Genomic DNA, 71096 nt, shown 5'->3' on the forward strand with positions numbered 1-71096 from the left:
TGATTGCATGGTCTTGAGATCGAGCCCCACTTTAGGATTTTCTCTCTCTCTCTCTCTTTCTTTCTTTATCCCTCCCCTACTTACACAAACTCTCTCTCATTCTCTCTCAAAATAAACTTAAAAAACAAAACAGTGCTTAGCTCTGGTAAATGAGGGAGTGGATGGGCTGGGAAGGAGTCCAGAGGAGAACTCCATTGTATCTCTAATATTTGCTGTTTTTGAAGTAGAAAAACCTGAAGCGAATAAGGCAATATGGTAATATTTGTGAAAGCTGATGTGGCCATCATTAGCTCTGCCCACCAAATATTTCTGGCTCTCTGCCTTCCAGGCCTGTGGTAGGGTTGCAATTCCCATCCACTCTGAGGTTACTTTGGCCAATCAGCTGGAGTGGAAGTGACTTATGTTTTTGACCTCAGGAGCCAGTGCACAAAAGTTTTGGCCAGCATGACAGCGCCAGCACGTTGTCAAAGCTTCTCTCTTCCCCAGTCCCTGAGTAGACAAGATATCCTCAGGCAACCCATGGAGGACAGGTGGATGAGTATGAAATGAACCTTTCTTGCTCTCAGCCACTGAGACCTGGGGATGTTTGTTAGGACAGCATAACCAAGTCTGTCCTGATATAGCCAGGAAGTTTGTCCCCAGGGGTTCACTGTATTGGTCTCTGATTTTATCTACATGTTGAAAAATTACAAATAAAAAGTTTAAAGTTCTCAAATTGGACTGGATTAATCATAGTTCTCAGCCCATAGGACACTATGTTTACTGGTCTGTGCAAGGCCCCTCTCTTACTTTCCAGACTCCTTCTGGAAGAAATGTGGACCTACAGGAGACATTGATAAGGGGGACGGGTAATGGGCTCACCCTCCCAGCCTGAGTCCAGGTTCCCTCCAGGTGGGTGCTAGCCTACAGCATCTCCCAGCAGCTAGTAGGAACCAGAAACCCAGTGAGACAATCTTTGCTCTTCTCCAGAGAAGTGTAAACAAGAATGGTGATGAATGCAGTGACCCCCAACTGGTGCTGGCTCTTTCTTTTTTTTAATCTTTTAATGTTTATTTATTTTTGAGAGAGAGAGAGAGAGAGAGCAGGGGAGGGGCAGACAGAGAGGGAGATGCAGAATCTGCTGCAGGCTCCAGGCCCTGAGCTGCCAGCACAGAGCCCGATGCAGGGCTCGAACTCACAAACCGCAAGATCATGACCTGAGCCGAAGTCGGACTCTTAACCGACTGAGCCACCCAGGAGCCCCTGGTACTGACTCTTTGCATGGCTTTTGGTAAAATTGTTTTGCTCTTGATTCCCAGTTCTCTGATGTTTCTGAAGGGAGTAGGCTTGCCCCCAGGTAGATACCTCTCCTGCCCCTTCAAGCAAGCACCTGTCCTGTATCCCCACAAACCAGCCTCAGATACAGGTCCTCAGATACAGGTCACCTCAGCAAGAAATGCTAGAAAAACTTTCTCACCCACATCTTGGCTTTCAGGTTCCTTTTGAGGGCTGCCTGCGAAGCCCACAGGGAGTAAAAACCCCAGAAAGAGGTGGGGAGGAGGGGGCAGAGTGCTGTGGAGAAGGAAGAGAAACTCATGCTCCCGGCCAGTTCTGTTCCGTACTATGCAGCGAAACACAAGCGGCCTGGAAGTCACCATGAAATGCAATGCCTTTGAGAAGTTCCGTGGAAAGAATGATATCATGGCCAACCACTCCCTGTACCCACCCCCCCAACCTTTTTTCCAGTGGGAGTGAGAAATAAATAGACTGACACATTTTCCAGTCAGGGAGCCGTTCTGGAGAGCAAGTTTACCTTGGCACAGGCGCTCAGGTGGGGCTGTGAGAAACCTTATCTGCGCTTTGCCCAGAATACGAGGAGCCCTCATCTCCCCAGAGCCTTGGCCACCGTGCAGGTGACCGCAGGAGGGAGGTGAGCACAGTGAGCAGCAGGCTGGCCAGAGCCCCTGCAGAGTCAGACTGGCCGGGGAGGGAGAGGGCTGCGTTAGGTAAATATTGCCCGCCTTTGATTGACGGGCTCATTACTGACTCTCTGCTGGTCGCCAAGAGAAATGCCATCAAATCCGCCGGATTCAACAGTAAAATTGACATCTCTTAACTCGATGCTTCTCAAACTGTAATGTGCATATGGTCACCTGGGGACCTTGTTAAATGGCAGCTTCTGATTCAGCAGGTTGGGGCAGGGCTGAGGAATCACGTTTCCAACAAGCGGCTGGGCGGGTCTACAAGGCCGCACTGAGAGCTCACAGAGTCTTAGGGTTCAGATGACTGTGTGCATGTTACACAGGTGAAATAGTTACCATTTAAGGAGCTCTGTCTTGACTCTGTGACAGGTGCTGGGCCAGGTGGTTCCTGGCATCTAGCTCTTTCCCCTTTATGCCAGCTCTGCGAGGGAGATGTTATTCCCCCTGCCCCTCCTTGACAGGCGAGGAAATAGAGGCTAAGAAGGTTAATTTGTGTTATATACGTGTCATTTCCAAGCGATTTCATTACTACCTTCCCTCCCCTTCCCAGTGATCTGAAATAACCCAAAGACAAAGGATAATAAACACCCTGTAGTCAGGCTGGGTGATTCTGCCTGTGGTGATTTGCCCTCTTGATACCCGAGAATGAGTAATTCCTTTTGTACAGAATTGTGAAGGCCAAGAACAGGAGCTCAGGAACCCTGGAATTAATATCTGGCCTGGTAAGTCCTGGCCTCAACGGAGACAGCAAGTCAGAAAGGTGGACAAGCCTTATTTTAAATCCCTCTGGTGCTCATGTGTTTACCCCTACGACATGCCGTTTGAGATTCTTAATACCTGGAGGAGCTGCTTTGAGGTGTCAGCTTGGAAAGAATGCCTCTTTGCCTCCTAGGACCATTCAGGATCGTGAGAGGAAAAAATGCCCCAGCCTGTGGGACCACCAAAGTGGAGGCAACTATAGATGGACTGACTGACTGACTGACTGACTGACTGACCTGGAGATATTTAAATATCTCGAAGAACTGTGATGCGTGCTTGCAAAACCCAGACGGCCTCCAGGTATGAGCTTGCATCATGTCCAGATCTTAAGGAGCAATGCGGCCCCACTGGCCGGTCCTGGCCAGGCACTTCACATAGCAAAGCGGGGACAATGAGAGACTCCCCTGCAGACCATTGGAAGACTTTAGTTTTGGTGGCCACTCAACAGGTCGGACTCCCCCAGGACACCACTAGCAGTTGAACCTGATTCACAGCAGTTTGGAGACATGACCATGATTTGCACTGCAGGGTGGGAAGGCTAAGTTCAGGCTGTCTTGGAGATCGATCACAACTCCATCCTGGGAAGTTGTTACATAGAAGAAAATACTCAGAAGATGCATTGGAAGCCTCCAAAGAAGTCAGCTATACTATTGTTGTTTACATATTACATCATTCAAGAGAGCATTTGAGGGCGTTTTCAGACACCACGGAAAATAGAGCAAAGTTAAAAAAAAAAATAAGAGAGACTATGGGGATAAATAGAGGTAAAAGGGGATAAAACCTAATGTAGCTAATACATCCTCAAATACCGTGAGGTCCCATAAACTTGGACTAATGCTTCTTCACATCAAGCTCTGACTCCGTAACCAAAAGAGTGAAAATGCAAAGAAAAGCACACACAGAACCCACTGCATCCACCACATACAAAAAAGAAGCAGGATCTTCAGAGAGGTACATCCGTTCCTGGTCCTGGGGGTCCCTGGGGGGAGAATTGGAAGACACAGCGGAATGCCATGAAGTGTGACCTCAGCACAAGCTCTGTGGGAAACTCCACCGGTTGTTTTGTGGGGGTGTTTCCTAGAACACCCCAGTGCAGGCTAATGACACGACAGTGCCTGGTCCACAAGGAGCAACTATGGAAGAGTCCAGAACTGCTCCTGCTCAGCTGGCTTAATTCTACCATAAAAACCTGAAGGGCTGACTTCTAAGGCCCCCTGGGCCCTTCCCCTCTGGGAATCTAAAAGTCAGTCTTTTCTCCAGGTCCGGTGTTGCCTTCACTCAGTGCTTCGGGGATTGAGCCCCTCAGGCTCCCAGCAAGCCTGCAGACATTGATGGGAGAGTTGAGGGTCACCACAGCCCCATCCCCAGGCTGGAAGCAGCAGTCTCCTCACCACGAGCTGCTGGACACAGAGGAGCCTCCTTTCTGAGGACAAGCACAGGCCAAGGAGCCAGAGGCCCAGACCAAGTGCTGGTTCTGAGTTCACCACTCACTGACTGTCGCGGCTGAGGCAAGACACCTCCTCTCTCTGGGCCTTAGTTCTGTCGCCTGCAAAATGCAGATGGACTAGCATTTCATCTGTGCCTCCCTGAGGATTCGAGAGCTGCAGGCCTCTGCAGTGCGTGGTAAACCCAAGTGAGGCTGTAAAGTGGAGTTGCAAGCTTTGGGCTCTGTGGTAGAAATAGAAATGTGCCACCCGGGTCCCCGGTCAGAGGAGGGCCCAGGGCCCAACTGTGATGAGAGGGGCCAGCAGACGGCCTCCAGCTGTCAGCTCCTTTGAGGTTGGTACCAGCCAAAGACATCCACTTCTCTCAGGATCCTTCCCCAGAGCAGCCCACACTGCGGACGGAGCCAGGCAGGGGAAAGAAGGCACTGGAGCTATGTCCCAATGCAGGACATTCTGACAGGTGATATTTGCTCCAAAGCTCCCCGTAGGATTGGCCAAGATCTGTGGAGTCCACATCTCTGTTAAACTTCCTTCTGGGTCCAGGCCTGTTTCTTCCCCTGCCTTTCCTGGGTGTTGGTCCTAAACCCTGTCTCCACATCTGCCTCTGAAGAACCCATCTGCAACAGCGTCCAAGCACCCACAGCCCCCAAACTGGCCAGGCACCCGACCTAGGCTGCCATGGACCCAAGAGTGACAGAAACAACCAGTGTGGATGGTGTGGGAGCATGTGTAGCTGTAGCTACAGCTCAGGGCTGGTCATCATGTGGGACCGCCCCCACACACGTAAAAGGCCAGACTCCCTTCTCCCCAGACCAGCCCCTTCTGCACTTGGCTTTTTCAGCAGGTGCTGCCAGTTTTGCAATGGCTCAAGTTCAAGAAACCCCAGTCTTCTCCAACTCCCTTTCTCTTTTGCTCCCACATCCAAACAAGCACTGAAGCCTCCCCCTTTGCCTTGCCTCTGCCATCACTGCCCCTTCCGTGAGCGCCACCTCCCCTGGGGCCATTGCAGCAGCCCCCTATAGCCCCCCTCTCCGGCTTACCCCCATGCGGGCTCCTATCACTGTGAGGCCTCCTCTGCTCTCTGGCGGGCGGCGTTGCTCTGTAGGAGGAAGAGAGTGTTAGGTCTGTTGGAATCCTACCAGTCCCTCACACCTGTTTCCCCCGAAGTCACTGGGAAGCGTTCGTTGCTGTTTGTAACAAATACCCACACACAAACAAAGCTGGCAAAACAAGGTGGATGAGACGTCTCTGTTTCTGTTTGGATTCAGGTCAGCATGATTTCCCTACCTCGGACGCAGAAGACAGAGCTCTCGTCAGCTGCTGAGGTGTCGCTGGCACACAAGTGCATGTGCTTGTGTGGACGTGTGAAGTCCCGTCAACAAAAGGGGAGCCGGGTGATTCGCTGGCACTTGACATCAGGGTATTGAGAAACAGTCTGTAATACAAATGGCTTTAAAATGCCCACATCCTCACGTGTAGACGGGCAGGCTGTGCGTGTGGGAGACCGTATACCTGCTGGCGAGGGCTAGTATAGCCTCCCTGTACTGCCATAGGGGCTCACACACCTGTGTGCTTCTAATCAGGGTGTCAGCAAGTACGAGAGCCAGGGCAAAGACTCCAAGAAAATGCTGGAAAGAGGGAGAGATGGGATATCAACCATTAGACTTGGCATCCCTCTCTTCTAAGAGAACTGGTTTGGCCTCACTTTCTCAGAAACCCAGAGAGGCTCGCTGCTCTTGTTCTCCTGTGAATGAGCAACAAAATCAAGTAACCAATGTGAGTTTCATTTTCCCTTCTTTGTACTCTTCATTTACAACCAGATCCAATGGAGGATCATTTACGATCACACCTTTCCACCAAGGAAGCTGAGCACTTCTCACTAGTACCTCCTTCCTGTGCAGCGAGCTGAGGGCAGGGAATGTCAGGCCTACTTTACAAAGACTAGACTGAGGCCAAGTGACAAGACTCGTTCATTCTCTTGTTGAGAATGTCAGACACATCATGATCTGGAGTCATTCATGAGTCTTTACAGGTTCTTCTTTTTAATTTGAGGAATCACTAAGCATTGTGGAAGGTGAGGGTCCTGCAGATGAAGGCGATAAAAGGAGAATGACCCTCATAGGTGTGTAGGGGATGCTCTAGGGTGGAACTGGACTAGTGAGGCAAAGCTCCCACTGGCGCACTCTCCAAGCACTCTGCAATTCAAGAGGGCAGGTGGCGAGGAGCAAGGATCGCCACTCCCCCCAACCTCCAGAGAGGCTGCAGCACACATTGTGCTCCAGCCGTTTTCAATAGTAACATTAGGGGCATTCCAGCAGACATCTAGATAGAAAACAGTCTTGGGAGAATCTCCTCCCATCCTTCTCATTTTTGTTTCCCAAGAGAAGGCCTGGATGAAAAGGAACGAGATAGACAGAGAGCAGGTGGGGAGTGCAAGGCTAGTTTGCTGCAGTGGTGCAAGCTTCGGGGTGGGGGCTGACGATGCTCCTGCCTGAACCCATATTGTACCAGCCCATCTGCTCAGGAGGCTTAGAAGCCCTATGTGCGAGCCTCTGCTGCCCTGAGGGCCTCATTAAGCATGTGAAAAGGCATATGGCCTTTCTCACTGTCACGGCATGTCATCGGCTTTGCTCAGGCCAGTGCAGGACTTCTCTCCTAGCGTACACCTGGGCTGCATGGTCTGGGCTGGCCCTGGACAGGTGTACTGGGTGCCTGGGGCCTACTCAGAGGAGTCCCCATCTGTCTGAAGCTTCTAAGTAAAAAGGGAAGAGGAAAAGAATCTGCGGAGACCCTTTTCCCCCTCACATTGACCACTGGGTTTAAGCCACTAGAGTGCTGTTGCCAGACTACAGCTGGGGGCAAGGATTCCAGTCAGATGCCTCTGGAAGGAAAGCTCACTGGCTGCACCCACCCCAGCCCTCTGAGTGGTTCACTTCTTGCTTTGTCTTATCATGGCATGGTTTCCCCTTCAGACTTCTGCCATCAACCATCACCAGTCTCTGTGACCACAGAGCTCTTTCCTCTCACCCATTTACCCTGCCCAAAATGCCATTGTTCAACGGAGGCCCTGGAGGCATTGCAACCATGTCTCTCTCACCAGAATGTGAATTTATGGGTCAGGTCAAGTGTGCTTGCTTTGCAGCTGCCTGGGATTAGGGAGTTGAAAGACAGATACTTGCGTGGGAAAGAAAAGCACAGGTTTTGGAGCTTGCAAGGCTGTTATAAAGGGAGCATGGGTTTCTGGAGATCAGTGGGCGCCCGGAGCAGGTCAGAGAGAGGTGCGAAACGAGAGGGAGTGGAAAGGGGAAGTCTCAGAAGACATGGTTCACATAAACTCAGTTTGACCTACTTAACACTTCTGCCACCTAACTGGAAAAGAAATGCTGATATTAACTCAATGTAGAGCTGAGGGAAACTGGATGGGCTTAGCCAATAGCAGTGACAAACATTTTCCTGCTAGGAATTCTGTGCACAGTCCATTCTGCAGAGTGCAAGGACCTTAGCTAGCCAGCAGGTTTTCCATTCAGCCTGCACACTTGGAGTGGTGGGGGGGGGGGCGCTCCAGTGCCCCCTCCCAAGATTAAGATTCTTCTGCTCACTCCTAGCTCCTGGCACACATCTGGCACGTTTTCACCCGTGGGCGTTTGCTTTTGCTATTCTTGTAGATAGGATTGCCCGTCTCTGGCTTCTCCCCATCCTTTGAGGCCAGTTCAATGGCATCCTTTCTCTTTACCTTTTCCTGATACCATTCATTCAACAGACATGTCTTAAGTACCTACTATGTGCAAAGCACTCTTCCAGGTGATGAAGTCCAGCAGTTAAAGTAACAGACTCAGTCCTTACCCTTATAGAGCTCATATTCTGGTGGTCAGCACCCCTCTTCCCAAGACGAGAGGAGTCACACCCCCCAGCATGGTCACTTGAACTGCAGTGGTTATCTTATGGTCTTAGAGGGGGTCCTCCCAGTCTCCCCAGTGAAGGAGCCCATGCCAAGCACCAGAGGTGGCCCTTGATTTCTTTATATTACATAAGGAACTCAAGGGGAATAAATCTGATAAGATAGGCAAAGGCGAGGGGGCTTATATGCAAACTCATATGCAAAACTTACATGCATGTGTGCCGTTTTTTCTCAGCCTTGCGATTGTGTAAGGGATTACTAAAGCAATTTAGGGAATTTGTCCTAAAGCTGTGTTGGCCTGGCCAGGCACACTGGTATCACTTAGAGTGTGTTTATTTGGATGGCTTTGAGAGCTGATGGATTTAGGAGAGCCAGCCACCAGCTGGCACATAGTAGGTACCTCAGACCTGGTTGAATTGCTGCTGAAAGGGCAGGGAAGTGTAATATGGACCCAGCTATCTGATCCTGAGGCTGGGCACCATGTGGGTGTGAAGCACACCTGGAGCTCCAGCGAGCTGGGGTGAGCTCGGGTTACCCTCCGCAAAGGCGGTCTGAAGGAGCTGCTCCCTGGTGCATAATTCACTGCTGGCTCCTCCACAGAGGAGTGGCGGGTGTGAAGCCTGGAGGGACGTCGCTGGCCCCTGGAGGAAGCAGGGCGACATCCTGTAGACTTGAAAAGAAAACTGAAAGTCCTTTTCTTCACGAGAAACTATTGTGTTTTCCTAACCCACAGGTATGCCAGAGTCTCTCTGGTCCGGAGCTGTGGGTGACAGAGGGGGAGCTGGGGGGAGGGGCAGACGGAGGGGTATGATGGGAGTTTGGATTGTTCTGTGGTCTGTGCTCTTTGTCTAATTCAGGGAAGGTAGCAGCCTGCTGGAGCCCACCCCAAGGAGCCCTGTGCTATATGATACATGTCCTGGTGAGAGGAACCTCTTTTCTGGCTGTTAAAGTGCATTCCAGTGTAGATGTGGAAAGAGAGAAAGCATGCTAGAGCCAGAGCTAGGATAGGAATGTGAGCATTTCCTTAATTGGACACGAGTGCCTTGAACTGGTTCCAGTTTTAGTGTTTTCTTTCAAGAGTCTGGACCCTAAAGATTCCATAGAGTTTTCTTTCTCTAAAAATCCCCTTGGTTCAAAGGCCCCTTGATAAAAATAAAGAAAAAGCCAGGGCCAAATCTCTTTGATATGTGGGAAGGCAAGAGCTTGTGGGCTGGCAGATCCCAGGCTTCTTTGGGGAGCGGGGGGGGGGGGGGGGGGGGGGGGGGGGGGGGGGGGGGGGGGGGGGGGCGGTGAGAGGGTTCTGGGTGGAAAGGAGGCCACTCCTAAGAAGGCTCAGTGCAAGAGTACCCACACGCTTTACGTCGGGCCCCAGAGCCCTGATAATAGGATGCAAAGCCCTTTCCCCTTGAGCATTTATAGGAACAATTTCTCTTAGTCTTATTAGTGTCCTGAGAGCTAAAAAGATTCCTGTTGCCCACTTTATTACTTTAGGAGTCTGGGAATCCTAACAGAGCAATCAGGCAACGTGCCTGAGAACGTATGGCAAACTGAGTCAAAGGCTAGAGGATTTTGTCTGATGGGCTTGGGTTGTTTGTGCATGGACTGGTCCCCTGGTGCATCCAGAACCCAGCTGGACATTTGCTGCGAAGCACTGAGGACTGGAGGAACTCACAGAGGGTGAGGGGGCACGTGGGGCCACTAGAGCCACCACAGTACCCATTGGCCAGAGCTTAACTACTTGCCTCTACTGTCTGTCCCACCCGGAGCTGGAAACTTCACTCAAGGGACTCCAGGGGAAAAGGGGGCGGTCCATGATTGAACTGAGTGAAAAACCAAAGCAGATGCAATCAACTCTGCTGAACCCCATCTTTCCCCCCAAACACCTTAAAAACAAGCCCTGTGTCTGCTCAGTGCTTTCCAGCTTACCGAGTGTTTTCATAACACTATCTCATTTCATCCTCACATCAACCCACACACATTCTTGCCTTTCAGATTTCTTACATACTCAAATGAGTTTCACTGAAAAAAATTGGCTAGAAACTCCCCTTCTCCTACTCAGTTTTTTTTTTTTTTTAACCCTAAGCCTTTGACTGATATCTTTAAGAAGCTCCCAGATTCTCAGCGTGGGAAATGTATTTATTCCGCCAGCCTTACCCCCACTGGATGGACTCCAGTTGTTCTGGTCTTTGCTATTGGAACCAACATTTTTATATTCAGTTTGTAGTTTTTCTGTTAAAACAAATAAATGAAGCCACAAGGGCCAGGATAAGTATAGTATTCTGGGGAAAACATAGGCTCTAGAATCAATAAGGCCCAGAGTCAAATTTTGGTTCAGCCATTTGAGAGCTGTGTGGCCATGGCCTGCTTAATCTCTCAGAGCCTCTCTTCCTTCATCTGACAAATGGGACAATAGTGCCTATGTCTTAAAGTCATTGCAAGGCACAAATTGTGCTAGCAGATATGAGTGTACCTTAGCAAACAGCTGCTTCATGAAGTCCCTTACGGCTAAACAGAGGCACCACTGCTAGGCAAATTACATACAATACGGTCTTTTTGCAAGGCAGAGGGGAGATAAAGCATGAAAATAGATTGCTAAATGAATTCAGATGGAGACTTTTTAATTTAATGAATAATTAGCTACGTGGCCTGCATACCTGGCTCGGTGGTGCCAGAGGGAACTCTAATAAGATATAAAGTGATTCCTATTTTAGGTGTGAGAGAGGAGGAGCTGGGAAACTGGATGTATGTGACGTTGGAAAGCAAGGCAGTTGTGATTACACTTGGATTTTTATTGAAGAAGAATTGCAAGGGGACCCTTAAGTTCCTGCAGACAAAGGTGGAAGAAGGAGGGAGAGCAAAGGGCTGTGTAATTCACTGGGCTGCACATAACAGAAGCTCAGTAAATGTCAGTGGTAGGCTGATGTGGTTTGGAGAGTTTAGGTCCTGCGTTTCACTTCTGCTGCTGACTTCTTGGCAGAGGCAGTGCAACTCACAGGGTGGTAGTGGAAAAAACAACGGCCCAGTGGTCTGCAGGCCTGCGTTCAGGTTCCGTCTACACCATTTAATAGCCTGGTGACCTTGAACATGCCATTTAATCTCTTAGATGTCTTCTCATCTGTAAAATGAGGAGACTGAGCTCGGTGATTTGGAAGGTCTCTTAACTCTAAGGTTCTGTGGCTCTATGTTAGCTTCATTCACTGGTGTTTCTGTTTATTTATTCGAAGGCAGTAAGGACAGTAGGAAGACATTCAATCTCATAGGATATTGGGAAGCGTGTTCAAATATCTTGTGTTTTTACAGAGATGATCCAGAGCAACGTAGAAGAATAGCTGTGTGATCTTTGGCAAGTGCCCTAATTTATTCCAGTCTCCGTTTGTACACTGTAAGCTAGCGACTATATGTTGTGCTGTGGTAATCTTATTCTTCTGAAAGCTGAGATCATGAAAATGCTTTGAAAAACTGCAAGGCACTACATAAAGTATTATGATCGAGAAACGGCATAGTTGTTAGACCGAAGTTGAGCCCCTGCCTCCCATATTTTCATGTGAGTTAATGCATCACCGTGGTTCCAGTGGGGAAACAGAAAGTGTAGATTTGGGGTTCTAACCCAAGGCTTGCTTTCCACTCCAACTTACTGACAAGAGGTAAATTTTAGTAAAAATGGCATTAATACAAAATTTCCTCAAGAGCAGGGATCAGGTAGTCAGTTACCTCAAGGTTCTCCAATGTAGGAAATTTGCAGGAGGCCAGACACCTGCTGTCACAGGCCTTACTCCCCAATCTCTTCAAAATGAGGCCATTTTGACACTCTAAGGGAATGTGCATGTTGCAGGGGGTCGGGGGTAGCTTTCTGAGTAAAGAAAAGTTCACAAGCAATAATCACAAACAGGTAACTCGGGACTGTTGGTATGTGAAAGTGGTGAGTCAATCTTTCATCCCAGGTCTTGCCAGGGATTGCTTCTGAGGAGAAATGGCAGAGGGGATCAGTTCTGCTCTCCCAGGGCTTCCCTCAGGCCTTATCAAGTCCAGCCTGGAAAACAGCTCTCCAAGCATTGGCTTCTCCAATGTCATGCTGCGTAGATGACAATATGTCACACCCAGCCTTTGAGAAGCTTCTCCACCTTATGCAAAAGGTACAAACACCCCCCTCTGTAAGCAGTAACCCCATACTGGAGCACCGCCCCTTAGCACCTGTCCATAGAAGCATCAACCTCCATCAGGACACTACCTGGAGAGGAGCATCTGGAAGGTGGTACTTGGCAGCATAAATCAATTTCTGAGTTATCTTAAGGGGTGGAGTGGGGCTGGGGAGAAGCTCCTGAATTTCTCTGGTTGACAGGAACTGCTTGGGGGGAGGGGCTTGAAGCTGTGTTTTCATGGGAAGTACACTGTATGTATGCCTTAGGTTGTATATATGAATGATGAAAAATAGCAAAGTTATTTTTATTTAATTCTCAGGTTATTTTTATTTGGGTTAGCTGGGGAGGGCTGATGAAAATTATGAGGGCTTGCTCATGGCCCTGCCACTGTTAAACTCTCACCACTAATCCTATCATCCTTTACCTTAGATGAGCTTATGTATTTCCACTTTTAAGCGCATATCTATGGATTTCATACATTCACTACTTTTTTTATATAATGGTATTTTTTAAAATGTTTTATTTATTTCTAGGAGAGAGAGAGACAGCGAGAGCAGGGGAGGGTCAGAGAGAGAGGGAGTCACAGACTGAAACAGGCTCCAGGCTCTGAGCTGGCAGTCAGCACAGAGCCCGACGCGGGGCTCGAACCCACGAACCATGAGATCATGACCTAAGCGAAAGTCGGACGCTTAACCGACTAAGCCACCCAGGCGCCCCTAACATTCACTACTTTTCAAAGAGCTGACTAACTTCAAAAGCACGTTCAATTTTGCCAAATGTTTGATAGCTCCCTCTTCCTCTCTTGCATACACACACTTCCCCAATCCCCTGTACACATATAGATCAGGGTTACAAAGCCAATTTACAGGAGTGTTTGAAGCAGAGGTGTGAAGCGACGCGCTCCAGCCACAGAGGGGCAGACTCCTATCCTGCCTGTGGGGGCAGCGAAGCCTCACCACCTGGACTGACCCCTGGAGTTATAATTCCTGCGCAGTGTGGGAGGGGTTTGGCTGAAGCCCTTTGTTTCTTCTCCTTGCAGGAGATCCGGGAGCCAAGGATGGTGCGGTGGGCTTGAGCGGTGCCCACCTGCACCCTATGCCCCGCGCCACGGTGTGTGTAGGTGTCCAGTGGAAAAACCCTACAACGACACCACATCCTTTCTCACACAAATAAAACCCTCCACGGATCTGCAGGCTGCAAATCAGCCCCTCGCAAGCTAACTAGTCTCCTCAGCCTCGCGTCCCCTCCCACCTTCCCACCGCCTCTTTTTCAGCGGTGCTCTCATTTCCACGCAGCTTGCCAGAGATGGAAGGGACGCACAGGGAACGAGGTGTCACGGGAGAGGCCTAGTTTGGGGGCTGAACGCTGAAGAGGAATCCCGAGTTATGGGGACTAAGAGAGGGTGCAAAGGAGGGCGCTGGAGCCAGGCATCCAGGGTCGAAGGATGGCGCCCTCCTACCGCGCAGCGCGGCCGTGTCCGGTCCAGCGCTCTCTTCTAGCCCATAGTCTTCCGCCCGGAGCGCCCAGGGGATCGTGCAGGGAGTGGGGCGCGCAGGGAGGCGCGGACGCCGGGGGGTTTGTCGGCGCGAAGCGGCATTGACATTGAACTCCTACCCTGGTGCGTGCGTGTGTGTGCGCGCGCGCGTTCCCACGCGCGGGTCTGCGTGTGTGAGTCGTGGGGAGGGAGGCCGGCTGGAAGCAAACCACCGCCTTCGGGGAGCGGAGCCCGAGCGCGCCCCCGAGCCGCCGCCCGCGGGAGCTGCGAGCACTGAAGCCATTCATGATTTTGGTGACGTTATTCCAGGAGTGGGTGCGAGGGGGCGGGGCCTCCCGGGGCCGAGCCCCGCCCCCCGCCCCTATAAATACGGCTTCCCGGGCTCTTTGTGGGGCCGCGAGCTCGGTGGAGAACCGGGAGCTCCGTGTGCTCTGCGGACACCGCTGGCAGCGGGGCTGTCTCCGGAAGGCGGACCCGCGAACGCCTAGTGCTTGCACTCGGCCGCCGTCCGCGCCTGTCTGCGCCCCTGACATCCTTACTCGGGACGCGGTGGCCGTTTTTAAGTCACAAGGGCGTGGGTCAGCCTCCCCTAGGACTTCATGTCTGTATATTTCCCCATTCACTGGTGAGTATCCTGCGCCCTCGGCGGGCATCCGTCTCGCGGCCATGGCTGCGGGGCCCGGGCGCCTGCTCCTGCGGGCTCAGTTGCGAGGGCAGCAGGCGGTGCGGGCGCCCGCACTCGCCCGCCGCCCAACCCGTGCAGGAGTCAACGTCAAGGTTGCAAAGGTGGGGGTGGGGGGAGGTGGTGACAAGAGCATCCAGACAAAGGGAGTGAACTCGAAGCCGTCACTTAAGTGACGGCTGCGAGGGTGTGTATGTGCTGGTGGTGGGGTGGGGGTAGGGAAACCAGGACTCAAGCTTGAACCCCGCTAATAAAACCCCAATGCGGAGGGCTGCAGGAGGCACGCGCCGGGGCTGGCGCAGGGGGCTCCAGCTCTCTCCGGGCCCCTCCCCTTTTTCTTTTTGTTTGCATGCTTGTCTCGGCGTCGAGGCCGGCGGCCGCGGGGCCGAGCTGGTGCAGCGCGGCGGCTTTTGCAGAGCTTCGAGGGCTGGGGAAAAATGCTCTCCCCACCCGGAACCCGATTAAAGCCACAAGCAGCAGTATAAGTACACGCTGCACCCTCTCGATCTCATTCCTCCCCATGACCCGTACGCAAAACCCGATGCGCCTTTGTGGGGATCCGGACTGGAGCTTGGGGAGCCGCCCTCGCCCTACCGGCTGGAAGAATCCCGGGCCGGGTGGAGGGCGGAGGAGGTTCGCACGGACCGGGGATCTGGGCCGGGAGGGCTGCGCCGCGGGCGCCGCGCTGGTTGCTGAGCGAGGCCCCCGGCCGCGCCGGCCACCGCTTCCTTTCTGCCTTGGGGAAGAGGAGGAGCGGCCAGGGGTCGAGCACTGGCGGCGCCGGAGCGCGCCTTCAGGTGCGGGCGCCCCAGGCCGGCTCCACCGGCTCCCTCTCCGCGCGGTCCTGCTCAGCCCAGAAACCGGAAAGTTCATGCTTCTTGCTTCAACTTTTCGGGTCCGCGCCACAGCCCGGAGCGAGGAGCGAGCGCCCCTACACCAGGCGAGGAGCCTGGTGGGCGCTCTTGTGGCCCGTTTCTTTGGGGGTCAGCGCCAGCCTTTCCACCACCCCGGATGAATCTGCCTTTGGAGTCCCCGCTCCTGACCCTAACCCTTGCCCGGAAGCCCAGCATCTTCTGTCTCCTCCCCTACCCTGGCTCTGTTTAGAGAAATGAACTCTCCAAACAAAATAAAAATTCCCCCACCCGTAAGGCTTGCGTACCCCTCTCTGTTTGGGCACCCCTTCCCTCCCACCACCGTGGTGTGTGAGCAGCCAGGTGCTTTGGGGCTGAGACTTCGAAGGCAGTTGGAGGCTTTGTGTCCCTGACCACTCAAAACTTGCCAAGGTGGGTGTTAGGGCCCATCAGGGTTATTATCCCCTGAGAAATGAAGGGAAATAAAAGAATTGGGAATTATTTTATAGTGGGTTAGCACTTCATAGTTTGCAATGGTTTTCTGCCCCCAGAGATTAGCCATTTAGCATAACTGTGGGATATGCGTTATTAGCATCATGGTAAGAAACAGAGCACCTGTGGCTCAGAGAGGTTATGTTACTAGTTCAAGATCACACAGGTCTTGAGTGACAGAGCTTGGACCAGACCTCCGGCTTCTGTTCACAAATCCAGTGCTTTTTCTACTCTATGTAGTAATCATAAAATGAAGAATCTAAGGAAACCCCGGTTTCCTTAGATGCAGTCGGTCTAAAGCCTTGCCTGTTTTCTTTCTTTCTTTCTTTCTTTCTTTCTTTCTTTCTTTCTTTCTTTCTTTCTTTCTTTCTTTCTTTCTTTCTTTCTTTCTTTCTTTCTTTCTTTCTTTCTTTCTTTCTTTCTTTCTTTCTTTCTTTCTTTCTTTCTTTCTTTCTTTCTTTCTTTCTTTCTTTTTTTCCTAACTATGTGTAAAGACATGATGGTGAAAATATTGGGTGTTGTGTAGGGAGTACACTGACTTTGGTATGTACTATTTGGCACTGTGCATTGGGGACCCTGTGTGTGCCCGGAGCTTGTGTGAGGATAATGGAACATTTGTATCCTGCTTACAGAGTACAAAGCACTTTCACATGTCAGCCATTGGTGGGCCAGCTTGGCCCCTCTGGAAATTTCCTTTGCAATCAGAGTCCGGGCATCCTTAAGGCTTTTAATCCAGGGGATGTTTTTCAAGCTGTGAGCTTGCAGCTGCTGTGGCTGGGCTAGAGAAGGGGGTTGGATGGCAGATGTGATGCTTGTAGAAAGCTGACCCCTTGGGGCTTTAAGTGGGACATTTTGCAAAAAGGAACAACAGAGAGAGAGCGCACGCAAAATTTAGGAAGGCAGCATTATTGGACTTGGTTTCCTTGAGGTTGACCTGTTATCATTATGTAATAATAGTATGCAGTTCCCCTAGACACGGGGTTGAATTGGTTTTAATAGAGACAGATGGACTCAGATACCTACTGGTATGTTTTTTTCTGTTCTGTCACTTAAAAGAAAATACAGAGTTGCTCTGTGCCAGTGGGGACCCGTACAGGGGAGGAGGGAAGAGAGGTTTGCCAGATAGGTTTCCAGGCAGTTTTGGGGCTTTGTTGATTGAGACTGAGAGCTGTGCTGCCCCGGGCTTATATGGCACTTCCTCAGGGTGTGAGCTTGTTTTTCTGTGAGGTCTGTTTTGAACACCTCTCATCCTGCCTCCAGACAGTCCCCTGATCTAACAGCAGAATGCACCAAGGATGGGAACATGAACACACGTGCCTTTGTTTACTTTTGGTCTGGGTTTCTTGGCAGCCCTGACTATCTGAGATCTGCCAAGATGACTGAGGTGATGATGAACACCCCATCGATGGAGGAGATTGGCCTCAACCCCCGAAAGGATGGCCTTTCCTATCAGGTGAGTGCAGTACTGGGTTCATGCTGGCTCTCCAGAGCCTGATGACTTTTGCTGGGGCTGGAGAAGACTTGGTTCGGTATCCCAGTGCCACTTGAAACCACTGTGTGACCTTGGGAAAGTCCCCTAATGCCAGTAAGCCTCAGTTTCTCCATCCGTAAAATGGGGCAATAGTCCATACTGCGGAGAATCGTGGTAAAGATTCAACTTCATGATTTGGTGTGGAGAAGGCATTCATAGTGCCTGGGACACAGTAAGGTTCAGGGAGCATGAACTGATGTCATTGGTTAGTCATGTTGGCTGCTGTGGACCCTCCCATTCACAGCAGCAAAGGAGAGACATGATTTGTGCAGTCGGTTCAGACCAGAACTTCCCTTCCCAGTCATGCCTTGGACAGTAGAAACATCACCATGAAGGGGATCTTATGGAGGAATAAGTGTCAAATGCTGCTTTCTTCCTCAGGTTGATGGGTGACCCACTGATGCTAACAGAGTTAATGTTCAAAGTACTTAGCATTGAGGAGCATTTTCCCCAAAGGCAAGCCATCTCAGGGATGTGATTGCTGGCATCTAGATGAGAGATCATCCCGTGTGATGGATCCAAAATACATAAGGACTCAGAACATGGCCTAAGTAACACCTTCAGATTCTTAACACAGTGCTTTTCCTCGCCTGCACTTGGCCCGCTGTCCCTGGCTGGCTACACAGCATCTTCACATACTTCTGGGACAGTGGACTGTTTCCATATGTCCAAGGAGAGTTCCTAGGTTTTTACATGTGGGGAGAGGAAGGAGTCTGGTTTTAAGGGAAGGCCTTGGAGCTGGGAACATTGGTACGGGGCAGATGAATGAGGTGTGTGTGATGGGCCGTTCAGCAAATGTTAACAATGTCTGCTATGAGCAGTGCGCCACAAATGTTACTCGTTTACTCTTGGCCATAGCTCTGAGGTGGGAATTCTTGCTCTGTTTAGCAGATGAAGAAACAGGCTCAGACTCAGTAGACCCAAACTCCAAAGCCTTGCTCTTCTGACATATCATATATGGAGATGTGTCTCCTGGAGCTGGTCTTGGTTAGAATCTGGACTTGCTCTGGCTAGTCATTCTGTAGAACCATTCCGGGTCATTTGTTTTGTAAAGGAAGAAACAGATAGAAAGCTGGGGACATGTGATGGGGGGTGGGGGCGGGGTTGTTGATCGAAGAACTCAGATGAAAGCTAAGTTTGGGTAAGGAAACTTGGTAGGTGACAGTAGAGTCCCTTCCCTTCAGACACACTGGGAAGTTCAAGAAGGCCCTTTTGTTTTGTGTCCGTCTGGTCAAGCCCCTTTTGTTGGTTGGAAATAAGTATTCATGTGGCCTGAGGAGATGAGGGAAGTGAGGGGGAATATCCTTTCCCGGTTGGTTTTATATACCCTCCACCCCCAGAGTGGGTCTGAAAGAGACAATCAAAGGCCCCACAGCCTGTGGGAGGGTAGAAGTTTCCTGGCCCATGAGCCAGGGTGTTTTTGGATACCAGTTTCCAAGCCACTGAATCAGACTGAATCTCTCTGTGGTTACAGGTGAGATTTTCTTTCAGTTTGAGGTTTTAGATTTCCATCACAGAATGTTTCCAAACACAGTCAGGATGTCTTGTGTGTGCCTTTTATATTCTCCTTCTAAACATGTCCCAGGGTAAAGGGCCACATCCTAGAGGGCTGTCATCTCTGCCTTCAGGCCATTCTGCTGGATCAGGGGGACAGGTAAAGATGGCAGAACGGGCTGAGTGCCGGGTGAGGAAGGCTGAGCTGGGATTGCAGTGGGGGGGGGGGGCGGGGAGAAACAACAAAATTGCCTCTAGGCTCCCGAGATGTCAGGATGCTGCCTGAGGGCCCAGTTCTCATGGGCTCTCAGGAAATCTGTTCCTGCTACCTGGGTAGGGGCTACTGTCGCGTTCCAAAATATCTCACCTAGAGCTTCAAAGCACTTTTCTCACATGATTTCAGAAAGGTCCTCTGGTTGCCTGATGAAGAGAAAGGGGAGAGCGTGTAATCTTTAACCAAGCAACATTTGCTGGGCATTTGCTGTGTGTGATATGCTATGGGTGGGCGCTGTACAGAGGGCCGCCAGCTATATGGGAAACCAGCGATAACTGGAACATAGGCAGTCTGGTGAAGCAACGCAAAGCCATGGTCGGTCCAGGTATGGATGGCAACGAGGAGGCTTGGAAGGTCAGACTGGGGCTGGGCCTTGACAGAAAATTAGGACTGGAAGAGAGCACCCCCACCTCTAACCTAATTTTGTTGCTTATCTGGATACCCCCTTGCCTTGTCCCTGTTTATGCCAGGTGTAGGGCTCTGCAGCCAGCTGATCTGACGGTTGTCATATGACCAAATGTCCTCTGGGCCCACTCAAAGCCAGTGTCATCCAATGAAACACTTTCCCACCAGAGCTCTGGGGATTGGCTGGGACTGCACTGGCCGGAGAGCTCATCCTCTGCATGCTCAAGCTGGGCTCAGATCTGGGGCGGGACATCTCAGAACTCTGTTCTTGGCATTCTTCCTGAGGGTAATAATAGTACATGGCTTTTACCAAGACCTGCTTTTCCAAGGAACTGAAAGTGGGAAGGAGACATCAATCCCGACTTGGCAGATGAAATAGAATCTCAGGCTTGTGATTCGACCTTGAAACAAGGTCGGAAAATAAATAGGCACACTGGACTTTGTCAGTCATTCCCCCACCTTCCAGACCTACCCAGAATGAAGCTTTCCTAATCTCTCTGCCCCAGATGGGACCTCTTTCTTCTTTCAACACCTCTGGCCTGTGTGCTCTGAAACGATGCTTCCCTGGGCTTTGAGGATACAGGTCCTGCCTGACCTTCTCCCTGCCAAGGTCTCTGAGGACAGGGAATGATGCCTTATTTCCCTCTCTGTGCCGATCAGCCATCACTTCCCCACCCCAAGGTGCCTGTTGGCTCCAGGCTTTCACAGAGCAGGTGTGAAGTGGCTGGTGGTTGTTCTGGTTAAGTCCCCTGATCCTAAAGCTGGCCATCTTCACCTCTACTTTAGGGTTTATAAAGGGCCGCCTCTTGTCATGCCTATCAAGGCTTCAGATAAATGCCTTTTTACCCCCTGAAAAGTCCAGGTAAAGCCCTACCTCTTGTGTATAGGATGTTCGTGTCATTTCGTGAGCCTATATACAAATGAACAGAGCCAGCGCCTTGGTACATCCTAACATTTATTTAGAGAGTCAGGTCCACACGTGAAATCCATGTCTGCGTACCCACTTGGCATGAATCAGGACACCTGGCTGGGTGGGGGAGTAAATGGCTACTCGAAGGTGTGAGTCCATGTTGGGCAGGCTGTGGGTAGCAGCTGGTTCACCAGGGCTGAGGAGGAGGGTCCCCGTAAGGACCTCAATTGCTGCAGCTCCCTCCCCACACTGTGGGCCCCCTGTTCTCTGGCCCACCCGTGGGACAGGAATGTCTGCCGCCTACACCTTTTTACTTTCCCCAGTTCAAGGTGCCAGGTCAGCGGCTGCCCAGCAGGCCCTCCTTGGGACCTAGGGGCCCTAAGTACGCAGCATGTTGGAATGCCTCTCTGACTGGGCCTCCTTTCATGCTGCACCTGAATCGGCCTGGGTCCTGTGTGGGGAAGGGTCCTGGGAGTTTGCCTGTAGACACTGCCACTGGCACGACCCAAGGGCGGTGGGCATTCTGGTTTTTCTGCCTCACTTGCCCCCAGCACAGTGCTGGGGTCTTGCCCTCACTAAGTTCTAGACAGAGGTAGGCTCCTTGGTTTTCTCTTGAAACTGCCCCTTCTAAAGCATCTGGACCAAGATCTGATAACTGTGTCCTTCCCTAAGCTCTTTAAATTCCTCTGTGATCAGCATGCGTGTCTCTCACTGGCTGTCCTTTGTATCCCTGTTGCTGTTCCTGGTCACGTACTGCTAGCATTTGACATCCATCCACCAGTCCGACAGGCAGCGGGCTCTCCTCAGGGAGGCCGGGGAGGATGCGCCGTAAATCAGAAGGAGCCAGCTCTTCACACAGCACAGTGTTCTGTGTCCTGTGCTTTCCCTTTGATCCCCAGAGCTCAGGGCTTCCCTGTGTCTTCCCCTTTGCTTCCTAAGACAGGAGGGAGGGATATCCTGGGTTTTGTACCATAGCAAGGAGGGAGAGTGGGGGGCTGACCTCTTGCCACACTTCTGGCATTTGCTCCTTGCAGCCTGAGAGTCTGAGAGCCTGAGTTTTAGCTCTGCATTAAGGACGGGGTGGAGCACTCCGCTGGCTGAAAGCTTGCCTCTCTCTGGACCAGATCTCTCCGTGTCTTCTATCTGCAAGGCCCAACAACAGCTGTCTCCCGCTGCCCACTCCCCCTACCGCCTGCCCCCCACTTCCCTTGATCAGAAGCAGCAGCTCCTGTCTCAGCCAACAGGCTTGGGTTAATCTCTAAAGTCAGGCAGTTCAGAAACGCCTTCTGTGCAGAGCCTTTCTCTACGAAGACCCCCTGAGCCTGGCTCTCCCTGTGTGTCCCCACCTGTGCAAACACACCGGTTGAAATAAGTGACCGGTTTTGCTTCCTGCCCAGGTTCAGCCCTCAGAGAGACTGGAGCTCTGAGTCCCTGGCTCCGTTTCCCACAAGCCCCTGCTCAGGGACTCTGTCACCAGCTCTATCCCTTTCTCCTCACGCTCCTGTATCACTTCCCAGTTGTGGTACCGTACCTCCCCTCCCCGCCCCCCACGTTCTCAAGGGTTTTGGAAGCCCTGCTGAGTGGCCTCACGGAAGTCCCATGGTCACTAGGAAATCATCATCTTAAAAAGCCCTCAATTGTCCCTGGAGAGAAATAAAGCTAAAATTGCAAAGCATTTGGCAGGAGATATCCAGCCACGGACACGACATGTTACTGGAATCACAGCAAGTTTTCCTTCTCCTATCCCTACCCCCTCCACTTCGCTCCCTCCTTGGTACAAATCTTAATAATGTGATGCAAAACAGCCAGTTAGGGCCACGGGGTGTAGCAGGAAGAATTTGTTTCTGAGTGGGTTTGTGTCTGCACACACCGCCTCTTTTCGAGTCAGCGCCCGGACCCTGTTCAGATCAACTCTGGGTTGTATGAGGGATCCAGCACCTTCCTTTTTATAAAGCCTTGACACACACGTTGTGTTCATGGTTTGGAATGTCCCCCTGGTTGGGGCCTGCAGAAGCCAGGAATTGGCCTCCTGGGGGATTCCCCCGCCCTCCACCCCCCAACACACACGATGTGGTCACAGCAGTGAGTCTGTAGCACTGCCAGGGAGAGAACAGGCTTGCTTCGCTTTCCTGGCCAACGTGTTACATGCTAGAACCAAGCAACCGAGGCTTCTCTCAAAGGGCCTGTGTCAGGCCTGACGCCTCTCAGGTGGTGGTGTGTTCTTTGCTGTGCGGGGCGGGGGGCTGTGTCTGAGACCGCTTCGTTCCTGCTGTGCCGGCCACAGGGTCCTGCAAATAGCTGCATAGTGAGTGCTGAACGATCAGTTGGACCCTTCCTCTCTCTCTTTCCCTCTACCTTGGCTGTCACACAGCAAAGATGTTTATAGGATCAGCACCTTCCTGACATCGGCCCAGTCTTCTAAGTTGAATAGAAAGGAGGATTGTACCCTTAGGGAAACGGGTGAGTTTGGGTGGCAAATCTTGTCCCTGGAGCCAAGAGTTATTCCTGGGTGTCTAGTGAATGTCCTGAAATGATCTTTCAGGCCCAAGTCCTGAAATAATCCTCAGAGGATATGAAAACAGGCCCTCATTCACATGGGGCTTGGCGTTGTCAGGGTCTTACTTCCTTCCAGTCTCCTAGACGCTGGACCCCCTCTGCTACCTCTCACCTCCCCGCTTGCCCTTCCTTTGTCCCTGCACCCATCCGCCCATCCCGGGAGGAGTCTTTATCAGCAAATCAATTCCTGCCTCTGCTGCTTCCCTCCTCAGCTAGGGGAGGGCTCCTTCCTGCGCAGACCTGGGGTAGAAAAAAATAAAAGTTGCCGGAAGTTTCTCCAGACTGTTGTTCAGCTAGCATTTTGAATGTAAGGGAAGTTTGGGGCTCCTTTGCACCCACCCCACCGCCCACTAGACTGAATTTTCTTGCGGGCACTGTCGGAAGCTCCTTTCTTAGGTGAACCGTAGAGAAGAAGCACCCAAGCGTTTACCCGGAGCAGCGCTGACTGCTTGCTTCTCAGCCACGAATTTTATTGGAGCCAATGGGAAGGAAGGTTCTGGATCTCTCACCCAGGGTAGAAATGGCCTGAGCAAGGAGGGCATTCACAAATCTCAGTTCAGAAGTGGTGGATTTCTAGGTCTGACTTTTTTTTTTTTCTTCTTTTTTACAAATAGTTTATTGTCAAATTAGTTTCCACATAACACCCAGTGCTCATCCCCACAAGTGCCCTCCTCCATGCCCATCCCTCCTCCCCCCCATTTCTAGGTCTGACTTTATCCTAACTTGAGTCTGAAGGTGGTTCCCAGGCAGAACTAATAGCGTACCTTGAATTCACCTTCTGCCCTTGCTTTGTAGAACACTGGATTCACCCTGGATTTGGGAGGCGTCCTTGCTTTCCCAAATTCCTAAATATTTTCTCTGGACACAGCCCTGTGTAGAAGCTCTAATTTAATAGGTCACCATTAGCCCAAGGTGTGTGGGCAGCACTGAGCTCAGCCACTGATCTCTGTGGACAGACCCCGAGGTGTCTGCTGAGACTCATAGACTCGTACATGTGCGCGCACACACACACACACACACACACACACACTCACTCACTCACTCACACGCACTCCCTCATGACCAAAAGGCAGACGGTGGAATGTTAACAGTGGTTGTTTTTAGGTTGGAGTGTTGAGATTATAGGAAAATTTTCTCTTCCTTTTCCCCCTTCCCAGTTATTTTATACTTTCACTGATAAAGTATGTATTTTATTATTCTTACGCTTACTCCTCAGATTTTAAAAGTAACCTCTGCCCATGATGGAACTTTAATTTTCATTAACCTTTTTGTTTTCTAAATCCCCATAATCTCACGGTGCCTAAGTCACAATTTTTCACATTGTAGCATCTTTTCCCTTTTTTTCCAGCCCACTTATATTTTCATGTAGCCAAAATCACAGTTGTGTTGTGCCTTTTTTACCAGTGTATAAAAAAGCATCATATCATTACAACTTTAAAAAGGCTTTAAAGCCAGCAGTTTTAATAACTGATCAATGTCATGTCCCACAGTTACGACCGGATTCTTTTCACCATTCTGCAGTTGTTGAAAACTTTTAGATTGTAAACATTTTTTCTCTTATAAATAATGTGATAATTTATATATAACTTTATGTATAAACCTTTGTCCATAGTAGATACTATTTTCCTCAGAGTCTTAGGACAGAGTTTCAAAGTCAAAAGGTGTTGAGTGTGTGTGTGAGAATGCTGCTCTGCCATTATTTTACATAAATCTATGCACAGGCCTGATTTCTTTCCTTGGAATAATTCTTGGAAGTATAACTACGGATTCAAAGAGAGTCAACATCATTAAGCCTCTTGATAATATACGACCTTAAAAACAAAACAAATAGAAGTGTTTATCAAAATATAATCTTCTGGTCCGGAAAGCTCTAGCACACAGAATTTCAGGGGTGTAAAATCTGTAGAGATAGGATCATGGAAGGCTTTGTGGATAGAGTCAGAAAGGCGTTTGGTTATTTCAGAGCGTTTAGGAGATGTATATCTTCCTCTAGTTTGTTCATTGCTTATTTTGAGCAGAGATGATAACAATTAACGATGCTTCAGCTGTATTTAGCCAGCATTGCAAAATAGCTGGTGATCATATTTTTGTTCCATTGTGGGTAGGTAGATTGACACACTCTGGGTTATAGATGTAAATGGGTCAGCGATTTCTCTCCTTGTCTCCTTTATTCTATTAATGACATTGGAGTACCACATGACCTTGAGGAAGACCAGTGAAGTCACCTCTGCCTGGGGACCCATGAAATTTGGATGGACATTCAGGTGGTCCCCTAGGCCATTTTGGTTTCCTGGGGCTCCAGGTCTGGCTCATAGAATGGTCATGGTTTAGAAATATTGCTTCCCTGGAATGCAGGATAAACTGTGTTCTTAGAGTAGATCTGAACATAAAGGAAGTTTTGGGCGCAGTGCTCAGGGGTTTTTTACCCAACAACTGTGCAAGCCTCAGCTTCTTGGCAACAAGTAAAGAGCCCAAGCCGATGTTCCAGTAGGATTCACAAACTCTTGATGGTTTACAAAGTCATTTTAGGTGTTACCCAGACAAACTTCACAAATGTTAGTGTTTTTATGGTTGCTACCTGTGACAGGCAATGCTAGTTTTCCATCTGTGTGGTGATACAGAGTTTCATTTAAAAAAAAAAAAAGTGTTTTAAACACATGAGTAAAGAAAAAATGTAATTGAGCCGTAATGTGTATGTGGACAAGGAGGGATAATTAGAGTGGTGTCCAACTTCCCGAGGCTGGCATCACTATTGTTATCATGAAGGAATTTCTTTTCTTCAACTCTTGTATCCTCTTAGATGAAAGCATTCTTAAAGATCACTAACACTCCATTATGATTTCCGTATTTCTTTGGTCATTTGCCCCCTTAGATGTGACAGTTGGAGCATTAGGATCCTTCTTGGCTGTTTTCCTTGGCACCCTAATATTAGAGGTTTTCATGCCAAATTACTTCTTAATAATGTTCTATGTATATACTACTTGATGTTTTAACAAAGTGTTAAAACCAGAGGACAGCTGCTCCTGGGGTTCACAGGAACTTTCCAAGGGATATGACAGCAGAGAGCATTTTTGGGAAACCTATTTCCACATCTTCAGCTTCCTTCTGTTGCTTTTCTAAAATTGCATTTCCTGAAGACGGGCTTCACCAGTTTTCTTTCCCTACCTTTCCTGTCAGGATTGCCTTCCTTGTCCCCCCCCCCCCCGCTTTTTTTTATTATTTTTAAAATGTTTATTTATTTTTGAGAGAGAGGGAACATAAGCAGGGGAGGGGCAGCGAGAGAGGGAGACACAGAATCTGAAGCAGGCTCCAGGCTCTGAGCTGTCAGCACAGAGCCCCGTGTGGGGCTTGAACTCTCAAATGGCGAGATCGTGACACGAGCTGAAGTCTGACTAACTGACTGAGGCACCTAGGTGCCCTTTTTCTCCCCACTTATAAGAGAAGGACCTGCATCTTGCCCACCTGAGTCTTTTAAGGTGACTTTCCCCAGGGTGTCAAGCTCATCAAACAAATGGGCCATTCAAAATGTTACTGATTAGGAAGCTCTATAAATCCCACCTATCTATCACATTAAGAAACCAATAAAAAAGATTACTTTTTGTGTGTAACAATTATTTGTGCTATTTTATTGATAAGTTATATACTAATACTACAATGAGCCAAGCCAGATTTTTTTTTGTTTTGTTTTGCTAACAGGCCTTAGGGTCATTTGATATAAAAACATTAACTATCAATTTATATCCATAAATACATCTCTTCACTGCAGAGAAGTATGAGAAAACCTCATGACTAAAAACTTCTATTAAGTTAAAATTCTATGGAACAGTAGATTGGAGAAACAGTTTCAAGCAGAGAAAAGCATAAGATTTAATAGCTTGTTTATGAGGTTTTTGATGGGTGATGATTGTCACCAAGTTGCTTTGTTGTTTCTAAGGCACTGGGTACATTTAAGAGTGGTATAAACGCTTTATTTTATTTATTTATTTTTAATTTTTTAATTTTTGAGACAGAGAGAGAGACAGACAGACAGAATGAGCAGGGGAGGGTCAGAGAGAGAGGGAGATACAGAATCTGAAGACAGGCTCCACGTTCTGAGCTGTCAACACAGAGCCCAACACGGGGCTCGAACCCACAAACTGTGAGATTATGACCTGAGCCGAAGTCGGACATTTAACCGACTGAGCCACCCAGGCGCCCCAACGCTTTATTTTAAAACGTTGATGTTTGTGATATATCAGAAGTTTTAGGTGTCGATTTAAAAATGCGTGGAAGGACAGAGAATTTTTCACAATTCTTTTAGAGAGTATACAAACAAAAAGTGGAATCAGCCATAGGAGCGCATGCAACAGCAGCACAACGACGGGTCGCATGGGTGCTCTTTGGACACAGCCAGTGACTCGGATTTCAGAACCTCTCAGCACAGTGGGATTATGGACTACAGATCTGGATGACTGGTTTCTAATCTTGGCTCTGCTTCTGTCTGTGGTCACCTGAGGAAACTCACATCACCTCTTTTGGCCTTGATTTCCCCATCTCTGAGGGAGAGGGCCGATTCTACCACTTTGCGTTAGACTGTTGTTTAATGAGGTGAGATCTCCATCCTGATCCTAGACAGATCCATCTGCCCTTTGGAATGAAAAAATCTGCTCTCTTTTCTTCATGTCTGCCTTCCAGCTCTTTGAAGGCAACTTTATGTTCCTTTCAATCTTTTCCATCTTAAAACATACTGTCCTTCAACCTTGACCTATGTGGTCATCTTCCAGAGGGTGCTTTTTCTCTAGGTCAGCAGTTCTCAAATGTTTTGATTTCAACCCCTTTTCCATTCTTAACAGTTATTTAGGACCCCTGGAGGTATTTGTTTATGTGGACTCTATCTTTTGATATTAAAACAGCATTTAAAATTTCTGTGTATTAACTCTTTTATAATAACAGTAAAACTGAGGTGCCTGGGGTGCTCAGTTGGTTGGGTGTCAGACTCTTGGTTTTGGTTTAGGTCGTGATCTCATAGTTCATGAGTTCAAGCCCCGTGTCAGACTCTGTGCTAGCAGTGCAGATCTTGCTTGTGATTCTCTCTCTCTGTCTGCCCCTCCCCTGCTTGCTTTTGCACACACATGCCTTGTCTCTAAGTAAATAAATAAATGAAGTTCCTTTAAATAACAGTAAAACCAGAGTGCCTGTGTGGCTCAGTCGGCTCAGTTCATCGTCTCAGTGTTTGTGAGTTTGAGCCCAGCATCTGGCTCCAACTCAGAGCCTGAAGCCTGCTTCAGATTCTGTGTCTCTCTCGCCTCTCCCCAGCTCAAGCCTTGTCTGTCTGTCAATCTAGCTCTCTCTCTCTCACCCAGGCATGCCCCAAAAAAGTTATTAAAATAACAGTAAATCATTACATATTAATATAAATAACAGTTCTGAATAAAGACAAATATGTTTTCAAAACCAAACCAACATAAAAAAAGTTTAGTGAATTTCGGAGTCTGTGTCTCCCTCTCTCTCTCTGACCCTCCCCTGTTCACGTTCTCTCTCTCTCTCTCTCCTAGAAATAAATTAAAAAAAAAAAAAGTTTAGTGAGAAGAAAGGCACTGTTTTACATTTCTGCAAACCTGTTTAATGTTTGGCTTAATGGAAAATGGCTAGCTTCTCCTATCTGCTTCTGCATTTAATTTGTTACAATAAACGTTGGTTGAAGTAAATGAAGAAAATCAGGCCTATACAGATAGGTTAGAAAAGTTAAGAAAAGGAAGAATTATCTTAATAGCCTTATTCAGATATTTTTCTTTGCTGTTTCACCAAAACTCAGCAAATAGTAGTTTCTTAAAGGTTAGTAGCAACGTGGAATCTGAAGTCTCATCAATGAAGGTGTTGTACTCTTACATTAGAATCCAGTAGTCTGTCTTACATTTTGAATGAGTCTTTTACCCATATTTGGCTTGTGCTATGGTGTGTTGATCATTTGGAAAACACACGTTCGCCGAACAAGACAGGTCTTCCAAATGTGGACACATTTCATTATAAAATATCAGAGAGTCACATTCATCCATGTCTTCACTGGTCTCATCAAAAAGTCTTCAAGTATTAGGAAGCTGACAAGGTTAGGGTGGCTGATACGATTTATGCTTGAAAGTTTGATTTTTATCATTGGTAACAAATATTAGTCATTTTCCGTGAAGTGACATGCTTGTTTTGTTCACTTTTGAGGACATGTCCCCCAAATACCCAAGTCAAAATATCCGTGGTTTGTTGGGCAGTCATTTTTTTCAAGTACCAATGGTGTTCCATGGAAATAGTGGCTAGTTCAGCTGGCAACTCCTTCACACATGTGCTCTTCCTCGACATGTGCTCTGAGATGCAGCAGCAGTGTGCTGTCTGCTGGCTTTCCATTTCATCACATAGAATACTAAAGCAACATGTACTTAAGAGTCAATATTTAGGGGCACCTGGGTGGCTCTGTCAGCTGACCGATGGACTTCAGCTCAGGTCATGATCTCGAGATTCAGGAGTTTGAGCCTCACATCAGGCTTTGTGCAGTCAGTGCGGAGCCTGCTTTGGATCCTCTGTCTCCCCCTCTCTCTCTGTCCCTCCCCCACTCTCTCTCTCTCTCTCAAAAATAAGTAAACATTAAAAAAATTTAAGAGTCAATATTTAATAAAAGTTACATTTTACTGCTTTGTCAAGGATATTAAGTCTTTTTTTATTGTATGAGGTGGTAAAGAATATAATACCTATAAGTACAGTTTGCTGCTACATCATTAATTCTTGCCAAGGTGCCAACAATTTCACCCACCAGTGCTCCTTATGCCATTAGTACAAGTGGCAACACAGAAAGAAAGGCAAATAACATCTTAGCATTCTTAAGAAAATATTTAAACTCCATGGACACTCCTTCCGTGAAAGGACCTTGGGATCTGAGCTTTGAGAATGGCTGCTCTAGACTGAACAGAAAGAATATGTCTGATCAGGGGTAGCAGATCCATCACCTTCCTGTTAGTGTGGACAGCCTCTAGGAATGCAGCCCTGTTTGTGTCCATGTTGTGGCCTGCTACCAAGCAAGGCTTCCTGTTTGGGAAGAAAAAAAAATGTTTTTAATTCAAAGAAAGCTGGGTATATTAGCTGATGAGCCCACTTTGGGACAAGGTGAGTTGGAGATGATGGGTGTCATCCAAGTGGAGGTGTTTCGCAGAAGCCAAGAAAATGGAAATGCAGCTGTAGATTGGGGAAACCTCCACCTCTGATGCACAGGAGAAGCTAGGAAGCTGAGTCCGAAGAAAAGCCTAGAATGACAATGGCATAAGAATCAGGAGACACGTGACGCCCAAAGCCAAATGGCCTGGTAATCTGCCACAGAGGTGGTGGTTTTGCATGAATGAAGGCTGAGCTAAGGCCACGGGGCAGGGTTCTACGGGAGACCTCAGAGACTTGAAAGACTTGTTTCCATACAGGGGTGTGTTTAGATGCCATGTGGTAGGGATTAGGAAGGGGACTCCACACAAGGGTGGGAAGGCTATGGGACTAGGCCAAATATTCAAGATTTTTGTCTCCAAAATGGAGAATGAGGGAATGGTTGGAGGCATCAGTCTGGGCTTTTTGAAAGAGAGGAGGTGTTATTCTGGGACATTTGGCTAGTACCAATGGAGGGGGATGAAGAAAGGGATCTGTCATCCCTAGAGACCCAGAGGTGACCTGGAGGCAAGGCTTCTTTCTAAAAGGCAATGCTAATATAATCAATAGGATTGTAGGATATGGGGATTTGAAATCATCTATGCCAAATAACTGCAGTCTCTCACTGCCCTGAAGAACTCTGAGAAATCTTCTTTAACATTTCAAAAGCCCTGTCAGCTCACTGGGCCCAGAGTTATCAGCAGCAATTAGTGCTAATTAATTGGAATTTAGAACTCTTGACCTGCAGGATGGGTGTGTGTTTGAGAGATGTTTATGAAGGACGGTGTTTATCTAGAGGATTTCCTTTTCTTTTAAGTTTCAGGGCTGGAGGCTTAAGCATCTTTAATCCAAAGGAAGGAGATCCAACAGTTGTTACAAAGCCTTAAATCTCTCCTCAAGTCTCCCATAGGATTAGAGACACCTGAGAAGGGTAGGAGAGGGTGAGGTGGATGTTCCGTAGCCCCAGGTCAGGAGATTTGAGCATAGTGAGAGTGTCAAAGATGGAGAAGGAGGTGACTAGCATCCCAGTGGAGATGAGACTGTTCTTCCCCCCTGAATCCAATTAGGCACTCTGCCCCTTTGCTAGAATTCTTTCTGTTCTTACCAGCCACATTTCACTTTTAAAATGCAAATAACGATGATGATGGTTATGGTGGTGGTGGTGGTGGTGGTGGTGGTACAATAGCAGGAGGCAAGTGTTTCAAAGAACATATATATATTTCTCACCTTTGCATCTTGTTAGGGGTCAAAAAGCAGGGTGACTTTTCATTTGGATTAGCTGCTGCTCCTTCGTTCAGCCCTTGGCAGAGCAGGCTGCTGGTAGAGATCTGCCCATTGTTACAAACCAGCCCCTCCTAGGAAGGAATAAACACACAAGGCCAATCCATTGTTGTTCTCCAGGAAAAAGAAGAAACCCAGACTTAGGGAAGCTGAGAGGCAGCAGGCCCCTAAAATGGGCTGTGGGGGTGGGGTGGTGCCTGATGGAAGATCACTAACTACAGGGGAATCCACTGAAGACCAGGTCCTGGACAAAGCAGTGGCTTTCGTTCTGGCTGGCCCAACCCAAGCCCTGGGAAAACAGAGGCACCGGGAGGGAAGTGATAAAGTCAAAATCCTTTCTCCAAAGAACCGGGCTTAGAATTGTGAGTACACGCCCAGAAGTACTTCTCACTTGTGCCTGTCCCAAGCAATTGGGACTATTGACTTTTCAATCCCTCACTCTAAGTGCTCCTTGGGGACCACAGTTTTACCTGATAAGAACCATCATTAGGAATTCAATTATAGAACATGTTCATACATACTAGTGTTTGATTCTCTCCAAAGCCCCACAAGATGGGAATGAACATTAGTCCCAATCTATATATGAAGAGAAGAGTTCGAAAATAGGCCACCACAGCTTTGAGCCCCTTGGGTACCATGCTGGTATTCAACATGGAGCAGCATGTATCATTCCAATGATGATATAAAGCAGAAATTCCTTCCTCAGTTTACTCCAGCAACTGAAGCTCAGAGAAGTTAAAATGACTTGAGCAAGGTCACAGAGGTAATGAGACATGGGGGACAAGGTAAAAACCAGGTCTTTCAAACTTCTGGTCTACCACCTGTGGGAATGGTGATCTTCCATTACAGGTTTGAGGTTGATTATCTCCCCTCTGGAACCAGAGAGGGGAGAGGCTCACTGTTTGGTTTTGTGTGTGGAGACAGATCCCTTCCAGCACCTTGGGGACTACCTGGTTATTCACCTCAGGGCCTCTGCCCTACCTGCCCTCTCTACCCCACCCCAGCATACCTCATCCCTCTGTTACAGCCCAGCAAAGAGGAGCAGGATGCCTAGGCCCCTGAGGTGTCAGCTTGCAGAGCTGGTAATTAGCCCTTTGTGTCCAGTTAACCACCTTTCATCTCCTGCATTGGCTGGTGTCCACTTTCCCTATTAGCATCTCTCAGCTCTTTGCCGAGCCCTCCGCCCTCTTTGTGGCCAGCTCGAGTGAGTCGTGAGTCGTTTGTCAGGAATGATGGCTGAGGGATGCATGCACTCAGGGGAGAGGCCTTTCCCACCAGAATTGCTCACATTTTCCATCCCAGGTGCCAGACATCTCTCTTCTCTCCCCACTGCAGAGGCGGCCAGGTTTAGGTCACCTGGCTTAGAGGCAGACAGTTGATAGCTAGGCCCCCAAATTTCAGGCCTTTGGAGATCTGATACTACCTTTCAGTTCCCTTCCATGGGTGAAATGGGAGCTGACTGGCCAGCAACTCTTACACTCAAGCAAAAAGCCTTCTGACTAATTCCTCACCCCGAACCCCAGAGTTCTCTGCTGTGAGGCTGCCCATGTTGGTCCATCAACCCAGACATCCTGACAGTTTTCCTGGACAAGTCTGTTTTTCATGGTCCTCGTATTTAACTATTTATGTTTGCGCTCTCCAGTGCAGTGGCCACTAGCCACATGCAGCTATTTAAATTTATGTTATATTCACGTAGATCAGATAAGTTTGTATTGATAAAAGTTAAAGAAATTTAAAAACTTAGTCTCATTTCAAGTGCTCAATAGCCAGTGTGGCTACTGGCTACTGTTAGTGTAGGAAGGGAACATTTCCGTTATCACAGAAAGTCCTAATGGACAGCTCTAATCCATCCAACCAGCAATTCCAGTATATTGGCATCCAAACTACATCTCACAGCCTAATTTCTTCCTCATAGAGGGTCCTAAAGCTCCCTTGACCTTTCAAGTGAACACATCTGAGTTCCCCAAATGTCAAGGCTTGTTGGGATCAGAGGCCACCTGGCAGAGGGTGCCTCTAGAGAAGTGTCCTCTATATAAGTCACTCGTGCCAAGTTTGCACTCCTGCTGTCCCCACACCGTGGGACACGCAGGATCCAGCTGGGATGGTGTGTGTGCGCTTTGACTCTACACTCCATTTGCAGAGGAAGGAACTTGGTGGCTGTTGGTTTCATCCAAGCCATCAGCCCTGGCAGCCAAGTGTGACAGAAGGATAGCTGGAGGTGGAGTCCAGTGTTGGCAGAGGGAAGGAGGGAGGGCCAGGGCTGAGAGACTCACAGCTGGCGATGGATACTTCTAGATCTGCCCTGCCCTAAGCAGGGGGGTTATGGTAGGAAATGCTTCTCAGAGCCTCCCATCTTCCTTTCTGGACCTCTAGGAGATGAGTCTTTGCAGAGGGAAGAGGACAGCTTTTTGTTGTTGTTGTTTTCCTTCCCCAGGCCAGAGAGAAGAGGCACATTGGGGTAAGAGGTTGAACTAGAAGCAGTTTCTTTTTGGAACAGGGGCAGTTCTCTATTCCCTGCCAGTTCCTGCAGGCAAACAGCATGCCAGGCTGGCCTGCCGCCCCAGCCTTACCTGTCATGTGCTTGGCAAGTCTGACTTGAGTCCTTTTTTCCACTGCCTTCCCTACCCCGTCAAATTGCAGTTGCAACCTCTCATTTTTCTGCTGCCTAGATGATTAAAAAGCATGACTTAGTGGAAAAATCTCGACCTCCTTAGGGTCAGCCTCTTAAGCAGCTGTCGGCGATAAGATTGTGCTGGCAAAATACTCAGCAACACTTTGCAACGCTTTCTGTCTGCATGCAGGGAAATGAGAAACTGTTTGGTTCTGGGCACATGTTTGTCTTTGGAGAGCTACAATTTTCAGAGGCATAAATTGGCATTATTTGATAATAAAATAAAGTCTTTGATGGAAAGGTGTGATTATTATAGTGATTTTTTAAATGCAATTAACATGCTTTGTAAAGGAAAAAAAAATGTTTTAATGGAGCCTGCTTTGAGCAATTCAGGGAGCAAAGTTCTCTGGCAACCGAGCAGTATCAGAAGTTCAATGCTAAGACTTCCCCCAAGGACTTAAAAGACTTAATTGTGCAGCTCTTGGTATGAAAGGCATTGTTTGGAGTTATTTTAATTACCATGTGAGTATTGCCGCCTCTTGCTTGGAGATTGAATACTTACTGTAGTCTTGTTGAAACGGCTCCAAAGAGGACATTCCAGTTTGAATTCAGCATATGTCCTCAAAGCACTTTATCGTCTGTGTGTTTGCCAAGAACTTGTACCCATCTAGGGAGACACGAAGGTCGCTTCGCTTCTCAAGAGGAAAAACTGAGTCACAGGCAGTCGAGAGGACCTGATTGGGGTTATAGAAGTAGTGTCATGGTTGTAGGGAGAATGTGGGGTCTGTGGCTCTACACGATGTGTTATCAAATTTTAAGTCCTATAGGTCTGAGTTCAGGTCTCCATTCAGCCACTTCCTAGCTGTGTGGCCTTGAGTAAGTTGCTTGCCTTCTCTGGGCTTCAGTTTCTTCATCTATAAAACAGGGATACACTTCATTGGATAATTGTAAAGGTTGAGATTCTGCCCAGCAAATGTGCCTGGCTTATCTTCTATTATCATCATTATCATTTTAACATTCTTTCCCCCTAATTTTAAAGACCTCTTCCCATCTTGAAACATGCTCTCCCTTCTCACTGTCCTCCTCCTTCAGCTGGCCTTGCTGTGTCTTATCCCTTTCTCTCTTCCTTGGCTTGGGTGATCATAATTAGAATCCAGTTGCTGGGACATCACAGGTAGGCCCAGCTCTGGGCTTGAGGTCAGAGTGAAGACGCAGGGGCCCAGGTCTGTGCTGAGCCATGTGTCCATCTCTTTTTGATATGTCATAGCTCTGTCTCAGGTCCTGAAGATTTAGACCAACTGTCCAGATGGGGAAGCTCATCACCTAGACCTAGCTGCCCAGAGGTCATCCCAACACCTAAACTGGGGCATCTAACAGCTGAATGGGCAGTTAAGGCCCAGAGTCCTCCCCACTCTCCCTGGTCAGTTTTCTGTGAAACAGGCATCCGTTCACTTTTCAAAAAGCACAGGCACTGAAAACAGCAGATCTTGGTTTGAATCCTGGCCCTTCCATGGGTCCCACAGAGCCTGGGGTTTCCTTGCAGCTCAATGAGGGGATGTCTGATAGAGCTTTGACAACTGACGTGCCTTCCACTGGCTGGATTTCCCCTTGCTCATCCCAAAGGTCGTGCATGGAAGGCACCTATGCGTCACCCCCATGGACAGGCTCCAGCTCCATGTGAGAAGCAAGGAGGGGCCTGGCTAGGCCCCTCGCCACCCTCTCCCTGCTCAGCACATCAGGTCTGTACGCACAGCACAGCCCCAGGGCGGAACTGCAGGGCTGGCCCCACCAGGGAGAGGAAGCCTAGAGTGAGGGTCCACTGTCCCCATGCCTCCTTTTGCCCCAACTAGCCTCACCCCACCTCTGGCTTTTTTACCTCCTGGCTGCTATTACAATACTTTTTATGAGCCTGTTAAGTCTTTAATGATACCTGGTTGCGCAGCTGGCTTAAGGCTTAATCCCCAGCAATAGGGCTTTATTGGATAAATGGTTAATAATCACTTGTCTGCAGGGATTGGGGAGGTTTTGTTGAGGCCCGTGATTCTCCGAAGCCCCACGTGGCCTGTGACGTGGTCTGTGACTGAGACAGCACTGCCCGGGGCTAGGGTGCTGTAAGATTGGGCACCACAGAGGCTGGGAAGGCCTGAGTTTGCAGGAGAACGTTTCGGCCACCTTCTGAGAAGAGAGGACCCTTGTGTGCTGCTGTGAGCCTCTCTTGATCTGTGCCTGGCTCGGGCAGTCTCCAGGCTCTCTTCATTTTTTTTTTTTTTAATGTTTTATTTATTTCTAGGAGAGAGAGACAGAGACAGCGTGAGCAGGGGAGGGTCAGAGAGAGAGGGAGTCACAGATTGAAACAGGCCCCAGGCTCTGAGCCGGCAGTCAGCACAGAGCCCGACGCGGGGCTCGAACCCACGAACCGCGAGATCATGACCTAAGCGAAAGTCGGACACTTAACCGACTAAGCCACCCAGGCGCCCCTCCAGGCTCTCTTCAAATGTGTGTCTCCACCCACTCCGTTTTGCTTTCCTGTCTCTTGCCATTAACAAGCTGTGTGACCTTGAGCAAGTCTCCGGACCCCTCTGAACCTCGGTTTCCTCATCTACCAAATGGAGAGATTGGAAGAGATGGCCTTGAAAGCACCATGTGGCTTTCCACGTCAGTGTTCTGTAAGCCTCAGTGTCCCAGACAGAGGCTCCTCTCCCCGGCTCTCGGGTGTGTCACCGAAGGCTGTAGATGGCAAGGGACCAGCAGCCCGTCGGATTAAGTACTTAAGCTGCTGGGCAGAGAATTGGGTCAGCTGTAGTCACAGGGCAGTGAGTACAGAGGGAATCCGCAGAGCCCCTCATAGCCCTCGTTTGTATTCCCTGGTTTGGGACTTCTCCCAGCTCTGGGCAGAACACACAGTAGGCATTTAAAAGGAGCCCTTAGCGGGACTCTGAAAAGATTCTTCCAGGTGTAGAACCCAACTCACAGGTGAAAACAGTGAGAACAGAATTCTTCCTGGCTTGCCTGTGACTGGGGCCATGCCCTCGACCCTGATTTGGCCTGGACTTGATAGACTGCAGTGAGATCAGAACCCATCTATTTGAGGGGCAGGGTGTTATTGGGGTGTGGGCACATGGGTCAGACAGACCTGGACTGGAGTCTCTTTCCACAACCACTCACTTCCAGGCTGTATGGCTGCGGCAGCCTCCCTCTTCAAACCCGAAATTCTTTAAGGTAGCGTCAGAAACACCTCTTTGTCAGCACAACTATATTGGTTCCAAACTGTAAAACACCTGGGAGCGGGCTCCTACTAGGCGCTAATCATTACTCTGGGAGGAATTCACTGACAAGGTACCTGTGACTTAGACTTGTGGGCATAACGTGATGACTGCAGGTGGGTGTGGCTTACTATGGGTGACAGAATTTTGAATTAGTTTATCTGAAATAAAAGACAAGAAAAGACACGAACAGAGCGGCCCCACAGATTAGGTGGCACTGCCCTGAACCCTTGCACCTTCCGGATTAACGTCTGCTGAGACACAGTTTTCTGGGTTGCCCCAGACTTCACTTCCTGCCTCCTGCAGGATCCTGAGAGCCTGGCACGGTGGTGGGCACTCAGCAGGGCTCAGCTGCCCACGTGTACGTGAAATGAAGCAATGGGACTTGTCCTTTCCACTACTGTGCGGTGACCGGACACTCGCTCTGCTTCTCTTCCAGATCTTCCCCGACCCGTCGGACTTTGACCGCTCCTGCAAAGTGAAGGACCGCCTGCCCTCCATCGTGGTGGAGCCCACAGAGGGCGAGGTGGAGAGTGGGGAGCTCCGGTGGCCTCCCGAGGAGTTTGTGGTCCAGGAGGATGAGCAGGACAACTGTGAAGAGACAGAGAAAGACAACAAGGAGCAATAGAGTCCTCGCCGACTCCCTCGGGGCCATACCAGACGGCATGTGTCCCGGAACTGCGTGTTCTTTCCCGTTTTGATGGAAGAAGGGAGTGAGCCACAGTAGTTCTGAAAATGTCAAATGATGGCTTCCGTTTTGCACCTGCAAATCACCAAGTTGGTTTTCTTTTCTTTCCTTTCCTTTTTTTGAGATGCTGGGCAGTGGAGCCCTCTGCGACAATGTGCAAGGCCTTCTGAGAAAGGAAGCTGCTTAGAGCAGGGGTGGGGGGTTGCGGGGAAGTTGTGCATCTTCGAGATCAGAATCTGAACCTGAGCAGGCTAGAGGCAGCAGTGGGATTCCAGTGGGCTCCGGAGGGGGTGGTGAGGGTGCAGTGGGGGGGGGGGGCAGGATGGGGTATGTGCACCGCGAGCGAGGAACATTTGGGGTAAGAGAACAAACAGGAGACGAAAGAGAAAATACACACTTTGAAAGAAAGCATCGAGCGGAGGAGTGCAGCCAGGAAGTTCCCCGCCAGCAGCTGCTGGGGCATCAGGAAGCGACGTGTTCATCTCTCTCTCTCTCTGTCTCTCTCTCCAGTTCTGCTCACCACAGCCTTTGCTTTTATTTTGGCTGTGTTGGTCTGTTAATGGGAGGCAGAAAAAAAGAGCAGTAGAAACCGGCTGCCTGCAAAACCGGCTGGAGGTGAGGCGTGGGTGGGAAGGCTTCCCTGCCCCTCCTCCACCCTCACTCCAGCCTTGGCATAGCCGGTTCACATACCCGCTCTAATCTGGAAGTTTCTTAAGAGGCGGCGCTCTTGAGCTTTTCTCTCCTGATTTTTCCTATTGCGCACCGTCCCCCACCTACCCCCCCCCCACTGCCGGCCCAGCCCTTTGGGAGTAGCGGGGGCACACCCCGCCCTTGCAGAAGGACCGGGGTGGATGGACTCTTGGGCATGGAGACCCCTGCCCCCTGCTCCCCTAGGCTTGCTCTGTTCTGAGGGGAGGCACGACCTACTGGCCCTGCTCGGCCCCCACCCCTCCCCAGCCCCTGGGCGTAGCAGTCAGGCAGAGGTCGTTCCCAGCTGTGCAGTGGGTCCCAGCCAGCCTGACCAGCAGAGGTACCCACTCCCATGTGGGCTCCTGGCCTGGCTTTATTTTTGGTGGGAGCAGAGTGGAGAGCAGAGGAAGCTCTGTGTTTCTCACTGGGGAGGTGAGCTTTAATGCAGATCCCAAATTGGAGACTTAGCCATGGGGGCCACAGGGCTCTCCTGCAGCAGTTTGAAACTGAAGGTGTCATGCGATCCCTGGCTTCTCCTTGTGATGTTCCAGATGCAGGTGGGTGGATGGCATGGTGACGATGATGAGGGAGCGCTAAGCATCGGCCCTCATCCCTCCCCCCTCTCCCCTGGCCCCTGCAAGGGCACAGTTGCAAGAGAAAGCTAGCCTTGGACTTAGAGCTTCTTACAGTTAAGAACCCTCTGGAGCAGCAAGTTGCAGGGCGCACTGTTCAAACCTCCTGCAGCTCACAGCATGACCCTCCTGGAGGCTGAACCCGGCCAGCAGAGGCACCCTGCCGCTCTCGGGTGGGTCTGGGCTGACCCCAGTTTGGGACTTGTGTACAGAGCTGTATTTAATACCTCAAGGCTAGTGTGGTTCCAGGGACCTGGGGCGGGGGGATGAGGTGTGCGGTTCACACCTCCACAGGATTTGGTTCTAGAAAGCCGACACCCAGCCCCCAGCCCCCCCCCCACCCCCCGCGTCCTGCCCCCCGCCCCGTGTTGTCTGCTTGTATTACACACACCGATGGCAATAACTTCTTCCAGCTCCTCGGGAACGGGCGAGGCCTGCAGCCCGCAGCCTCTCATGCGCCCGCTGGTCCTGCTCTGGCTGCAGAGTCCTCCCTCCTTCCTCATCCCTCACCTGCCTCCCTTCGTGGATGGGGCCTTGCCTTTTACAATCCCGTTTCTGTGTCCCTCTTATCCGCTCCTTTCTCTCATCTGTCCTGGTCTTGCCGTGTGATAGGAACGTGCTTGTAAACTGCATAACAAATCTACTTTGTGTATATGTGTGTTTATGGGGGTGTCTTATTATTTTGCTGGTCGCTAGATGCCTTTGTACGACCATTCGGAGTCTGAGCAGGCCGGGAGCTGACAGCTAAAGTCAGGACCTGCAGCAGCCTGTTGGAGGGACCCAGCCACTCTTTGACAAGTGGCCGAGCTCCTGTCTGGCCTCCTGTTGTTTCGTTTTTCGTTTTTTTGTTATTTTTTTTAAGTAACTTGTGTGTATTTCTAACTGATCGTATTAAAAAAAAAAACCTAGTATTTCAGTAAAAAATGCCTGTTGTAAGATGAACCTCCTGTAACTTCTATCTGTTCTTTTTTGAGGCTCAGGGAGAAACTAGCATTTTTTTTTTTCAAACTACTTTTTGTCACTGTGACAGTTGTAAATAAAGTTTGAAAATGCTTTCCACTCTGGTCTGGTTTCCTTCTTTCTTCCATCGGAACTGGCAGAGCACGTCACCAGGATGCAGCTCTCACGGGAGGCTGTTAGGAGGGGCTCCGAGTGAGGGTCCTTCCGTATCGTGTGTGCTGGTGCTCCCAGGATGAACCCGTCCATGGTTCTTGTCACCTGGCTGAATGAAAGCAGCCCTTCCCTCTGTGCCAGTGGTCCTCAATTCTGGACGCACATCAGAATCACCGGGAAAGCTCTTTAAAAGTACAGCTGCCTGGGTTCTACCCCTCGAGACTTGGATTTCAGTGGGCTAGGCTGAGGTCCAAGCGCTAGTTCTGTTTAGAATCATGGGGAGCTTTTAACACACAGCCCCCGTTTTTTGCCACCTTTTTAAGGGAAGAGAAATACCCAACATCTCTCATAAGGCCATTCACAAAGACTGCGGGTGAGGGATGGATGTACAGTCCGCTAAAAGCTCTGGTAGTCGTTCAAAACATGGATTGAGTGCCTATAATTGATCAGGTGTCATTAAGAGATTGGGGGAAACACAAGGCTAGTGCTCCCCGCCCTCGCTGCCCTGCTTTAGTGTAAAATGAGAAGTGTGGTGAGTTCAAGGCAGGAAAAACAGGACGCCCTGAGAGAATCTCTTGGGAGGGCCAAGATGGACATCTGAGGAAGAGAGGTGAGGCGCATGGAGAGAGTGCTTTCAGCAGAGAGAAGGCTGGGAATGAGCTTAACTAGTGGGGGCAGGGACGGAGTGCCAGGGAGGCTGCTAGTGCCTGAGTTAAGAGGTTGGATTTTCTTCTATGTGCAGGGCGTACAACGGTATCATTTACATTTTGACACAATCTGGCTCTATGGAGACGGGATTGGAGGGGACAGAATGGAAGGCCCGGAGATGAGGAAGGAGACTTCGTGGAGGTGGCAGTGAGAGGCAGAGGTGCTTTGTGGAAAGGGTTTTCTGACACTTTTCCAACAAGGCTGGGTATATTTGCCTTCACTCAGCCCACATCTGGGCTCATAACCATGGGGGAGTATAGATAGTCAAGTGATCTATGCTGAGAGTGTCCCCCAGGATTGATTGAATATGAATCCATTTTAACATTAGCCTAAATAAAGCCATTAGATTTACAGATCTGTCTGCCCTGAGAGTAACTCACAGCTCTCCATCATCTTCATCTTGGATTGTCCCTCTATTTCCTCCCAATAGCCTGAGGATGGAATTTATTAGAACACAGCCGTTCATAAAATGGTTTCACAGATAACATCATTTGCATAGAAAAATCCTATTAAATCTACCCCCTCCCCCCAAAAAACTACTAGAACTGACATGTGAGTTCATCATGATTGCAGGATCTAAGATCAATCTACAAAAGTCAACTATATTTATGTCTACTAGCCACGAACAATTGGAAAGTGAAATTTAAAGTACACTGACATTAGCATAAAAAATATAAAGTATAGGAATACATTTGACAAAAGATGTGCAGAAGCTGTTCAAAGAAAACTACAAAACACTGCTGGGAAAGATTAGATTAGACCTATATCAACAGAACGGTATACCATGTTCCATGGATCCGAAGATTCGATGTTGTTAAGATAGCAGATAGCAGTTGCCTCCAAATTGTTCTATAAATTCAACACAGTCAAAATACAGCAAGCTTTTCTGCAGAAATCCACAACCCGATTCTGAAATTCATATGGAGATGCAAAGGGTCTAAAATAGCCAAAACAACTTTGAACAAGAATGAAGTTAGATGATGCAAATCTCAACCTCAAACCTTACTTACTACAAAGTGACAGTAACCCAAACAGTATAGTATTAGCATCAAGACAAATAGATTCATAGAGCAGACTAGGGAGTCCAGAAACAAACACAAGTATAGTCCTTTAATTTCTGACAAAGGTGCCAAGACAACTCAGTGGAGAAGGGAGTTTTTCTACATGTGGTGCTAAAACAATTGTGTATTCATATGCAAATATTCCCTAGGGACAGAAACAAAGTCTTCACTTCTGTTTCCCATTGTCACCATGTGAATTTCTAAATAGAATAATTACTCATTCAGAAAAAAAATTTTTTTTCTATGGTTGGCCAATTGCTTCAATATTGTCCATACTTTATCCCACTTCACCTCCTCTCTCCATAAAGGAAGAGCTACTTCCCTGTGTTATTCAGACGGGCTTACATTCAAGTCCTACTCAGCCCCTCCATATGTAATTTGGGGCCAATTTCTTAATATCCAGTATCCACATTGTTCCTTTCCAGTACATCTTGCATAGGGATGTGAAGACTGAGTACTCAGTAGGTGCCCCATAAGTCATTTTCCCCCTCTCTTTCCCTTAAAGATCTGGCAGTTAAGAAACTAGCCCCTGATTTCTGTCTTCTGCTTTTTGCTCTGGGTCATTTGTACACAGCAGAGTCAAGGGGAATCTCAAGGAGAAGGCACCTCCCTACCTACAAATACAACTCCCTTAGTCTGCCCCTTTTGTTCACTGCCACGAAGGGGAAAAGTAGAGAATTTCTATGTCTTTTTTGCCAAAATATTGGAGGACATACCTCCCACCAAGGTGGGTCTGATGCCTGGCTCAGGCATCTGTTGGTCAGAGACCTGTCTGAAGTGATGGTTGAGTTTTGTGTAGACTGGGAAGAGATTCCAGGTGGGATCTGAAAGTGCAAAGGCCCTGCGGTAGAAATTGACTTGATTTTTTTTTTAAGGAATATCTGTGAAGCTACAATGGCTAAAGTGGAGAGAAAGAGAAGTAGCTGAGGCCAAGATATCACAGAGCAGAGTTTAGAATTGCCCATTGTGAGACCACTGGGTAAGGAAGGAGACTTATCAGACATCTTAGCCCCTGGAAATCCACTGTTCAGCCCATTCAAAGTTGTCTGACCAATGGCAAAGTACAGTCGGTATGAATTGACCTGAGAGGCACCATCACATCCGGTAAGGGCACCTGTATCACTAAATGAGGATTAAATTAAGTAGAATTTGATTTGTACATCTGTCCTTCAGTTACTAAAAGGTAATTATAGCTTAAGAAAATGGGCTTTAAGACCAGACTCCTGAATCTGTAGCTCAGCCCTGCCTCTTACTAGCTGTGTGACCTTGGGCAATTTGCTTTCCCTTTCTGTGCCTCACTTTCCTCATCTCTGAAATGGATCCCTTCTTAGAGTTATGGCAAGATTTAAATGCATTTTTACAAGTGACATGCTTAGAACGGTACCAGGTACAGAGTAAGAGCTCAAAGTGTGAACCATTGTGGTGAGCAGAGGGAAGATGATCACCTCCTAATCTCAGGAACCTGTGAATGTGGTAGGTTCCATGGGGAAAGTGGCATGTAGGGTTGTAGGTGGAATTGATGCTGCTAATCAGCTGACTGGCCTGGGAGACCCTGGGTTACCCAGGTGAGCCCCATCTAATCACAAGGGTCCTTATAACGAAACGGGGAAGCAGAAGAGTGAGTGCCAGAGTCAGAGAGAAACTCATAGGTGAAATGTTGGCCAGCTTTGAGGATGGAGGAAGGGTCTGCTAACCAAGAAATGCAGGTGCCCCCAGAAAATGGAGAAGGCCAGGAAACAATTCTCCCTGAAGCTTCCAGGAGAGACATGGCCCTGTCAGCATCTTGAGTTCAGCCCAGAGACACCTGTTTCAGATTTCCGACTTCTAAAGCGGTAAGATAATCCACGTGTTAAGTCATACAGTTTGTGGTAATTTGTGACAGCCACATGGGAGACTAATAGAGCTGTTATTATTATGATCAGTATGATGAAGATGATGATACAGACTCTTGTGTGGCCTGGAGAGCGGGGTGGCTGCCAATGGGAGAGGGTTCCAGGCAGGCTAAGGCCTCTGGCTGGCACTTGAGCCCACATAGTCCTAGGCTGAATCTGCATGTCACCAGGCGAAGGCATCTGTCAGATGGAGGAGGCACCACTGCACTGGACTGAATAAATTTGAGGCTGTAAGCCTCAATTCTAGAATTTTGAAAATTAGTGATTAACATATGATATGCGTGTCATTATAGTCTATGAATCAGAATATTCATTAAAATACTCCCTTCTAGCTGCATAGAAGGTCCTACTTTGAAATGCAATTCATTGGCAATACTTCCTTTGCTATTTCCAATAAGAAAAACGTGGATTTCCTCTTGTCGAACATCGGCTGCCATTTACAGAGCCCTGGGCTACAGCTTTACCTTCATTTCTTCTAATTCTCAATAGTTTTGCAAAGCATGGGTCCTTATAGAGAGAATTTCTTTTCTGTACAAACTCCGTTTAGCAGTGATGGAAATTACACAAGATGGTAGAGTTTGGGGCCTCACTTCAAATGCATCACAGAGGCAAATAATTATTTGCATTTTTGTTTCCTTCCAGTCATTGTCCCTCTTACCAGAATGTACTCAGGGAATATAATTTTTCCCATGAAGTGGGCATTTTTAATGTTATATACAGATGAGGAAGTTGACAGGTCAGAAGGCTTTGAAATATACTGACTTTGGAACCAGAAAGAACAGAGTTGGAATCAAAGGGGCACGGGTAAATGTGTAAGAGCTGGCTTTCTGACGAGTGGGGGGAAGTCCTGATTTGTAGCATTTGCCATCTTCCCCCGTGGCTGATTCGTGGACGATCTACTCAGGCTGGTGGAGTCTCGGCTTCCTTTCCTGCAAATAGAACTCCACACACCCCAGGGCCCTCCCTTCATTCAGAAAAGAGCACTCGCTCCAGAAAGAGGGATCTGGTACAGTATTTTTCCAACTGAATTATGAATCCTTATTGGGTTGTGAAATCCATTTCTTTGTGGGTTGCAATCAGAATCCTAACTAGGAAAAACTAGAACAGAACCGGGGAAGAAAAAAATCAGTGCAGCAGGCATGGGAAGGCTGTTGTTCCCTGAAACCTTTCATCCTTCCGTAGCTATGGATGTGTGCACCGGGTCATGAAAAATCTTTTTCTTGCTGTAGATCACAGTTAAAAAATTCTGAGAGCTGCTGACTTGGTGAACCTGGCTTGCTAGAAAGCAGTGCTCTTATCTTACAAAGCTTTGGAGTGTGAGAGAGGCAACTGAAAAAACAGCCTTGCCCCGTTCTCTGCAGAGGCAGTGAGGCTGGGGCGGGAGGGGAGGGGGCGTTGAGCCAGGGCAGGCCACGGTGGCTTTGGCGGCCTCCAAGGCCAGGAGTAGGCTCCAGGACCCCTTAGGTTGCCCCAGAGCCTTGGTGGAGGGAGGGAACCTCGCACAAGCGGGAGGAGGAGGAAGCGGCACAGGAAACGCTTGCTGCAAGCTCACGGCTGCTGGAACACACCACAGCAGCTACTCAACAACCAACAATAGCACCATTAGATAAAAATAACCCATGGGGTCTGCAGCCCCACCATGCAGGGCAGGGGCATGCTGTCTACGGGGTGGAAATGTCACCAGGCTGTGGCTGGGGTCATGCTGCTTGGCGCCCTGCCTTGCCTTGATTTCCTGGTTGCTAATTAGAAGGCAGTTTTCCAACTGGAGGTCACTTGGGCTGGTGCCAGGAGTGGGGCTGCTGGCCCCCGGGGTCTCCGGTCCCCTGCACTCTTGCACAGGGTAATATATAAAAAAGTCACTCCTGCTAACACCTTGAGGTCTGAATGTACCACTTCTCCAAGGTGGACTTTCGCCGTAAAAGAGAAGGGCTTACCTGAAGCTTGTCTTCCTCAGGGAGGGTGTTCAGGGAACTGTAAGGGACAGATGAGGCTTTCCCTGCAGCCCTCAAAGCCTCTGCCTGGGCCAGGCAGTTGTCTGACACCCAGGTGACCCCAAAGCACCTCCTGCTGTTCCCCAAAGTTCTCTCTCCAGGCTTCAGAGACACGCTCTCAGGCTCCCCTCAGGCCCCAGCTCTGCACCCTGTGTCCTCTCACACCCTGGGGAATGAGGGGGAGGTGGCCAGGGTCTCACAGAATGTTATTTTACTACCACAAGGCTTACTGAGACCCCGCAGCCATCTCTGAGCTGCAGAGACTAGGCTCCCCTGTTTGCTTTTGGCCTCAAAGTTTGCCAGCTAACAGGCTGGATTTAGCCTGTTTCTCCACCTCCCCTGCCCATCCCAGAAGCACCCACATCCCTCCAGGACTAACAACATTTACAGGGCACTGCACTCTACAGTTTACATCTGACTTGCCAGATGTACTTTTTCTCTCACCTGAAGCCTATGGGTAGAATTCAGGGCCGCGTGTGGATTTGGATGGGACACAAATGTACCCCTGTAACTACTAAGTGAAACTGGGGTTCCCGGCTGTGGGAACGTAGGCGGCCACCGGCAGCAGGACGCGCGGCACGAGTGGAAATCCCACGTCCTCTCCCCTCCAGGGCCCAGTGGTGGCAGGGGCCCCGCGTCACCATCTGTAGTCAGGGCTACTCAGCATGACACCTGCTGCTGGGTTTCCTTAGAGCATTACTGAAGGAAGACGGTTATGACTTGATCACAAATGCCCTAGAGGAAATCTGTCGATACTGTATCTCCGCATAATAGATTTCTTTGTGACCCTCCCCGGCTTATTCTATGCGTCGGAAGCATTCTTCTGAGAAGAGGATTAAAACTTCTTCAGAGCTGCAGGAAGGAACTGTGGCACAGAACGATTAAGCACCCCTGAGGCACTGATGCAGGGGCCCTGAGCAGAGCTAGAATACGGGGCATGCAAAGGCAAGGAAGCCTCACCCGTACCCCCCAGGGGCTCGAAGCCAAGAAAAATACCAATAAGCAAATAAACAACTGCAAAGTAGCCTAATGGGCCCTGTGAGGGTGGAGACTGTTGGGACAGAAGACAGGTGGGGGAACTCAGGAGGGCCTCTCGGAGGAGGTGGCCGCTGCCTCTGTTCAGACTTGGTTCATGGACAGCCGCCTCAGGCAGAAGAGGAGACTGCCCATCTACCTAAGCCATCACGGGCTCCTTCTGAAGGACTGGGGGTGGGTGGGGGGCTCCGGGTGCAGGGGGCTTCTCCCTGGGCCTGCTCCATTCCCCTGCCAGCCCAGAGCCAGGTCTGGCTCCCCTGCCTTGGCCTGAGACCTTTCCCAGAACACAGAACTCCCGGTGCTGAAACCAGCAGCCCTGGGCAAACGGTCATCCTGCTTAGAAGCCAAACCCCTTGGCTCCTAGGACGAATCCACCTGCCTGGAATTTGGGTCAACTTATTCCCAGAAGCACCTTCTCTGTTTGTCCACCTCTATCCGGGTCTCTGGCTCTCATTCTCTCCCCGCTCCCCAGTTTCTGCTTTAGCTCCCAAGCTAGCCGATGTCCTCAGCTCCGGGTGGTCAAGTGATTTGAACTTTCGACTCCCCTGGGGCCTGCTGTGAGCACTGCTTGTGCCTGGGGTATAATTTACATAAAGTGCTCAATTCCCAGGTGAATAGCTCAGTGAAGGTTTACACACTCATTAAACCAACAGCTGGGTCTAGATCTAGAATGCTATCACACCCCAGAAGGCTTCTGAGTGCCCCCTTCGCTACCCATTACCCCTCCAAAGGGTTACCACTCTTGTGACTCCTGCTGCCTTCACGTCAGTGGAATCATGCATTCTGTGCCCTTTAGGGGCACACACACCCGCCCTATTGAAGTGCTTATGGTACCGGCACTGCCAGCCCGGCTGGGAGAGGCCCCTTCTGCAGACCTTATGGCTAGAGCAATAAGTAGCCTCATTTTCCAGGAAGGACACCAGGAATTGAGAGGGGCTGGTTCTCTTAGTCCCGCATTTGACTGGCGGTAACTGGGCTCAGGAACACAGCTTGCAGAGGGGAGGCAGAATTGGGGCTAGAACCCAGAATCCCAGGACAACTTCCTTCCTCTAAGCCATGTGGCCTTCTTCGGGGAAAAACCCAGGACAGACTCGCACTGGCTGGGAGGTTGTGCCTGGGAAGGGCCGAGTGTGCGTCCTCTGTTTCTTCCGCTTCCCTCTTGCCCGCGTGCCCTTCCCACCTGAATGTGCCTCTGTGCTTGCTGCACATTAGAGTCGCTAGGGGAGATTGAAAAAAAAAAAAAAACTCTCAGTGCCCACACCTCACCCCCGACCAGTGGAGTCAGGGTCTCTGGGAATGAGACCCAGGTGCCAGAAGTTTTAGAAATTCCTCAGGCAATTCTAATATCTTCAGCCAAGTTTGTGAGTGTGAGGAGGAAGCGCTTGTCAAACTTTACAGTGTGTATGAATTTTCTAGGGCTCTTGTTAAAATGCAGATTCTGATTCAGGAGGTCTGGGGTGGCCTGAGATCTGGCATTTCTTTCTTTCTTTTTTTTTTAAGTGTTTTTTTTTTTTTTTCTTTTGAGAGAAAGACAAAGCGCCAGTGGGGGAAGGGGCAGGGGGAGAGAGGGAGACAGAATCTGAAGCAGGCTCTGAGCTGTCAATACAGAAACTGATGCGGGGCTCAAATTCACAAATCATGAGATCATGACCTGAGCTGAAGTCAAACGCTTAACTGACTGAGCCACTCAGGTGCCCCAAGATTCTGCATTTCTACAAGCTGCTGAGTGAAGCCAATGCTACCAGTCTGGGAAAACTGCCTTGAGTAGCAAAGATATAGAGGACCATTCAGCATCCCCATTCTTCTTCACATAAATATATTTTGCAATGATTCATTTTTCTTTTCTTTCCCCTCCAGTTTGTCTTTTAAATAGAAGGCTCACCCACCTGCCCAAATAATTATGTTTACCCACTTTTTGTAGGAGAGGGTATAATGATTTATCATGTGCTTTCTCTGTGCCAAGCATTGTCCTCAACTTTCAGGATAAAGAAGTGAAAAAATATGAAAACATTGGGTAGAGACAGAGCAGAGCTAGAATATCTGGTATATATCCAGTTGGGACTTCAGAAGCAGATGAGAAAAAATGAAAGGGTTACAATATCCAGCAAGAAAATGGATGAGAATTTGTCATAAATGATTAACTACCACATCCCACAAATTTGAGAAGGCTGCTCGGACACCACCCCCACTCAAAAGTTGAAGAGAAATACACACCTAGACACAATAAATTAAGATATAGAACAACTGATGGGGCACCTGGGTGGCTTAGTCGGTTGAGCGTCCGACTCTTGATTTCGGCTCAAGTCATGATCCCAGTTGTGGATTCGAGCCCCCTGTCTGGTTCCCGGCTGGATATGGAGCCTGCTTGAGATTCTCTCTCTTCCTCCCTCCCTCTCTTTCTCTCTCTGCTCCTCTCCTCTGCTCATGCTCTCTCTAAAATAAAAATAAGATACAATAAATAAAATATAAAACTGAGACAAAAAGAAAATCCTAACAGCAGTCAGAAAGAAAAAGACAATTAACTCCAGAGGATTTAATATTGAAGTGATTCCTGAACTACCCCCCACCCCACCCCGCCACACACACAGACACACACACACCCAAAACAAAGCCCACTTTGAGGAGTGCTGGCTTCAATTTAATGATGAGGAAGTTGCTCAGAGCCCCACAGTATTAGTGGCAGTTTTAACTTCAAGGCACCAAGTCCTTTTGGGGTAAAGCACCTATCCCTCCCTCTCTACCTCTTTTTAAAATTGTGAATTTTGGGACACCTGGGTGGCTCAGTTAGTTAGGTGTCCAACTTTGGTTCAGGTCATGATCTCCCCATTCGTGAGTTCAAGCCCCACATGGACCTGTGCTGACAACTCAGAGCCTGGAACCTGCTTCAGATTCTGTGTCTCCCTCTCTCTCTGTCCCTACCCAGCTTGCACTTTCTGTCCTCTCTCTCTCTCTCTCAAAAATAAATGTTTAAAAATTTTTTTTTCAAACTGTGAATATTAAGCTTGTGAGTCTAAATAAAACTTACCTTGGGGAGTGTAAACGTCACCCAGTCTTTAGTACAAACTGAACTAGAAAAAAAAGTCCATATTATTATTATTATTATTTTTAATGTTTATTTTTGAGAGAGACAGCATGAGCAGGAGGGACAGAGGATCACCAACCCTAAGAGCATGACTTGAGCCAAAGTCAGATGTATAATTGTCTAAGCTACCTTGGTGCCCCCAAAAGTCCATTTAAAATGTCTCTGCCTCTTATCTCTTGTTCATATCCAAGTCCTCTGATTCCTTTCCCTGCCCAGTCAGACCTTCAGCAGAACTTCCTTCCCATCTCTCACCACTGTTACTACCGCACCCCAGGCTGGCGTCACCACCACAGCCCGGTACTATGGTGTGGCTTCTCACCAGAAGCGAGAAGCACAGGCCAGCTAGAATGCCTTTAAACAGCCTGTAGAGGAACCACCTCAGTCCTGGCTCACTTCTTCATCCTTTACCCAATGCCACCAGCTAGGTTTAGGCTCTGGAGTCCTGGCCTGGGGGCAAGGGGTATCCCCCAACAGTCCGGCCACCAAAGACAATTTCCCCCCAGAGGTGAGGGCTATGCCCCTGGCGGATCAGTGCCGATCTGAGGGTCCATCCTCCCATCCCCTCATCTGGGGGAAGACAGACTGTCCAGCAGACAGGATACCCGGCAGGACCCCCAGTTCCTCTTGCCCATTGTCATTCCCTAGCAGGTAGGTTCATTAGGAGGCAGTTGATGAGTATAGCAGGTTCTCTTTGGAAGCCTGTACTCTTTGAATGAGGAAACCATGAGGTGCTACATTGGAAGGCTCCATTCCATTGCCACAGCTGGACATGTGGGCTGTCGTGGACCAGCAAGGCGAGCCCTGATGGGAGGCAGCCTTGTGTAGTTGCAAAAGAATGGATTTCAGAGTTAGACCTGGATTGAGACCCGTATGCTTCTGTTACTCACTCGCTGACCCTGTGGCTTAATTCTTTGTGCTTCTGTTTGCTCATCAGTAAACTGGAGGGAGACCATAACCAGTTGGGGTAATTTCTGTAAAGATCAAGTGTGTTTCACATCTGGCATTTGGTATGCATTCAGGTTCAAGTAATCCTCTACTGTCATGAGGATTACATGAAATGACACACATGGAGGGAAGGGGACAGCTAGTCATCTCCTGGCCCACAGAAGGTGCTCACCAAATGTATGTCTTTCCCTTTCTTGATGACCTCCTCTCTGATGCCCAACAAGCCACTCATCTGTTCTTCCTTCATGCCAGGTGACAGAGAAGTGGGGGCGGGACAGGCAGTGGTCAGGCCTGAACTCACAAGCTTGCAGCCCCTCCATGGGACCACTCTTTTCAAATGACCTCCTGTGACCACTTGCAGCCTGCAACCTTTGTTACAACCTGGGACCATGATCCCTCTGACCTTAGCCTTCGGTGGTTATCTTCAGTGTTGGGGGCAGGAGAGAGAAAAATGTTGGCATGCGGAGTTGTTCACGATGGCCCCGGCTCACAAGCTGCCACAGATAATCGCCGTTTATCAACTCATTGGAAAAAGTGACTGCAATTGCATTTCACACATCAACAAAGAGGAAAAAGAAAAGCCCCATTGGAATGTCTGAGTCACTCTTCAGAGCCTTTAAATTACCCATTTGTTATGACCCTTCTCCTTACGGCCTCACAGGCAGGGACAAGCAGGGCCCCATGAGCTGGCATTTGCCTGATACTTGCCAGCCCGGCCCAAAGTCCCTACAGATGGCCTAGGGTTCTGTTTGGGGCTTAAAATAGACTGGGATCAGTGGGGCTTGGGGGGACATTCTTTAATGGCTCACTCTCTGGGCTGACTGGTGACTTGGGCATGTCATCTACACACATGCGGAAGCTAGGAGGAAGGAGGAGGAGATCACGGTCAACAAGGAGACGTGCTGTCACTTGCGGGCCAGCATCCATGCACCGAGGTAAAGTTTGCTTGTTTAAAAACCAATTGCTTCACTTAAGAGAAGCAGGTAGGAAGATTGAGCGGTGACCTTCCTAAAGCATTGTCTCTCTCCTGCCTGATGTATGCAGCCCAGCAGCCCATTTGAAGACCGGGTATAAGTGCAATACTGGTCTCTAAGAACATATTATAAATTCACAGGAACCATGGTTTTAAAAGTACTTTTTGGGTCATGGACTCCTTTGGAAATCTGATGGGACCTATAGGCTTTTCCCCGACAAATACCAACATATTGCTTGCGAATTCCAGAGAATTCACAGGCTCCCCTGAGAGGCAAGGTGTCCCTGGAACCAAAATTGGGCTGGATAGACTGGTTATCTGAAGAAACCCTGTGAATTTGCCTGTGAAGTGTCCTTCCATCCCGGGACTGCCCTGTCCCACCTCACCCCTTTAGGCGTGTTTTGTAAGATTCATCTTGGCAAATAGGGTTTCTGCTCACGGGAGGAGTAGCTCCCATGCTGAGGGCCCCCATCCCGGTCTTCATGCCCCTAGAGCCCTCCTTTCTGCTCAGTCAGATACCAAGACCTCCTTCCCAAACCTGGAAGCCAGATCAGGCCAAGTTCAACACAAAATGCCCACGATCAGGGTCTGGTGGGTCACCTGACCTCTCACAGATCACCCCTCATGCCACCAACACCAAGCTGTCTTAGATCTCTCAACCAAATATCCCTGGTCCCTCAAAGGAAATGTTATTGGAGGGCAGGGAATGGCAGGTCCTCCAGGTGAAAGTGCACGCTCTGAGATACCCAGGGCTTCTAGATCTTGGCCACCGTCCATGCATTCTTAGACTCGGTCATTAAATCAGAGGCTACAGTGGGTGGCAAGCAACAGGTCCAGGCTGGAGAAGGCTATGTTTACAAAGCAGTTTTACACCCACCTGTCTGTGAACTTTGGAACCCTCATCTACCACAGCAGTACAGCAACTATCAGTAATGATAACAATGATTTCTTACTTTTGTACATTTTACCCTTTGCAATGTGCTTATGCATACCTTCTTTTATTGTGGTAAAATCAGACATAAAATGCACCATTTTAACCATTTTTAAGTGTCTGATTCAGTGGCACTGGGTACATTTACTGTATTGTGCAATCACAGTCACTACTGTCCATTTCCAGAACTTTTTCATCACCTCCAACAGAAAGTATAAACTACATACTACTTTCAGTCTCTACAAATGTGTCTCTTCTAGGGACTTCGTATAAGTGGGCTCCTACAATATTTGTCCTTTTGTGTCTGGCTTATTTCACTTAGTATAATGTTTTCAGGTTCATCCACGTTGTGTGTTTCAGAATCTCCCTCCATTCTATAGCTGAATAATATTCCGTGGTATGGATCTATCGCATTTTGTCTATCCATCTGCCAGTGGACATTATATTGTTTCCACCTTTTGACTATTGTGAATAAGGACGCTAGGAACACAGATGTATGAGTATCTGTTTGAGTCCCTGCTTTTCAATTCTAGGAGTGAAATTGCTGGATTATGTGGCGATTTTATTATATTCTCCTATTTATATTGCAATAAACAACTCTCATTTGATTGTAATTCTTTTAAACGTGTGGATACCAAAGCTCAGAGAAGGAAAGGAAATAAAATCACTGAGCAGAGGTTTCAGTGTAGGGACTGTGAATACTCCTGTGCCCAGGCTGGAATGAGGGTGATGCAAGTGAGGCTTCTCAGGTGCAGAATTCAGAAGGGCTTGCTCTCGGGTTTGCACAACCCCTTGCTGTCGGCAGCTTGGTCACTGAGCACAAAGCCTAGGGCCCAGGACAATTTTAGGGGCCATGAAAATGTTTTATTTTAAAATCAGAGGAAAAATGTGAATAAAGTCCAGCTTGGGTTATATTCGTCTTTTTATTAACACAGTTTGAAAACATAATTTTTAATATATGTATTTTTTTTTACTTTTTTTTTTTTAATATATGTATTTTTAAGAAGGAAGGGGTCCATAAGGCAAAAGTGCCCAGGGCCCTGAAATCTATCATGGCCCCTGTCCTGAGAGAGTGAGCATCCTATCGAGAGCACGGGATTGAAGGAGGCTTTCATCTTTAGGTTCCCGCAAGGACAACCCTGCACTGTCACTAACCCCAGAGTGTGGCCTCCTTAAATTTTGTGCCCTAGGCACCTGTGTTGCCTCACTGGGGCCTTGCCCTGCCTGGGACTCAACCAGGGTAGGGGGCTTCTCCTGACACTCTGGGCATCAAGGTCTCAGGCGGAGGGCTCCTCACTTGGCAGCACACTTTGTGTTACTAAGGGCAGAGGTCAGACCAAGGGAAGCCAGGTTTAGTCATTAAAGGCTAGATGTTTGCCCATGAGGCATCACTAAAAGGATCATGATGAACCCCACACCGAGGCAGCCTTCACTAATAACATTTACAATACTTACTCCATTTCACATCTGTAATTATTTTTTTTTAATTTATTTATTTTGAGAGAGAGAGAGAGCGCTAGCAGGGGAGGGGCAGAGAGAGGGCAAGAGGGACAGAATCCTAAGCGGGCTGCATACAAGATCATGACCTGAGCCAAAATGAAGAGTTGGGTGTTTACCCGACTGAGGCACCTAGGCACCCCTGCGGTTATTTTGCCCAGAAAGTCTCTATGTATATTCATTCCCAAACCCTTAGCTCTTCCTACCAATCCATAAGGACCAGAAAAGGAAAGATTTCTTTTCTAGCAGTCTGCCTCTGGGTTCATAGTCTTTCTTATTTTCCTGCCCATTCAAGGGAGCCACTCACCCCCACTTCACAAGATTCATTCACATTTACTGCTGCGGGCAGAGGGCATTTGAGATAACAAGATACATTTCACTTATGAATGAGTTCATTTGGCAAATCTTTATCAAGCACCCACTCTATGCTTAAGCGCTGGAGCTACAAAAGTGACTAAAACAGTAAAAATTCCCCACTTTTGTGGAGCTTACATTGTAGAAAAAGGACATAGACAACAAAAAATAAATACCAAAGCTACAGTGGGCCTAATGGTGGTATGTAATGGAGGAAAATGAAGCAGGGAGTAAGGAATGTGGGAGGGCTCTGAGAGAGTGGTTTTAGATCCGGTGGTCAGGAGAGGTCTCCTGGAGCAGTTCCATTTTAGCAAAGACCTGGGCAGCATGAGGGACCAAGCCAAATGTAATGTGGGAAGTGCATTCCAGGGAGAAGAAACTGCAAGTGCAAAGGCCCTGAGGCCGGAGCATGCCTGGCTGAGGGCAGTCTCTGCTGTGACCCCAGGGGGTGTTCCTTCTGTACAGCATCAAATGAAAGTCCCTGCTGAAGACCCCAGTTCTCAGGTCCAGCTCTTAGTGACCCTCTTTTCTAAGAGTCACAGGCCTGGCTGTATCAGATCCTGTGTTCTAGAAGGTTCTATCAGTAGTCTGGTCTGTTCCCAGGTGGAGCTGTGACGTGGCCTCAGGAGCCATGGGGTGAGCCCATTTGCACCCTCCTACCCTGGCACCACACACACACACACACACACACAGAAGCAGAGAAAACAGCTGGGGACAAGATGGTGAAGCAGATGTGTGGGTAGGAGGAAATAGGTAAGGCCCAGAGATGGGTCCACACGGACAGAGGGAGAGAGCAGTGAGACGGCCACAAGGATGGAAAGTGGGAAGCTGGAGAGAGGGAGAGACATTGACTTTAGGGTTCCTGATAGCTATGGGTTCCTGATTTCCCATCCCTTCCTGGAGAGGTCCCCCCTGGGCTCCACCAACGGAATCCACCTATATCTCCATAATTACTCCTATCTGTCCCTTTCTTTCTCCTAAGTGAGAATTCTTAGGGGAGTCTTCGTGCTGCTCCTTTGCTCTGCCTTTGGGCGTCTGCATCCCTGAAGGAGCGAGACCTTCCGTGCAGGCACCCTGATCACTTTAGGCAGCACAGTGAGGCAGAGAGTACTGGGCCTGGACTCAGCACCCTGGGTTCACCCTTCAGCCCGACCATGTACTAGCTGCATAACTTTGAATAAATCATCCCAAAGTCCCAAACCTCTCTCTCTTCACCTCTAACCTGGACACTACTATCCCCACCCTGCCTGCCTCCCCACGCTGTTGTGAAACGACAGGGGAGCCTATGTGGAAATGTCCTGTTGGCTGTCGAATGCCATGTACATGCATGTGATTATGACCCTGCCTGAGCAGGGACCTCCTCAGCCACAAGCTGTGACTTAGCCGGCTTCCTTGGCCCCGGGCTTTGTCAGTCAGCTCTGTGGCTGAGCCCCCACCTCAGTCTGCCCAACCTGGGTTCCACCCAGCAGCTCTCCTTCCTGTTTCCTCCTTCTCTCACCCTGTTAGTTTTCCTATTGAGTTGGTGACTCTGAATCAGCCCACCCTCCATTGGCTTCTCAAAACTCTGCATTTTTCCTAAAGCTCCTTTGCTCTGTGAAAGTCCCCACCTTCCCTCAATGACTTGGCTCATCTACAGCCCCACCTCCCTTGTTGGAGGCTACCCCAACCCTGTGCATGCTGAGGACAACAGCCACCACCCCATGTCGTGGCGATTCCACACTGCCCTTCCTCCCAATGTTGAAAGACCCCACCTTGATTCCTCATCAGGGATGACCTCTTGGGCCACAACCAGTTGGCCTGGCTGAGAACCATGTAATATTGCTCAGCTGCCCCTTGAATCCATTTTTTTCCCTCTCCATAACCACTCTCAGTCTCCAGTTTAAGTTTCCATCCTCGCGGGAGATTATTGCCAACGTCTCCCGGCTCTTCCTCCTAAACCTCTACTATCTCCCTCACCAAGCTGTCACATCCCTGTCCTCAGAGTAAGCCTTTGAAAAACTTATCTAACTGCCTTTTGAGGTGGCCCTAGTCATCTCAGTCTCCTGGTGTTTGCAGACTTGTGTGCAGACTCCTCTGGAGAGGAGTGGCTGGCCACAGTGATTTGCTTCTACCACAAGAGTAGGGCAGAAACATGGAATACCAATTCTTAGATTAAGTCATAAGAGACTGTGGCTTCCATCCTGCACATCCCCCTTCCTCTCACTTGCCCTAAGAGAGGCCAACCACCATCTTGTGAGGTGCTGTGGAGAGAAGCCCACAAGGTTGGGAAGTGAAGGAGGCTGCGGGCCAAGTGCCTTGGAGAGGCTGAGGGCCCTCGGCCCAATAGCCTGTGAGGAATTGAATCGCACCAACAGCTACACAAGTGAACTTGAAAGCAGATCTTTCCCTAGTGGAGCCTTCACAGAAGCCCCCAGCCCTGGGCTGCCCTCTAACTGCAGCCATGTGAGGGGCTTCGAAGCAGAGTCACCCAGCCAAGCTGTACTCAAATTCCTAACCCAAAACTGAGGCAATAAATGTTGCTGGTTTTCAATCAATGCCCTCCTGGATCCCGAGATCTATCAGATCTCTGAGATCTTAAAATAAAAAAGTTTGTTTTACTTGTTCAAACAAATATATTCCAGCATATTAGACCAGAATACAGATAAACTTTCCAGACACCATACTATGGAAAATACTGCCCATTAATGTTATCGAAATCAGATAAAGCTTTTTTTCATCTCTCATCCTAAGTTTATTCTTTTTAATATTTCTGATTTTCATAAGAGAATAGTGATTTCATAGTTAATGGTACATATTATTAAATATTAAAATAATTTTTAAAAAATGTCTTTAAAAAATAAATAAATGATGGTGGTTTTAACAAGTTTTGAGATAATTTGTTAAAAAGCAATAAATAATTAATGTAATACAGTCTTGCTAAGTCTCAAACCCACTGCAGAACTTAATACTACTATAAATTCTATTTTTTTAATTTAGTTTTTATTGTTTATTTTTTATTTGTGAGAGAGTGAAAGAATGCATGCAGATGAGCAGGGGAGGGACTGAGAGAGAGAGAGAGAGAGGAGTCCCAAGCAGGCCCCATGCCCAGCACAGAATCCAGTGCATGGCTTGATCCCACAAACCATGAGATCATGACCTGAGCTGAAATCAAGAGTCAAACACTTAACCTAAACAGACGCCCCAATACCACTATAAATTCTCGACCAGCATTTTCCACAGATCTGTCCTACAGCTTCACGCTTTACTGTTTCTCTGGCCACCTCAACCATCATCTCTCCACAATAAATACTGCTAACCATCCCAACTGTCTTCAGACTTCTAGGCATCTTATCACTGACCTTTGAAGACTCCTTCCCAATATGCACACTCCTTGCTCCCAGTAGATGGTCTCATGGAGAATATGAAAGCTATCAGATGGGAAGTCTCTTACCTTCCCACCCTAAAGGGACAAACTTATCCACTTCAGCACCCAACCATTCATTCCACTATCTTCTTACAATAGAGGGTGATTTACAATGAATCCCAATCCCTCTTCCAGGGGTCTGGATGCCATCCCACCCCACTACATCTACAGTTATCCTATCTTTCTCTTGCATCTGCAATCCCTCCCTCTCCTTCCCAGTAACATTTCGGGTCACTCAGTTTTCTCTCATCTTAGCAAACATGTCCTTGATTCCGCAGCCTCCTCCAGCGACCACCACCCCTCTCCCTCTTCCTTCTACAACCAAACTCTTGTCATGTCCTACACGTTTCCTTCCTTTCCATTCACTCTAGTCTGGCTTTTGTCCTAACCGCTCCACAGAAATCTCTCCAGAATCATCAGTGACCTAGAGGTTGCTACACCCAATCAACATTTTTCAGACTTCATTGTTTTTGGCCTTTGGGAACATTGAAATGTTGAATTCTCTGGGCTTCACAACTCTCTCCAGCTTCTGCTGCCACTTCTCAACCTCCAACTGAAGAATGCCTCGGCCTTTGTCCCAGGCCCTCTCCTCTCCTCCCACCCTACACAATTTCCTGTTCTCAGGCAATCCCAACCACATCTCGAATACTATCTCTGCATCTATGATGCTCACCCCAGTCCAGATTTCTCTGAGCCCCAGGTCTATGTACCCAACTGCCTGCCATCCACTCAGATGGCTCACAGGCACTTATATTCAACATGTCCAAACTTGAATTCATGTCATGAACCTCACAGCTGGCACTTCTCCAGTGTTTTAGTTCTCAGTAAGGTGCCCAAACCAAAAATCTGGTAATACTTCTTGGTTACAGCTCTCTATTCTGCCTCCTAAAATTACCCATCACTTGCTTTCGGTCACCTTTAGGCCAAGCTGCCATCTTCTGCCACCTGTGGTGGAGCCATAGCCTCCTTCTCCTCCTCTTCAAAGCAATGCCCTCATGCTCCAGGGTTCTCACCCCTAGATGTGCCTGCAGTACTTTGACAATGCACTAATCCCAAAATCTCACCCCAGACCAAGTTTTAAAAAAATCTCTGGTAATGGGCTCAAACCAAACCATCTTTACTAAACATTTCCCAGTTAATTCTAACCTACAGTTATGATTGAGGCTCACCGTCTAACTGGTCTCCCCACATCCATCACTGCTCCACTCCATTTTCCACCAGACCATCAGGAGCAGACAAATCTCATTTTGTCACCCTCCCCCATTGCTCTTAGGATAAAGACCAAAGCCTTCTGATCCTGTACCATCTCACTCTGTCTGTGCCCTGTAAACTAGGGTGCTCTACTGTCCAGTCTCCCCCTGGGCACTACTTTCAGATATGCTGGACCCTATGCTTTTTCTACTTCAGACCTATCATGCATACTGTTCTCTTTTCTTGGAATGTTTTACCTAACTAATCAGTTCATCCACGTATTCCTCAGGGAAACCTTTCCTGATTCCCAGATCAAGTGGGCCCCTGTCACCCCATTCATGCTCCCATAGCTCTTCTTCCCCTTCACAGACTTAGGACAATTGTATAGTTATTTGTGGAAAGTTTGTTTGTTTAATTCATGTTTTTCCACTACAAGGAGAGAAGGATCATTTCTGTCTTGTTACTTTCTGCACTCCCGACACTGAACCTAATTACCTGGAACCTAGTAAGTGTTAAGGAAAAATTCACAGAATGATAAATACATGTTCCTTCATACCCCCATAGTTTGGTTTATTTTTGCCTCTCTGGTATGCACCAATCCTGTCCACAGCTTCCTCATTTTTCTTCCTGGCAGACTCCTACTTTTCCTTCCTGACTCAGTTTGAAAAATCCTTCTTGATAATTCCTTCCTGGTTCCCTAAGGAAGAGTGAGTTTCCCCTTCTCGGTGAGCTAATAGACTTTTCCCTTGTCATAATTTAATTAACTTGCTTATGGACCTTCTTCCTGCAGCAGCTGGACTTCATGATCCTGTCCCTTCCTCTCAGGTTAATAATTCATTTCCTGGATGAATAAACAAATAAGCTAGTGAGATCACATCACTTCATTGTAACTTTAAGGTGAGGAATGTACATGTGAATTGCCTCCCATCATTGTGCTAAGCTTTTGGGTCACGTTTAAAGTTCTTGTGTTGCATCCCTCTGAAAGAGCTTTCTGGATTTTCTTCTTGTGCCTCTCCAGCCAGGTCCAGAACAGTTCTTTAATGCAGGCTACTGGGTGGGTTTCTACAATGGGGAAGGACATGGGGTTCTGCTTCTGGGGATGGGGAGGGGAGATGCAGTTCCAACTCTGTCCCCCCTTCCCATTCCTGATGAGCTGTTCTCCTGGGGGAGCCTGACTCTGCTTTTTGGTGCCACTTGGAACCACCCAGTTGTTTAAAGCCAGCAGGCCAGGCCTTAGTTCCAGGCTAAGAATGATAAGGAGAGGGATGTCTGGGTGGTTCAGTCAGTTAAATACCCAACTTCAGCTCAGATCATGATCACATGGTTTGTGGGTTCGAGCCTTCTGTGCTGACAGCTCAGAGCCGGGAGCTGCTTCAGATTCTGTGTCTCCCTCTCTCTCTGCCCCTCCCCTGTTCTTGCTCTGTCTCTCTCTGTCAAAAATAATTAAGTGTTAAAATTTTTTTTAAAAGAGTGATAAGTAGAGACCAAGGCCAGGATGGAGTGAGGAGAGGGTCTGGATCAGGGTGAGGAAATGAGGGAGAGATGCTTCATGGCCAGGATCCAAATGCCTTCAAATGGAGTTTCTGGTATTTTCCTTCAGCTGCTCCCTCCTTCCCAAGGCACTCAGCCTGGGAAAGAGCCTCTGCACCCTTAGCACTGCCCCAGTACATCTGTGGTAGGAGGCCTGCTCTGTTGGTTCATGTCTGCTGACCAAGTGTAGAGAAGCAGAAGCAGGGATGGGCAGGGCCAGGGGAAGTCATCTGGGGAAATGCAGCTGAGGGCCCTCTCCCAGCACAGCCCCACCCTTCCTGACCTCAGGCCCACTTTCTCTTCCCTTGACCAGCTCCACTGCCTGAGTTACATATGTGATGTGGGGGAATGGCCTTTGGAAGAGGACCACCTGCCATGTATTAGGAGCAAGGGAGTAGGCAAGAAACCCCTTTTCCAGGCCAGAAAGATGGAGCAGGGTTGATATTATGGATGATGATACTAATAATAGTAACTAATATTTACTGAAGATTTCCAAAGGCCAAGTAAGCACTTTACACAAATTATTATAGTTGTTATATTTAAGTACCTATGCCTCTTCAAATGTTCTCTGAGAACCTCTGAGTGTGGGGGACACAGGAATAGTGTGTACATGAGAAACCCTTCTAAACCAACTTGACCCTTTCAGCCTCACTGTTTCTGGAGCTCCTGGCTACTGCTTGTGCTCCAGTTGCTTCTATGCAACCAGCTCAGCATCACCTCCATCCAACTTCCAGGGGCACCATCTTGGAAGCCCCTTACTTCATCCCTGCACTATGCACCTCTCCTTCCTACCTCAGGGCTTCCATGTTGCCTCTGAGGTGTGAGGTGCCACTAATTAGCCTCATACACACAACCCCAAAGCATGAGGCTGGGCAGCTCTTTGACTGTCGGAAACAGTGGACACATTCCTCCCCATTTCTCCCCACTGGATGGGCTGCCCTGAGACTCAGAACTTCATATAGCCTCTTGGAAGATGGCCCCATGATATCAAACAATTGGTTTATTTAATGTAAATGGGGACCAGCTCAGCACACTGCGTGTTGGCTCTCCTGGCTTCCTGCCTCACCCCCTCTTCATCTATTCTTGTTTCCCAAGAACCACACACCCTAATAAAGCAGTAGTATATCTGCTTTGTGCCTCAAGCTCTGCTTTCTGGGGTACTCAGGCTAAGACAAATATACATGATTTATGCTAAGGAATAAAAAAAGATTGTTTGAGAATTACAGGCTGGAGGATGTGGAGTTTGTTCTGTGATAAGAGGGAGTTGTGATTTGCAAGAAGATAACTCTTACAGCTGGGTGGAGGGGGAAATTGAAAACATGAAGGCTCAGATATAGTCTGGGTGGTGGCTGAGGCACAGGTCTGGGGAGATGCTTGGCTGAATTCAGGCAACTTCTGTGTGCTTACTTGTCTGGTAGCTTGTGGGTGACCCCTTTTTGTTTTGGAAGAAACAGTGAACAAGGGAAAAAGATGAGGCCCCTGCTATGGAGCCTCACTTATCCTTTCAGAGAGTGTCTCTGATTCTCTTAAGCCCCATTATCAGTCACCTGCATGGAGATTTCCATGCTTTTTTAAGTGCCCAGTGTTATAGACTCAGTCTCTGAGTTTTGAATCTGAAATCTAATTCTGAAAAAACCATTGCCTACCGTGTAAACCATTGCCTTACACATCAGAAATGCTGCTCTAAGTCCTGAGCTCTTTGGCCCCAGGACAGAACATTCTTTGCCCTTCATTCCTCCCCAGAGGAAGGACTTTCCCATGGACCACCTATTAGTATGAGACTGGTAGAGCTTCCTTGGTTCAACCCTGTATCATTGACTTCATCCCACAGGTATTTGGCTGTCCTGCTTTCCCATCCATCTGACTCTACTCCAGTGCTCCTCAAGCACCATGAATGCTCTCCTCACAATCATGGTGGTTTCTACTAACGTGAAGATAATCACCAGTAGCCATGGCAGGAAGTGCCAGGGAGCCATATTTGGGCTTTGTATAGCCAAAGTTGTGCTGGAGGAAGGGCTAACTCAGTTTGAATGAAGTAGGCAGACTTGCACTCCACCGGAGCTGAGCTCACACCAGGACCTGAGGATGCCCCAGCACTCCCAGCTTGCTAGCATCCTTCACCCAATAGTATAAAAAATTTTTGATAAATAAAAAATAATACCACACCTTAGTCACTTAAGGGGGCCTTGTACTCAGCTCCCACGTCTGCCCCTGGCTTGGGAGCCATGATGACTGGGCACCTTTTCCAGTCGCTCTACCCACAGCTCTTCCTGTGGGCACTTTTGTAGCAGCCAGTTGTGCCTGGACGCCAAGACAAAAGCAGTCTCTCACCCAGATGTCTTTTCTCCTCCACTTTCCCCGTTGTCTGCCCTCCCAAGTCTAGGTCACAGTGACCACTGGGGACTACTGAAGCACACTTGACTGCATTTCATAGAGGAAGAGATTCAGCTTCCCTGGCAAGGGAGGAACAAAGCTGACATCTTTCTCTGTTCATCCCCTTCCCAACCCTCAGGATTTTTACCCCCATGGTTAGAGGAGAGGCTTTTCTGATTGTGACCACAACATGTCTTTTTGCATCCTTTTCCTTTTAATCTATGTGTGTCTTCACATTTCAGTTTGTTTTCTGATCGACAAAATGTGATTAGAACTTATCTTTTTAAAATCTAGTCTGACAACCTCTGCCTTTCAAGTGGAACTGTATATATAGTTTACATTTAATGTCATTATTGCTATGATTAGTTTTAAATTTATACCATCTTTCACTTTGTTTGCCATTTGTCCCATCTGTTTTTGTTCCCTACCTTCTCTGTTTTCATTTTTAGATTAGATTATTTTTAATAGTTCTTTTTCATGTCTCATATTGGGTTATTATTGATGCCCTTTTGGTTTAGCTTGGTTTTGATGGTTTCCTTAGGACTCATATATCTTTAATTTATCACAGTTTACCTTCAAGTAATATTATGCCAATTCATACATAACTTAAGAACTTTACAGTATATTTCTATTTTCATCCCTCTCCCCAAATTGTTGTGTTAACTCTTGTCAAATATTTTACTGTACATATAGATACCACAATACATTGTTAATATTTTTACTTTCAATAATCAAGTATCTTTTAAAGATATCATAAATATCTTTAAATATCTTAAAGTCAAAATCTTTAATATTTTAAATTCAAAATTTATATATATATATATTTATATATTTATCCACATGTTTACCACTTACCAACTCTTCATTCCTTTGTGTGGAATCAGATTTCTATTTGATTTCATTTTCTTCTGCACAAAGATGTTCCTTTAACTTTCTTGTAGGATTGGATGTCTGAAATAATCTTTATTTCACTTCAGTTTTGTAAGATATTTTTGCTATGGATAGCATTCTAGGTTCACAGTACTTTCAGCCTTAAAATAAGTTGCTCAGGGGTGCCTGGGTGGTTCAGTCAGTTGAGCGTACAACTTTGGCTGAGGTCATGATCTCACAGTTTGTGAGTTCGAGCCCTGCATTGGGCTTGCTGCTTGTTAGGGCAGAGCTTGCTTTGGATCCTCTGTTCCCCTCTCTCTCTGCCCCTCCCCTGCTTGTTCTCTCTGTCTCTGTCTGTCTGTCTCTCTCTACAATAAAATAATGCATATTGTAAATAAACATTAACAAATAAGAGCTGCTCAACTGTCATTTGAGTCACATTGTCTCCAACAATAGGCCTGCTGTCATTCTTCTGTTTGTTTTTCATGGTTGCTTTCAAGTTTTTTTCTCTTTATCACTTTTTAAGTAATTTGATTATGTGTATTGGTGTCATTTTCTTCATGTTTCTTGATGTGCATAGGTCCATTGAGCTTCCTGGTTCCTTCTATCAAATTGGGAAAATTTTTTAGCTATTTCTTCTCTTTATTTCTTTACTCTTCCTTTGGGGCTCCAATTATTCCTATATTATGTTGCTTGAAGTTGTCCTATAGCTCACTAATGCTCTGTTTCTGCCCTTCAGTCACAGTGTCTAATCTATGTTTATTCCTATCCAGTATGTTTTTCCTTTTTTTAAAGTTTGTTTATTTATTTTGAGAGTAAGAGAAAGAGAAAGAGCGCAAATTGGGGAGGGGCAGAGATATGGAGAAAGAGAATCCCAGGCAGACTCTGCACTGTCAGTGAGGAGCACAATGTGGGGGGTCCAACCCATGAACCATGTAATCATGATCTGAACCAAAGTCAGGCACTTAACTGACTGAGCCACCCAGGTGCCCCCAGTATGTTTTTCATCTTAGACATTTAATTTTTTAATCCCTAGAAATTTGACTTGGCTATTTTTTTTAAAATATCTTTCATATTTCTCCTAACATGTCATGCTTTCCTCTATCTTCGTGAACATGTGGAGTATATTTATAATAACTTTTTAAAGAAATTTCTTGCCTATTTCTATCATCTGTGTTATTTCTGTTTCTATCAATTGGTCTTTTCCCATTATGGATTCTATTTTTTGGTTCTTTGATGCTTGATAATTTTTTTTTTTATTTTTATTTTATTTCTAGGAGAGAGAGACAGCGTGAAGAGGGGAGGGTCAGAGAGAGAGGGAGACACAGACTCGGAAACAGGCTCCAGGCTCTGAGCTGGCAGTCAGCAAAGAGCCCGAAGCGGGGCTCGAAACCAAGAACCGCGAGATCATGACCTAAGCGAAAGTCGGACGCCTAACCGACCAAGCCACCCAGGCGCCCCGATGCTTGATAATTTTTAATTAAATGCCAGATAATGTGACTTTTACATTGTTGAATGCTGGATTTTTTTTTACCTACGTATTTTTGAGCTTTATTCTGAGACTCCATTATGTAACCTGAAAGCAGTTTGATCTTTTGAGACTTGCTTTCAAGCTTTTTAAGTGCAACCAAAATGACCTTTAGTTAAGTGCCAACTTTTCCTATTACTGGTGTAGGCAGTGATTTGTAAGCAAGAGAGGGTCACAGTAGGATTTGCAATTAAGGTAACCACTCTGGCAGCGCGATAAAGATAGAAGGGAAATGATGGAAGGGCAGGGAGAGACCCAGCACAGAGCCTACTGCTTATCCAGACAAGGAAATGAAGAAGACCGTTTGCTCAGGCAGCAGCCAATGCAGGGGTTGGACTTAGGGTTAGAATCAGTGGTGCTACATGTGGGCAGAGGAAGAGGGAGAAGGGTGAGTCTGAAATGATCCAAGGTTCTCATTTGGGCTTCTGGTAGATTGAGAGGAAATGAGATCCATGTGAAGCCATTAGTGGAGTTTCCAGAGGCCAAGAATTTCCAATCACTCTTGAATTTCTTTGTCGCAACCAGAGAGCCAATTCCAAAAAGGAGGCAGAGTCAGGACCCAAACAACATAGCACTTTCTCTAGGTATCTGCTGGGGTTTTTCCTCTGGTGGCTCAAAAGAACATCAATATCTAAATCAGGATCCTAAACATCCATAACTTCTCTGCCTATAACATCACAGACTTTCTTCTGTTTAAAGAAAAGATTTCTCTGTGAGCATGTACCATCTGGTGCCCAGTAGAGCTTGGCAAATTAGAAGCTTTTATAGCACTGCATTTTTATAAAGTGATATTAACATTATGTTAATATCTCTGGTGCTGCAGTTATATTAGTCTAGGATTAAGTCTGCCTCTCTGTAATGAAAAAATGTTAATGAAGAATTTCATTCATAAAATGTTGAAATGGCCTCTCTGGTTCTCACTGGACTATTCAGAGAAATTTCCTCGAGGATCAGAGTCTATGCTTGGTCCCAGTCTGTGATCCATCCTCTATCCCTATTTTCAGAAAAATGTTTCTCCATGAGCTACATACCACACGTATAATTTCCCCCTTTCTTTGATGCAGCAACAGGTTTTCTGGCAGGACAAATGAGGACATTAATACAGTGACTTTGGAAGTTAAAATGTACTTTGTCCACATCAGGGTAAAGAAAGGGTTAATTTTTTTTTTTTTTTTTAAGTTAAGAAGTGAGACCCATTCACTTCCTCTCTCCCCTTCCTCCCCTGGCTGCAAATTTGACTGAGAGTAAAAGAAATGTCTCTAATTAGCTTGTCCAAGTAACAAAGTACCTCCCACCCTGCTACGCGTAGGCTTAAGAAAGCCATGAACTTGGGCTGCCTGTAAAGGTGCTTGTTTCCCCCAGGATAATCACTGTTTGGGTCCCAAACCTGACAGCTTGAAGAAAACGGAAATTATAAATGTAAGCATCATAGTTCATACACTGAAAATTGTTGAGGCATTCTCTCATTTCCTCTATCTCTTGTGTTTCACACATATGTGCACACCCAAATAAGCCAGCTAAATATATTGGCAAAGTCACATCTTAATTAAAGCCATTGAAAAACAAAAAAACAACCCCTAAAATGTTAACTGAAGCCATTAAAGAAACAAAAAAACATCAACTGAAGGTAGCAGAAGTCACCCTCAACACTAAACCCCTTCTGTTGTAAAGTGAAAAAAAAAATCTGAAAGGAAGGGTTAAATTATTTGCATAGTTAATGTCATACAAATTATCTGGAAAGGCACAGGCCCCAACTCTCCCTTCCAAAGCTCGGAAAATGCTAACTATGGTCTCTGTCTCCTGGCACCAAATAGGCAGCTCTGAAATGATCCCAAATACCCAAACATGCCCAGGCTGCATTTCTAAAGCACTGAAGTTGAAATTTCCAACATAACAAAACTCCGAAACATTTGGTTTCCAGCAGTGCCTGGATATGTTCAAGTCTGATTCCGCACAAGTCCAGGGTAAAACAACAGAAGAATCTAGAAGGAGGAACACATGAGGTGGTGGGAGAGGGGGGAGGTGAGGAGACAATTGGTGAGGATAGAAGAGCCCTGAAGTGAAACCAAATTCAAATAATAAGCTAAAATAGAAACAGTCTCCTAAAATGTTAGGAAGAGACAATGTATTATTCAAATATAATTTTCTCAAAAGGTAAAATCATGAAGTGCGCACAGATATAAAAACGTACATGTTCAGGAATTTATTTTCCTCATCATATGAGGGAACCAGGCAGATAGTCACAGGACAGATCAGAAATACAAAAATGTAGATCAAGTAAAGAATGTTGAAATGAATTGGAGAAAAACAAAGATAAAACTAGATTTAGAGGGGCGCCTGCGTGGCTCAGTTGGTTAAGTGTCCCGACTTGGGCTCAGGTCATGATCTCACAGTTCCTGAGTTCAAACCCCATGTTAGGCTCTGTGCTGATAGCTTGGAGCCTGGAGCCTGCCTCAGATTCAATGTCTCCCTCTCTCTCTCTCCACCCCTCCCCTGCTCTTGCTCCACATCTCTCTCTCTCAAAGATAAAAAACATTTTAAAAAATTAAAGAAAAAAAAACACCCCTGGGTTTAGGAAGTCAATTAAATCTCTATCAGGCATAATTTACATATCAGATATAATTTACAAGGCATTACAAAATAGCTCAAAGACAGTAGAACAGTAGAATCTGATAACCAGGAAGGGTGTGTTATAGATATGCGTAGTTTTCCACTGAAACAAAAAATTGTTTCTACAATATTCATAAAAGCTTGTGAAGGGGAAGTTGGGTTCTTCAGTGGGGTGGACCCCTTCCCAGAGAAGACCATGTATCCTAGTGGTTAGACCCATAAAGGGGCGGGGCGGGGCGTTGGTGAGATGTCTTAAACAAGGGTTGAGTCAGAAAACAATAGACATAGCCTGATAATTTTATTATTTACTAAAATGGTCACATCACACAGACACACAGACACACAGACACTGGCACTAGTGTGAAATCAGAATATAAAGGCTAGCCTAGATAACAAGAGCAAGAAGGTGGATCTTGTTTCTAGGCTCCACATTTCACAGACAAGAAATCTGAGACCCTAGGCTGGGATTTATTCCAAGGTCATGCAGCTTCTTAGTGGCCATGATCTTGGCTCTTAAAGTTTGTGAGCCTAGTGGCCCTGACCAGGTGCCTGGGGGAGATCCAAAACTTTCCCCCCACCCCCACCATGTATGTATAGTTTATATGCATGATCAAAGTGCATTTTCTGGGGATGAGTCTCGAATATTCATCCCTGGCTTTACATCAGGCCCAGCAGTATACCAAACAGTTATATAACTGTTTTTATTATAACTAAATCTAGTTATAATAAAAATAATTGAAATATGGCTACCTTCAGAGAACTTTCGAATGTGGCTACCTTCAGAGAACTTTCGAAAGGCTTTTTATTTTGGAGGAAACATTTTAATAGCCCACTCTCTTAAATAAAAAAAAAAAAAGACTAAGAAATGTGAACAATGCATTCCTTTTCCCAGTAATAAGTGGAAACATTCCAAATCACTCCGTTGTTCTTTCTAAAGTTAACTGTTTCAGCATCTGAGAGTTGCAAGGCTGACAGCCTTTAGCTGTGAGAATGTGAAGAGCAGGAGATGGCTTAACTCCTCAGTTGCTTGTGTGTTTTCTCTTTCTATCTCCACCCCACAGAAACAGCACTGGGGGCCTTTATGGTAGGAGGAAGGAGAAGGGGAGGAGCATGAGAAAAAAGCTCCCCTTCCCCTTAGCACATTAGGAAGGGACTTCAACACGATCAAATGGACACCAGACTGAAGGCTGTTGTTTAGGATTCCACCTGTCCCCAGTCCCCTCTGCCTGCTCATTTTTTGTTCCCTCCTGAATCCAGGGCTGGTGATGGAGACCCTGCTGTTGAAACCAAGTCCATGAGTAGAAGAAATTGGCAAGGGGCAAAATAAGAATGAATTGCAGGCACTGTGGTCAAGAAGGACTTGTAGTAGAAGCTAATGTATCTCTTCTGCATCTCAGATCATCCCTAAACTTGTGTGAGGTGATTCCTCTAGCTTGGCACTTAATATAGGGGTTAAACTACAAACCATATGCAGCTCCCCTCAGAAAGAGGAAGGTCAGGACCCCTCTGAGTGGAGAGTAGACATTCCTGGGGCAAGCAAGGCAAGGCAGCTGCCAAGGATGTCCCGAGAGCTCTTCTTCTGAGTGTCCTCCATGTTGGGGCAGTTTTCAGAGTGAACTCTGCATTACAATAAGCACGCTGGCTCCTCTCTGAACCTCTGGCTTGTGTGCTTGGTGGATGCCATCACCAACTGAGAAAATAGAGACAAAAGAAAGAGCAAACTTATGCAGGAAGAGGATATTGAGAGGAGGTTTGAATATGGTGAATCTGGGGAATATGGGAAACTCCCAAGTAGATACATCTCCTAGACCAGGGGACAGTAAAGTCCAGAATTCGCAGGAACAATCAGGTTGCCAATTTGAAATGGAAGTCATCCATTTATAAACTCATCAAGTGCTAGGCATGGGTCAGTTTCCTTTCCAATAAATGAGTAGTTGGGCTGACTCTATACCCTGCCTCCACCGTTGTTCATAAGCATTTAATGTCGGACAAGTGGCAGCAATTAGGACTGGGGGATACAAAGACCCCCTCCTGCTCACCACAGAAGGGCTTGCTGCTGTTGATCCTTACTTTGTGTGGAACATTGTGTTTGATGTGGATGAGTGGGATGCTCTGATTCATCCTGTGAGGGTTACAGTGTGTGCTGATGCTGAATTAGCTGGATTTTCTGCCCATATTAGGCTGGGAGTAGGGGTGTCCTCTGGTGCTGTGTACACCATCAGTGGGTGACCCGTTTGCACCTGCCACATCATTCATTGATGACTTCAGTCAGTTACAGCAGCCAAGAGAAAAGAGGGAATGTGTGGGCAAGACATTGAGTCACCCTGTGTATCTGCCCTCTGAAGACATAGAATGCCCACTCCAGGCATCCTGAGTAATTCCATGCCCTGTTCCCAGACAAACATCCTCCCGAAGCCTCCTGTTCCCTCTTCCTCTCTCTAGCACTCAGCCCCACCCACTCTCAGCTAATTATGTGTGCACTCAGCCTTAAGTGTCCAAGCATCCATTCCCAGGGCTTGGAGTTTAAAGAAAGGGGATCAGGCTCCAGGAAGCAGTGAGACCTAATTTGTCACAAGCCCTACACTATGAGCCAAAAAACCTGGGTTTCAGATCCTCTCTTGGGTTGTGATGAGTTGCATGGTGTCCCTCATCTTTCTGACCCTATGTTTCTCCATCTGTAAAATGAAAATGTTGGAAATGATGCTATTAGCTTCTAAAGATATTTTGACAACTAACTGAGAGGATGTATTTTAGAAGAGTCCAGCACATACTGAGAACTGACATTTTTGAGCGTTTACAT

The 71096-nt window shown here is 47.7% G+C and overlaps 1 protein-coding gene and 1 long non-coding RNA gene across 4 annotated transcripts in view; both read left to right on the forward strand.

Moving 5' to 3' along the window:
• LOC120235923 overlaps positions 1–5935 on the forward strand; it is a 15542-nt gene extending 9607 nt beyond the window's left edge. For all 3 annotated transcript variants that reach the window (XR_005529541.1, XR_005529540.1, XR_005529539.1), the window contains exon 3: positions 5434–5935. This is a non-coding gene — a long non-coding RNA (uncharacterized LOC120235923). The remainder of the gene's footprint in view (positions 1–5433) is intronic.
• Positions 5936–14070: 8135 nt separating this feature from the next.
• Positions 14071–40268, forward strand: LBH (LBH regulator of WNT signaling pathway). Its single transcript, XM_039238465.1, has 3 exons — positions 14071–14322; positions 17073–17175; positions 37639–40268. Exons 1-3 carry the CDS (start codon positions 14297–14299, stop codon positions 37825–37827), a joined length of 318 nt encoding a protein of 105 aa, XP_039094396.1. The 5' UTR covers positions 14071–14296; the 3' UTR covers positions 37828–40268.
• Positions 40269–71096: the final 30828 nt, after the last annotated feature.

The sequence above is a fragment of the Hyaena hyaena genome, unplaced genomic scaffold (genome assembly GCF_003009895.1).
Source record: "Hyaena hyaena isolate Hyena2069 unplaced genomic scaffold, ASM300989v1 scaffold_140, whole genome shotgun sequence".
NCBI classification, from domain to species: domain Eukaryota; kingdom Metazoa; phylum Chordata; class Mammalia; order Carnivora; family Hyaenidae; genus Hyaena; species Hyaena hyaena.

Coding starts and splice junctions, on each gene's coding strand:
- LBH (XM_039238465.1), top strand. CDS start 14,297: ATGTCTGTATATTTCCCCATTCACTG. Junction 14,323..17,072: donor GTATATTTCCCCATTCACTG/GTGAGTATCCTG, acceptor GTTTCTTGGCAG/CCCTGACTATCTGAGATCTG. Junction 17,176..37,638: donor AGGATGGCCTTTCCTATCAG/GTGAGTGCAGTA, acceptor CTTCTCTTCCAG/ATCTTCCCCGACCCGTCGGA.